At 30.9% G+C, this 72,089-nt stretch overlaps 3 protein-coding genes and 1 non-coding gene across 4 annotated transcripts; 2 read left to right on the top strand and 2 right to left on the bottom strand.

Moving 5' to 3' along the window:
* Window positions 1-26,422: 26,422 nt before the first annotated feature.
* Window positions 26,423-31,926, top strand: LOC112709929 (protein SAWADEE HOMEODOMAIN HOMOLOG 1). Its single transcript, XM_025761928.3, has 10 exons — window positions 26,423-26,770; window positions 27,542-27,672; window positions 28,308-28,393; window positions 28,502-28,547; window positions 28,636-28,774; window positions 29,446-29,509; window positions 29,847-29,898; window positions 30,393-30,536; window positions 31,043-31,162; window positions 31,635-31,926. The coding sequence occupies exons 2-10, from the start codon at window positions 27,649-27,651 to the stop codon at window positions 31,731-31,733; spliced, it is 774 nt and encodes a 257-aa protein (XP_025617713.1). The 5' UTR covers window positions 26,423-26,770; window positions 27,542-27,648; the 3' UTR covers window positions 31,734-31,926.
* A 1,375-nt stretch (window positions 31,927-33,301) lies between these two features.
* Window positions 33,302-39,055, bottom strand: LOC112709928 (casein kinase 1-like protein HD16). The gene is made up of 16 exons (XM_025761927.3): window positions 38,174-39,055; window positions 37,179-37,310; window positions 37,003-37,076; window positions 36,845-36,914; window positions 36,636-36,691; window positions 36,452-36,523; window positions 36,134-36,228; window positions 35,951-36,017; window positions 35,717-35,846; window positions 35,418-35,636; window positions 35,186-35,319; window positions 34,737-34,911; window positions 34,492-34,582; window positions 34,250-34,407; window positions 33,961-34,149; window positions 33,302-33,807 (listed from the first exon to the last, which is right to left on the bottom strand). The coding sequence occupies exons 1-16, from the start codon at window positions 38,576-38,578 to the stop codon at window positions 33,748-33,750; spliced, it is 2,127 nt and encodes a 708-aa protein (XP_025617712.1). The 5' UTR covers window positions 38,579-39,055; the 3' UTR covers window positions 33,302-33,747.
* Window positions 39,056-40,645: 1,590 nt separating this feature from the next.
* Window positions 40,646-40,718, top strand: TRNAK-CUU (transfer RNA lysine (anticodon CUU)). The gene has a single exon. It is a non-coding gene; the product is annotated as a tRNA-Lys (tRNA).
* A 20,288-nt stretch (window positions 40,719-61,006) lies between these two features.
* Window positions 61,007-62,028, bottom strand: LOC112709927 (uncharacterized). Its single transcript, XM_025761926.3, has one exon. It carries the CDS (start codon window positions 61,935-61,937, stop codon window positions 61,365-61,367), a length of 573 nt encoding a protein of 190 aa, XP_025617711.1. The 5' UTR covers window positions 61,938-62,028; the 3' UTR covers window positions 61,007-61,364.
* Between the last annotated feature and the right edge of the window lie 10,061 nt (window positions 62,029-72,089).

Below are 72,089 nucleotides of genomic sequence, written 5' to 3'. Positions count from 1 at the left end.
ACTTCTATTTACAAATTGTAATTCAAACACACATAAAATTATAGTCAATATTAGAATCATTATAAACGATCTTCAAATGTACGTGGATCATAAATAATTGTTCAAACATTTGTTAATTGAAAACTCCTGTCAGGTAATTTATACAAAATTAATTGTAATGCTAGTTTATCGTCTAATAGGGATATAGCTCGTTTTAGATGCATTATCAGAGATTCTCAATTTCTCATAGTAATTGGATTTTGGATTTCTTGGAGTAAATTTCAACTTAGAATATTTTTAAATGTAAATTGTTTACGGTTTGAAAATTATTTATTTTGACGTGAAAGAACGACATAAAAGTTGGTGATTGTTATAATACTTGTTTAATATTTAGAATTTTAAAATTTTATATAATTTAAAAAAAACTATTAAAATTTAAAATTCAATTTAATTTTGTGTTGATTTGGTTTAATATTTAATGCATATTAATAAGATCAATAAAAAATTAATACATTTTTTTTATAAAACTACAAACACATTAATTATGACCTCTAAAATATATTTTTAATAAATAATAATTATGATTATTATAAAAAAATTAATATACTCTATTAGTATATAAATTATTAAATTAATTCATAAAATCTAATTAATTAATAATTTTATATTTTATTTATTTAAAATTATATTTTATCTCATAATATTTATTTTATATACCACTTTCTTTTGTTCATTGAAAATAATGAATTTGTCCACGGATAAACTTACTCCTATTTCTGTATAATTTGAATCGTATTCATATATTTTTATTTTTTTATTTTTTTATTAATCTAATTTTATTCACATATTTAAATTTTAAAATTATAAAATTTTTTATTTAAAATTTAGATAGATATAATTTAAATTAATAATTTAATTTAATAAAAATAAACGTATTCGTATTACTTTTATTATCTTAAGCAAAAATATCTCTAGCTATATTTTTTAGGTAAGATTTATTAATTTTTTCAGATATTATATACCTATATATATACTCTAATATTGTATATATAAGTACATAATATCTAAAAAGATTAATAAATCTTACCTAAAAAATATAGTTAGAGATATTTTTTTGCTTAAGATAATAGAAATAATACGAATATGTTTATTTTTATTAAATTAAATTATTAATTTAAATTATATCTATCTAAATTTTAAATAAAAAATTTTATAATTTTAAAATTTAAATATATGAATAAAATTAGATTAATAAAAAAATAAAAATATATCAATATGATTCAAATTGTACAGAAATAGGAATAAATCTTATGAGATAAATTATAATGTTAAATAAATAATTAAAATAAATAAAATATACAATTATTAATTCATTAGATTTTATTAACTAATTTAATAACTTATATATTAATAGAGTATATTAAATTTTTTATAGTAATTATAATTATCATTTATTAAAAATATATTTTACATGTTGTAATTAATATGTTTGTAGTTTTTTTAAAAAATATATTAATTATTTATTAATCTTATCAATATGCATTAAATGTTAAGTTAAATCAATGCAAGGTGAATAGTTTTAAACTTTAATAGTATTTTTTTTATTAAAATTATATAAAATTTTAAAATTTCAAACATCAAAGGAATATTATAACATCAACGGACAATACTCCTTTATTCTTTGGAGTTTCAAACCTCCATAAAAATTTACAAAGAGAAATTTTTATTTTTATGCTACATTTAAAGTGAAAAACTGAAAATTTAATCCCAAAATCTTTTTGACTTCCAACCTTCTCTCTCCATCTCTATTACCAAAAATAGCCTCTTCACTTCTTTTCTTTCTCCCTCATCTTTATTTATTTATTAAAGGCAACGCTTTTTTTTTTTAATTTTAGTATTTTATTGGTGTTAATTTTTATAAAATAAAAAAAATATTATTTTTCATAATCATTTTTTTATTTTTATTTTTTAGAATTTACTTTTTTTTAAGTTTCATAAATTTATTATAGTACGATTTAGATCGTACTAATATATTTTTATTTTTAATTAATTTAATTTTTTAAAATTTTTAATTTAAAATTTAAATAAATATAATTTAATTAATATCTTAATTTAATTTGATAAAAATAAGCGTAGTCGTATTATTATTATACTTATATGATTAATTATGTTTATTTATATTTTAAAAAAATAACTATTTAAAACTGTTAATTTTAAATTAAAAAATTAATAAACTCATATTATTTTTAATAAACATTTTCGTATTATTTTTTTGAATGGGACTTCAGCCATTATGGTATTTTAGATATCTCAATGAAAGAGATAGATAGATACAATCCTTCAAACTAATGACATTAATATGTATATATATAGGTATATAATATCGGAAAAAACTAATAAATCTTACTTAAAAATATAATTAGAGATATTTTTGCATAAGATAATAATATATATATTGCTTATCATATTTATTTAAAAATAATAAAAGTACATTTATTTTTTAAGATTTAATTATTCAGCTGATTTTTATAATTTTATCGAATTTTTAATTAGGTCTCTAATTTTTTTCTTTTTAATTGAGTTTCTATATTATATCAAATTTTGTAACTAAGTCCCTGTTATCACAAAAATATTAGAATTAACTGAATATTTTATTAAATAAAAAAGAATATTTATTAAGTGTTAGACATGTTCGTTTTATTTAACATGATATTAATTTTAGTAGATAGGTGTTTGACAATATTTCTTAAAAGGAAAAAATGAAAAATTATTATTCTATGTTCTAAAATGTAATTTTTTTATTTTAAAATTTTAATACGTTAATAGTTTAATATATCTAAATGTATAAGCCTCATATTTCTCAGAAATTTTTTCAAAAATAATGTTTAGAATGTTTATACGTATAAATATTTAGAAATTCATTGATACTTAGAAAAAAATATTGTTTAAATTTAAATAATAGTTTAAATCCTTTTTCCTGTCAAATTTGTACTATATTACTCATGATGGATTCCTTAGTATGGTTAAGGAGGAGTGGAGAGGGTTGGGGGACATACAGTTCACAGATAAACTGAAGGCGCTGACAATTCCGTTAGAAAGATGACATAAGGCCAATTTTAGTGAGATGCATAACAAAATTACAAGATTCAAGGAAGAAATCAAGAAGGTTGACGATCTGGTAAGCAATGGAGTGTATGATGAAACGATGGAGGCTAGAAGAAAGGTGTTGGTTACTTGTTGTGAGAGATGGTATGTAAGGAAGGAAATACATTGGAAACAGATGTCTCGGTCCCGGCATGCGACGAAGATGGACAAAAATACTAGGTACTTTCACAATATAGCTTCAGTAAGAAGGCGGAACAACATGATTGATGCACTGGTAGTAAATGGCAGACAAGTGAGGAATCAAGCGAGGATCAAGATAGCTATCAGAGACTTCTACAAGGATTTATATCATCAAGAAGCTTCTCCTATGATAGGATTCAGAGATGGTTTGGTAGGCAAGATAGAGGACGAAGATGCTATGAATCTAGAAGAGATGCCATCGGCAGACGAGCTCATAGAGGTTGTGTGGGACTGCGAGTAGTCCAAAGCGCCAGGTTGTGACGGATACAACATGAATTTCATCAATAGGTGATGGGGTGAGATTGGGGCTGAATTCACGGCAGCAGTGATGGAATTTTTTCAGACTTGCAGATTACCAGCGGATACCAACATCACCTGGGTCGCGCTAGCACCAAAGTTTGTAGGTGCGAAGGGAATCAAAGATCTACGACCTATTAGTATGGTGGGATGCGTTCACAAGGTTATCTCGAAGGTGCTAGTTAGGAGAATGAGGGCAATAATGCCAAGGTTAGTAGGAGAGACTCAGAGTACATTTGTTAAGGAAAGAAAAATACATGATGGGACACTTATTGCGTGTGAAATAGTAAATTGGCTGAAATTGAGGAAAAAGGAGGCAGCAATAATAAAGCTAGATTTCCAGAAAGCATACGATAGAGTCAAATGAAGTTTTGTGGACATTGTATTACAAAAGATGGGTTTTGGGCATAAATGGAGAGCGTGGGTTATGGAGTTTGTGACAACTGCATCTATGTCACTTCTGATAAATGGTTCGCCATCTAAGCCATTTAAGATGGAAAGAGATTTGAGAGAAGGTAACCCGCTTTCACCCTTCTTATTTGTCCTGGTTGTTGATGTGCTACATCGAATAATTAGAGAGGCAATCAGGAAAAGACGTATCTTACCGCTGTTAGTTAGAAGAGATAGTATAGAATTGTCACACCTGCAGTTTGCTGATGATACTATTCTATTCTGACCACCTGTAGAGGAAACCATCAAGAACTACAAGCGACTTTTACGATGTTTTGAGTTGATGTCAGGGCTCATGATTAATTTTGACAAGTCCAGTTTGATTCCAATTAATTGTGATGAGCCATAACGTATGTGCAACTTACTAGGTTATAAGGGGGACACCCTTCCAGTGAAATACCTTGGAATCTCTTTAGGAGCAAATCCGAGGTTGGTGAAGACCTGGAAGCCTATATTAGACAAAGTGGATGAGAAACTCAGCCTCTGGAAAGCTAAGGTGCTAAACAAAGCAGGAAAGATAGTACTCATTAAATCAGTCTTAAATAGGCGGCCAGTATATTATTTGAGCTTGTTCAAAATACCTAAGGCTGTTGTGGAGAAACTGATCTCATTGCAAAGGAGATTCTTGTGAAGTAAGGAGGATGGTAGAAATGGCATAGCATTAGTAAGATGGAAAGTGGTGCAGACTCCTAAGAAATTATGCGGGGTGGGAGTGGAAGATGCTATGATCTGTAACACAGCACTATTGTTCAAGTGGTGGTGGCGGTTTGCAAAGGAAGAGTGCCCTCTGTGGAAGAAGGTTGTATGCTTGTGTAATAGTTTGAACCCAAATGAGCTTCTGTCAACTCATGTGCTACCTACTAGAGGAGGCCCATGGAAGGATATTTGTCAGATACAAATTTCGGATCAACGTATAAGGGATAAGATGGTTACATGCTTGAGTATGGAGATTAGTGGTGGGCGACGGAAACGATTTTGGGAGGATGTCTGGTTACTTTATGGATCTCTGAAGGATTAGTTCCCGAGACTTTTCTCTGTTTCAAACCAATGTGGATTTGTTATTAGGGATTGTGGATTTTGGGATGGGTTAGAGTGGATTTGGAACTTCCAATGGAGGCGAGAGATTTTCCACTAGGAGTTGGAACTACTGGATCAATTACATGAGGCGTTGAGACCTGTGAACCTAGTACATAACCGAGAGGATAGAGTGGTATGGAAATATGATAGGGAAGGTATTTTTTCAACTAACTCATTTGTGCAGGTGTTACAAGAAGAAATGCTTCGAGAGGAGGTGACTAGTTACAACTTCACGAAGACCATTTGGAAAGGATTGGTTCCACCAAGAGTTGAGCTGTTCGTTTCGTTTGTTGTGATCGGCAGGGTGAATACAAAGGAGAGGCTAAGCCGGTTTGGGATTGTCAGTCCGGATGATAGTGTTTGTGTTTCTGTAATAACGAGACGGAATCTGTACATCACCTGTTTCTAGGCTGTAATTTTGCTTGGCAGGTATGGAGTGTTTGGATAGCAAGGCTTCGCCGTTAATGGTCTTATCCGGGATCCATGAAAGAGCACTTTCTAAGTTGGAATGAGAAATCTAGGAGTCCGGAGGATCGAAAGCAGCGGCTAAGGTGCTTTTGTGCCATCGTTGGAACATTTGGTTGGAAAGGAACATGAGAATCTTCTAGAATAAAAGCAAAGGTGTTGATGAGGTCATCCGCATGACCAAGACTAGCGTTAATGAGTGGATAAGTGTTGATCCCCTTTGTTATTGATGGCAATGCCGAAGATGACGTGGGGCTTTTTATTGTTTGTAGTGTTTTATTATATAATTAAGTAGGATTGTAGTGTTTATTTAACACTATATGCTTTACAATATTGTGTTGAGCTTTTACACTAAAAAAAACATTTGAGTCCAAACCTAAAAAGCAAACGAATTAAATAATACAGATTTGGTCAAAATAAATTTAAAATATAAAAATAATAATAAACAATAATTTTTCTTAAATTTTTCATTTGGAATTTCAGTGTTCCAAAACATATTAGATGCATTGAATCAGGCGCCATCCCAAAAAATTTATATGTGAAGTTAATTGTTAGAATGTCCTCATTCTTTTTCAAAATTTATATTGTCTCAACAAATATGAAGATTATGATATTGTCTCTAAGATTCAAGAGATCATCCTTCGACAATAGAATATTCAATTTGTTTAGATTCTTCGTAAAGCAAATTCTATAGTAGATTGAGCTAATTTTCATATTAAGATCAACATTAATCATGTAATATGATTAGCTCCAAATAATCTTCAACAAATTTTCTATTTGGATAAGAAGATTACTATTTAAAGGCGTTTTTTTGTAAAATTTTTTGGACAACAAAAAACCTAGTACAACTGTTTATACTTTATATCAACATGTATTGGATCTTATTACCAAGATAACTAAATTATGAATGTTAAACTATTTAACTTATACCAATCAAGTTCGTTGGAGACATAATATATGTAGCTAAGAATTTGATGGTTACAGAATGTTTGGATCATTAAATGATCTCAGAACAAAACATATTTTTTAAGTTTTTTAATAACTGTTAAATAATCTTTTTCTAATTTTAATTACAAATTAATTCTATATATTTTTTTTAATTATAAAAATTTTTTTATTTTATAAATTATTATTTTATCATTAATCTATTATATTTATTGACAATAAAAAACAAAAATAATAACGAATTAGATCTTTCATTGATCGTAATAAATTTTTTGGGAATCCCAATTGATTAAAAGTTTGTTTTTGATCGATGACATTCGTCCAGAGTCTGAAATCGTGTTTTTTAGAAAATCAATCGATTGAATTTCAGGTTTCCATAACTCAATCGATTAGACTACAAATTATCACAAAACAATCGATTGAAAATTGTAAGACAGTATAGTTTTTGCAAAAATCAATCGATTGGTCATATTACCAATCGATTGAATGCTGACTAAAATGTGAATTTTTTTATAATTTAATCGATTGGGTAATATGACCAGAAAATGGCACCATTGACATTATCTGCATCAGTTTCTGGTATAAAACCAACTTGCCATGGCCATGCAGATGAAAATTGCCATGCCACCACTCTAGAAAGTGCAGTGTGCTTTATAGCTCTTTACCTTATAGCCCTTGCAACAGGTGGAATCAAGCCATGTGTTTCATCCTATGGAGCAGACCAGTTTGATGATGCTGATCCGGTGGAGAAGGAACACAAGAGTTCTTTCTTCAACTGGTTCTATTTCTCAATCAACATTGGTGCTCTCATCGGTTCTTCGCTGTTGGTATGGATTCAGGACAATGTAGGATGGGGATGGGGATTTGGAATATAAAAAATTCACATTCTAATCATTGTTCAATTGATTGGGTAATAAGATCAATCGATTGATTTTTGCGAAAATCATACTGCCTTACAATTTTCAATCGATTGTTTTGTGATAACCTGTAGCCCAATCGATTGAGTTATGGGAACTGAAATTCAATCGATTGTTTTGTTAATCCAATTGATTAATTTTCTAAAAAACACGATTTCACAGTTCTGGACGAATGTCATTGATAAAAAATAAACTTTTAATCAATTGGGATTGCCAAAAAGTTTATTACGATCAATGAAATATCTAATTTGTTATTGTTTTTATTTTTTATTGTTAATAAATATAATAGATGAATGATAAAATAATAATTTATAAAATAAAAAATAATTTTTATAATTAAATAAAATATATAAGATTAATTTGTAATTAAAATTAGAAAATAACTATTTAGCAGTTATTAAAAAACTTAAAAAACATGTTTTGTTAGGGGACCATTTAATGGTCCAAACGTTATGAGACCATCGAATTCAGTACCAAATATAAGTATGTGTTTGGATTGAGTTTGATTGTTCGAATGAGTTAGAATAAAATTTCAAAAATTGAATGAACAACAAATAAAAAATATTAAATTTATTACTTGATTTATTTTGTGAAATTCTTAAGATTAAAAATTAAATTTTTTTTCAAATAATAAAAGTACTATTCTTTCTTCTAAATTTATTTAAAAAAATATCTTTATTATAATTATATTATAATATTACAATTAATATTTAATGAATAATATATAATTATACTAATTTAAAAAATATATTTATTATAATTGTATAAAATCAATATTAATACATTATTAAACTAATTATTAATCGAAAATATTTTAATTATTTTAATTATATTGACACAATTATAATTCTCATTTATTATCCAATAATTCCATTAGTGGTAAGTTGTTACGTTAATGGTGACCCATTAATAATAATAATAATAATAATAATAATAATAATAATAATAATAATAATAATAATAATAATAATCTATCTATTTATATCTATCTATCTATCTACTTAATATACTAAAACTTGGTTTTTCCTCCAACTAATGGAAGTGAGGTGTCGATCCCTCAAGAATCCATTTTTTCGGCAAAATAAATGCACTATTTTCTATTCTAAGTTTATTTTATAAAAATATATTTATTATAATTATACTATAATTAGCATTTAAGTAATAATGCATAATTATACTAATTTAGAAATATATCTTTATTTTTAGAAAGCACTATTCTCATGTAATGAAAGCACTATTTTCTCTTCTAAAATTATTTTTAGAAAAATATCTTTATTATAATTATATTACAATTAACATTTAATGAATAATGCATGATTATACTATTTTAGGAAAATATATTTATTATAATCATATAAAATAATCTACTTAATATACTAAAATTGGATTTTTCCCAACTAATGAAAGTAAAGTATCAATTTCTCATGATTTTTTTTTTCAAAATAAAAGCACTACTCTCTCTTCTAAATTTATTTTAAAAAATATCTTTATTAGAATTATATTACAATTAGCATTTAATGAATAATGCATAATTATACTAATTTAAAAAAAAATATCTTAATTATAATTATATAAAAAATTAAACATAAATGTATAATTCTAATTGCTTTAAATATGATACTAACGTTCACAGTGGTAAATTGATATTGCAATAATTAATTTCTATAATTATTTTTGTACTACTAAATACTATATATAGTGTTTTTTTGTGGTTAGTGAGTCTAAATCTATGAATCAAAGCATTCTTTTTTTCTAATATGTTATTCTTCTTTGATTGGACAATTGTTTCTAAGGAGTTTTGTAGGTCAAGTTCAAGTCACATTCCTCCATATTTTCTACATTTGTCTGAAAATATTCGAAGTGGAGCATATAATAAGATTGAATTTCTTCAATTTAGGTTCAGTTTTGAAAAGTCCGTGCCAACCTTAAAGATGCAATTCAAAAATTGGTATTATATTTAAATTTTCTTCTCTTAAACTTTTTGTATTAAAAATAATTTTATAATATATTGTGATTTTTTTCAGAATCTACCGGCCTTCTGGTACATTAATGCAATGTCATTGAGGAAAATAAAAGTCAATTTAATTTGACAATTTTAACAGGAAGATAGTCTGAATTTATACGGATTCTAAGTGTTCAATCTTATGATGTTATTTCGGTTGGTTGTTACTAGAATGACTCTAATCTATACATATATGAGGATTAGAATAGATTAAATGTTATTTAAAATAATTTAGTTCTAATATTGGTAATTGATAAATTAGTTTTAGAGAAATTTAAATTGTTGTCTCAATTTATATTATATGACTATTTTTTTGGATATGTTATTTTAAAACTTTTTAATATAATTTTTGTTATTTTTAAGTTTTTTTTTGGATATATGTATCACCTTTTGTATTTAAGATTAGTAATGCAATTATTAAGAGAAATATAATTCATCAATAAATTATAATGATTAAAAATTTAATTATATTGTGTGAATACAAGATTGATTAATTAAGGTTAAGGCATGAAAAAAGGAAAAAGAGTCACAATACGTAGTTTTGTTTTCTTGTTAATATATAAAAATACGTGAAATAAACAAAATTAAAATATTACTATTTAAAAAAAATTGTTAATCATGCATATGAAAAGGGATTGAGAATACACATGGAGATAAAAAATAAAAATTATTACTCAATTGTAGAATAAAAAATAATCATAACAAAAAAATAATTAATATTTTTTTTTGTGACTAAAAAAAAAATAATTAATATATGTGACTTAAATTTTTATATGTACAATTAATATATATATATATATAAACAAATATTTAGAATTATTTAATAAAATTAATACATGTGTTTAGATAAATAAAGAAATTATTATAATTTATAAAAATTACATGTACGATGACATTAATAATAAAGAATAAAAAAATTATTAAATGATTATAGGCTCAAAAAAAATTAATCATGATAAAAAATAATCAATATATACAATTTAAATATATTTACATACAATTAATATATATATATATATAAACTATATAAAGAAGTATTTAACAAAACAAATATATTCTAAAAATAAAAATATTATTAACTAAACAATTGATATATATATATATATATACATATAAATAAATACAGAAATTAGTATGATTTATGAATATTATTACGCGTATGATGGTATTAATGGAATAACAAACTCATTGAATGATTGTAGGCTAAAAAAAATATTTATAATAAAAAAATCAAAAAATAATTAATATATGTAACTTAATATATATATATAAGGAAAGATTTAAAATTATTTAAACAAAATAAATAAATATATCCTACGAATAAAAAAATCATTGACTAATCGATTAATATATACTGGTAGTATAAATAAAAAATCATTAAATAAAAAAGAAATAGTATGTTTTTAATTTTGGGAATAAAACGTAAATAATTATAATATAATAATTTGTTTAATTATTAATATTTATAATTGTTATTTTAAATCATAAATTTAGAAAAAAAAAGTAGATTAAAAAAATAATTAATAACTATATTAGAGTTGGTACACATAACACTAGATTAAGAAAAAATAAACGCATAACATGTTACTTTTTTTTTAATCAAATTACTACAATTCAAATTAATTTCAATAAAATAATTTAAAATTATAATTTCAACATTATCACGTACATGACACGAATTATTAATTGAACAATTTATTATCATTTACATGACACGGATTATTAAACAATTTCTCATGTTTTTTTCAAAATAAAAATACTATTTTTACTTATAATTATTATTCTTTATCAATTCTTTAATTTAAACACTAATATTATTTATTAATTTTTTATTTTTATTTCTTACAATTATTAAAAAAATTTTCAATATTTTAGGTATTAATTATTGTTATTTAATTAACTTATTTTAGGAATTTATTTAGTAAAATTTTAGGTATTAGTTATACCTCAATTACGGTATTAAAACTTTGAACATAATTTTAATTTAATTTTGGACAATATCAAAAACAAATATATATATATATATATATATATATGATATTTTAGGTATTAATTATTAGTATTTATTAACTTATTTTAGGTATTTAATTATTAAAATATTAGATATTAATAATTATATTTCGTTTATCGTGTTAAGACTTTAGACATAATTTTAATTTAATTTTGGACAATGTCAAAAGCAAACATATATATATATATATATATATATAATATTAAATTAGAAGAATAGATTTTAATTTTACATAAAATAATATAATAGATAGAGTATAAATAAATTTACTTGACAAATATAATTATTCATAGTGTGATATTTTATTACAATAACATATTTTTGTATATTGACTCTCGATATAACAATTATATATATATATATATATCTTTTTAGTTTATTATTTTTCTATCACACGACATATTTATTATTATATTTCAAATTTAGAGTTTTCTTGATATAACATTATAGTAAAAGAATGACAAACAAAAAAATGAGAAAAAAGTATGAGAACATTCCAAATATAATTACGGCTAATCTTTTTTCTTTAGTTTTTAAATATATTATTTATTTTATTTATTTAGAGTAATAACTAAATTTATTATAACTATAGTAAAATTATCTTTAAACTATTAGTATTATTAGTAAATTTTTAAAATTATTGACATATTATTAGTATATATATATAATAAGCAATAGTAAATTTTCTTTCATGTTTATCATTTAAAAAATTTATAATTTTCACATAATTTTTATTCTATTTCTTTTTATACCTAATGACTATTGACTACAATCCTATCAATAGTATCACCTATAATAGATTATACGAAGAGAAAGTATGGAAAATAAAGACAAGAATTATAAGACTATAGAAAGTCCTATTCAAGTTTGACAAGAGCAAAACGGTTTACATAGAAATAGTTCTAATAAATGATAAAATTAGTTGATTCATTTACTAAATTTTTTCAAGTAATGCTAAGTTCAATTTATAAATAGAGTTTAATTTTGATGCACTGACAGTGTAAAGCATTTTACATAGTTGTGCAATCACATCCGTTCTTTTGGATGACCATTCACGCAATCAATGTGAAAGGTATTTATTTTTATTGATGTGTCATTACGTAATTGGATGCACATGTAAAACTATTGAAAAAGTATAAGGAACCAACATTAATCAGCCAATTTTTTAAACAACTCTATTTAATAATTAATTTTAAATTTTTTTAAATCCAAAATTTGAATAATTAAAAATTAATTAAATAAATTCTAATTAAAAATGCTAGAAATTATTCCATTTCTCTCACATTCCCATAGCCGCACAGAAACCCTTCCCCCACTCTCCCTTTCCCCTCCCAGAGCAGCGCCGTCCACACTCATCTCCATTGTCATCGTCACTGAACCACCCAGCGAGAAGCAATCTCTATCCTCCTCAGCCACTCCAACCCTCTTCTCCTCTCTCTGCGAATCAGACCTTTGCACCTGCCCCTGCTTCGTCACCGCTAGCAACCCCAGGGTCATCGAACCCTAGCTCCGGCCCCTCGCTCTGTGCCCCTCTGTCTCACTCTCCAACACTGAACCAGTAGAATAGTCGAAACTCCCTGATCTCAGCCAAGCTTCGAATAGAGGACAACCCCTGTTCCTCCTCCTTCCAGCGAGCTTGGAGACGCACTCTGGCTTTCTCCACCACCGTTGCAACCTTCACGTTTTTTCTAATTTCTTATTTTGTTATTCTGTACAGGTTTTGAACAAATTCAATTTTTTAATTCCTTTATTTCAGTTTATTTTGGTTTAGTTTTGATTAGAATTCAGTTTTAATTTTCAATCTATTTCATGATTAGTTCAGCTTAGTTTTTGATTTTCTTTTAGTGGATCTAGGTTGTATGATAGGATTAGTTTAGGTTATTAGGTTTTGAAAAGTGTTTGGATTGAATTGTATTACTGGAAATTGCTGCTGAATTCGTTTGAGCTGAAAGCATTAACATTGTTGATATGCTATAATTGTTGTTGGAATTATTTGAAAATGGTTAACTGTATTCATGATTTGCTATTTTGTGCTGAATGAATGGAGAATTGGCTGTTGAGATTGTGTGAAACTTGTTTGATTATTTGGAGATTCATTGTGTTACTGCCCGACTTCGGGAATATGCTAAAACTATTGGGTTTATTGTGTGATTGTGTTGAGAAATTGCTGACGATTTTGTTGAGAAATTGAAAATATTCTGAGTTTACTGACGATTTTTTTTAAAAATTGCTGCTGAAAATGTTTGGAATTATTCTGAGTTTGTTGATTGAATATGCTACTGAATTCATTTGAATTGGTTTAATTGATTTTCTATTGAATTATTGGAGGAATTGTTGCTGGCATAGTGTGAATATTGTTGGGTTGTGTAGAGATTTCCTATTTTATTGCTATTTTGCTGAATTTGTTGCTAGAGTTGTTAAGATTATTTGATCCTCTATGTTATAGCTAATTTTGTAAAAATGCTTGGATATGTTATTTGATTTGGTTTAAGTTGTTATACACCAAGTGTTTGTAATTATGCCTCGAAGAGCTTTTAATACAATTTTGGTTGTCGCAGCAACCACTGACGACACAGCAACCCTGCCTAGATGTGTACGCATACAAGATTGGAAAGATGTTGCAGTGAAGATTTTAAAAAGGGACGATGTACAAGAAAAAAAATTTAAATGACTATCAAGTTAGTGAAGAGTCAGATAGATCCATCAGCATAAAAAATATTTAGTGCATCAGAGAGTGTAAAAAATAAAAATCTTGCTAGAGAGACTATCAATGAACATGAATTTTTAACTAAATAATGGCCTTGATCCCATTAAATTTGTCATAGCCTAAATGCCAATTCTATTAACAATTTCATTATGTTTGTTATATTATATTTGGAAGTTGGTATCTCAATTTTCATAAGCAAATTGAATGAAGTTTGTATTATTGTATGGAATTAATCTTTTCATTATGTTGTTGTAAAAGTAGTTTAGAGATTTTTTCTTAAACTAACATGGCATGTTGCTTGGGAAGGTAGTGAAGGAATTTAGAGGCATCCATAACTGCCATACAAGGAAATTTATAAAATATATAAAGTAACATCCATTTAGTACGAAAAAAGAACATCCTAATGCTTGTCAAAAATAACATCTACTTAGATTTTTGCAAAAACAATCAGGTACCTACACAAAAAATTTTGCCGAGTAGGATTTAAAAAAAAACATGCAATTCTTAAAGAAATACTGTCTTTCACAATTACAACACAAAAACTCGAAAAATGTTTAAAGTAACATCCATTTAATATAAAAAAGGAACATCCTGATGTTTAACAAAAGTAACATCCACTTATATCTATGCAAAAACAACTAAGTACCTACACTGAAAAACATGTCGAGCAGAATTTTAAAAAAAACCATAAAATTCTTATCGAAATACAGACATCCACAACTGCAACACAAGAAAACTCGAAACATGTATAAAGTAACTTCTATTTAGTATGCAAAAAGAACATCCTGATGCTTAATAGAAGTAACATCCATTTAGATCTCTCCAAAAATAATCAGGTATCTACACAGAAAAATATGCCGAATGGCATTTAAAAATAAAAAAAATATATATCAAAAGTGTCTCAAATGGTGACGACATCCCATGTATACATTATCATGAGTTTTCTAGGTATCTTTTTTCATCTGTGGTATGACCTTAAAATTTCATGTCTTCTGCAATGGATGGTGAAGAAGGAAAAAAGAAAGAGACGGATAAGTTCCATAGCCGAATCCACATGTGTGAGTGTCTTGATGGTGGTGCGTGATGGTCGGTAGCGAGACTTTTCAGCAACATAAATAAGGTGATTTTATAATCTGCAAAGATCTTTGTGTAAGACTTCACACAAGTAGAACTTTCAATATGATTCCATAAAAATGTATATAATAACCATACATTGTCACCATAAAAAATTTACTGGAATCCACCAATTCAGATAAGGAACAATAGGAAAAAATCTTAATTACTTCTTCCCTCCAATATAGGGTTTGAAAAAAGAAACAGATATATATCTATTCAAAACTAATCTCACCAACATCCAGTCTCTAATTACAGCAACTCAACAACATCCAACAATTTAGAAAAAATAAATCACATCGACTACAACCACAGTTCATGAATCTTAGCATAGTTTAGCAAACAAAATTATATCAAATTCTAATATAATTTTTTCCTAACTCCCAAACCACATAAGAAAACTAACGTAGCATGTGCAAATAGAATCCAGCAAATCAAACGAAAGACCGATGATGTAAACTTTTTGAATGGGAGAGACAGTTCGCATAACTGAAAAGACCATCTGTTTTAAAATACAAAAAAGCATCCAAAATATAATAAAAGAACCATACAGTTGTCCAACTAGATAATCATCTCATAACTAACAATAAATCGAGTTAAAAGTCCAACAAATCTGTCCAAAAGATCACTTTTTGGACCTGCAATTTTAAATACTCACATTCAAACCCAAGTTCAATTTGAAGAAAAAAACTTCCTTATAACTAAGCTTTTTGGATCCAAAACTACCAATCCACACAGAAGAACATAAGCTAGCGTATACAAGAGAAATCTAGCAAAGCTCACATAACTAGAAACATGAAAAATACAGTTAAAATCATGCGCTCAAACATCTAAAATTACTTAACAAAAAGTCCAGTCAGTCAACAAAATCAAAGAATATCTCATATTAATACCAATAGTAGTATCTGAACTCTAAACCAGAACAGAAACATCTATTCTCCAAAAAAATATAAAGGAGCACAACCCCCCCCCCCCACACACGACATAGACACCACACAACTCCCACTGCTCGTAGAGAGGAAAGTAATCTATCCAGTCTTAACCTAATCACCGGGTGAATCATATATCACAATAAACAAAGAGTGACAGGAAATCCTCCAGAACCAGATCACTCAAGATTCTTGTTTTCCAAAAGCATCATCAAACTGGTAGCATATTTTAAGTTACACAAAAGATACAAGAAACAGTATAACAACACCAAAATCCTTTTTTCAGAACAGAAACTTGCATATGAAATCAGAAACAACATCTAACAATTCCTACATTGTACCCAAATCAGAGGCAACATCCAACAAGTATCATCCACGGTACTCAAACCCTAAATCAATCAAAACCAACTATTAAATGCTTACCAATTAGTTATGTGGGGGGGGGGGTTCCGATGCTGGGGCAGTGGACGTCATTCAGCGTTCGGAGGAGCAGAGTAGGGGGCTCCAACAGTGCTGCAAACACAGACATACAGCAGCAGCGGCGTGCCTTCCGTGAGTAGGAGAAACACCTTGTCCCTCGCACCTGGCTAGAACGATGTCGCCGCGGCCGAGATTGGGGAAGCTCTGATTAACGCGCCAAGAAGCGCACATGGAGGAGATGGGAGCGTCGCGGCGTTCTGGAACGGTCAATGGTGGTCGCCTGTTGCCCTCACGTGGTGGACAGTGGTGCAGCGTCGGATGAAAGCGGAGACGAAGTTGATCCGATGCTACTGGTACTCTGGCGCGCGGTGGATGGTTTTGAATGTCTGCTGCGGTGAAAGGGGGAAAGGGTCGGCTACGGTGAAAGGGGAAAAGGAAAGGAGAGGTATGGATAGGGTGAATTTTGTTTATCCGAGTGAATTTTTGGATGTTGCTGAAGTGAGGTGGGCTTTGGAGCCCCGGCCCAAGAGCAATTGGCAGGTTCTTGGATGAATGCCCTCTTGGTTCCCTAGCATTATTGAAAACTATTTTATACTGTAAGTGCATCAAAATAAATTCTTATAAATATTTGTAGTTCAAATTTTAAATTAATTTTATAAGTACACCATTTCACAAGTCGAAGACAATTCTTTTTAATAGTTTTGTAAATGCTAATAGCTTTTATATTTAATTTATTTTGCTATACAGTAAAATTCATTGTTCAATCAATAATTATTTGACAAAAATATTTGAGAATGAATTGGTAGAAAAGAAGGTCTATGTCTTCTCAAATTTTGAGATTGAGAAATCAAGCGAAATATATCTTTTGACTGTACACACGTGCATACAATCGATGATCGTAAAATTCCAAATAATCATTTTAATTTGCTTGTCCATACTGATATATTGAAACAAACAAATGAATGATTCTACGTATTTGGTACGTAATTAATTTATATTAACCCACACAAAATTATTTTCCTTTTGATTTTAAGTATTGCCAAAAAATTGTATAATAGCGTCATTTTATCGATAACAAAAATTTTAACAGTTTATTTATGAAAATATTTGAAATTGTATTGTGATTTTTTTTAAAGGTATATCCTTTTGTTAATATACTATTGTTAGTTTTATCGTTTAACATAAAACAAATCAGTAAATTCTCTTTATTTTATACACGTACGAAGTTATAATTTCTTATATTATTCAGTCATTTGTCCTTAATTTGGTACTTTTAATTCAATTTTTTTTGTTCAATTAGATGTTATTGAATTTTTGACTAGAAAAGAAAAACTTATATCATGGTCAGAAATAGAGAGAAGTGACCAATACATTGTGATTGATCTTCATGATATGCAATATGTAAAATTTTAATATGAATATTTCTTTTGGTAATAATTATGTCTTGTGGTGCAATTTTTTTCTTTATGTATTACTACTTACTCTCTTAATTCTTGCTTTCATTCAAAAATGAGAAAAAAAATAAGATATACATTATAAGATCAATTTACAATCCAATTACTTGATCATCTATGTGATCACCAAGCAACCGAATACATAATTTATTCTCTAATTTATAAAATTTAACAAAGATATTCGTAAACATATTGGTTTCACATTTATTTATATATTTTATTTATTTATGTTATATTTGTAAGTATATTATATCTATTTTTATCAATATATTTTTTAAAAAAATACCGTTAGTGTTAGCACATAGTGTATTAAATAAATTAAATGATAGAAACACGTAACTATTTTCTTTTTCAGTCAAGATTCAGTAAAATACTGTAATTTAGACTTGTAATATCTATATATTAATAGTAAAGTGGATAAAAAATGTAATATTATATCAAAAGAAATTTTTTTAAATCATAATTATAATTTATGATTGAAATCATAATTGTAATTTATGATTGAAATTATAATTTAAATATTTTAAATGGGATAATTTCATTTAGAGAATTCATAATTCAAACATAATTTTTATATACTTTTTTTTTGGTTGCTTATGGTATCCCCCAACCCGACAGGTTAAGGACTAATCCGTCGCAGATCTGAGCTCCATTTAAGGGTCTGCCGCTGGCCAATGGGTTGCTGCATGCACAAGACGGGATTCGAACCCCCGACACTTACTTAAGCGGACGAGCGAGCTGACCACTCGATCAACCCAAGTTGGTTAATTTTTATACACTTAATAGCTACATTCAAGTGAATAGATTTAATACTATATTTAAAAAAAAAGTAAAAACACGAACAATGCACATCATATTATTTATTTATTAATTAAATTATTACAATTTAAATTAATTTTAATAGAATAATTTAAAATTTTAATTTTAATTTTATCACGTGCATGACACGGGTTATTACACTTGTGATAATAATAATAATAATAGCATTTAATGCATAATTACATTAATTATCAATAATTTTAATTTTCAATCATTGTAATATAATTTTAAATTAATCATAATTTATGCCAAGTTGATATTGATATCTACCTTAAAAAATAAAAATAAAAATTTATGATTCTAATCATGATAAAAATGTATATGATATGATAATGACTTGTTCAATCACGGCAAATATACGATGTATAGCGTAAATAATAAAAATTAACATAATAATAACTAATTTATATAATTATTTTTTTCTAATAAAGGCTATATATAATTTTTTTGTGGTTTGTGAGTCTAAATCTAAAAATCAATTTATTTTTTAATTTATTATTTTTTTTTGACTATTTCATAGAATAAGAATGTATTCTTTATTTTTCATCGAAGTTGATCATTTTAAGGTACAATTTATAATTTTTGATAGTATTTTTTATATATTCATTCTAATATAATATTCTTTTGATAATTTAATGATTGTTCTTACTCAAACTTATTCTTTTCGCCTAATATTTCAGTGCGATTATCTTTTGCCGTCATCGTTTACAATGCACCACATCCATCAAATACCATCTTAAGTTGTATTCACTGATTTGGATTCTGATTACATGGATGTAAGCGTCCAACGAAAGGACAGTAAACTCTATTTTAGTGAAACATGGTTGGATTTACTCACATATTATGACAAACCTAATGGAATGTGGGTAAAGTTAGTTTTCTTAGGAGGAGCTCAATTTTTTATTAAGGAATTATTTTCAAGGAGCTTTGTAGGCCAAGTTCAAGTTCCATCCCCTCCATGCTTTTCTAAATCTGTCCAGAAAATTTTGAAGTAGAGTATATAATAAGATTGAATTTCCTCAATTTAAGTTCAGCTAATTCGTGTCAAACTCGGAGATGCAATTCAAAAATTGATAATATATTCAAATTTTCTTATTTTAAACTTTTCGTAATTAAAATAATTTTATAACATATTGTGATTTTTTTTTTCAGAAATTACCGGCCTTGTTTTGCATCAATGCAAAGCCATTGAGGAAAAATAAAGGTCAGTTTAGTTTCTTGGTGTAGCAATTCTATACCTTACTGCATTGCATGGATAGCGAATGATGAAATTTATTTAACAAATAAATGGTCTGAATTTGCATGAATTCTAAATGTTCGAACTTATGATGTTGTTTCAATTGGTTGTGATTACGAGAACTACTCTAATCTATACGTGTCTAAGGACCAGAATAGATTAAATATTATTTAAGTAATTTAGTTCTAATATTAATATTTGATTAAATTAATTTTAGATTAATTTAAATTCAAATTATTACCTCAATTTATATATTACGATTATTCTTATTTAATATGTTATTTTTAAATTTTTTAATATGAAGTTTTTTTCTTTCTTCGGGTTTTAAATTATTTTTATTTCTACTTCCGTATAACTAAGAAAAAAAAAGTTAAAAAACTGCAAATAATAAATAGAATAAAAACCCAATTCGGTCTTTGTCCATTTTTACAAAAGACAAAGTGATCCCTGTAAAAAAAAGGGATACTTCGACCCTCAACCTTTTTATTTTGAGATAATATGATCCATTTGTTAAAAAATTATTTAAATAATAATAAAAATTGATTTTGTGGGGATTTTATTTGTATTTTGTGAGGGTTTTAAACCTTCACAAAATTATTTTCAATAATATAGTTAATTACTACCACTGCTACCACTACCTTCTTCATCTTCATTATTATGGCTCCTACTTTTATTATTTTTATTGATTTATCATTATCATTATCTCCTCTACCGTCATCATCACTAATACCAATATTATCAACATTAAAGTTCTCTTTTTTTATTTCTTATTCGATGTTATTTTTTTCTTTTAAAAAGTATTTGTACTACAATTACTATTTTTTTGTGGCATCATTTTCATTGATACTTTTTCTTCACTTAACCACCATTGGTGAAGGGATTTTTCAAAAACAAACTTATTAATAATTTGTGGAGGTTTAAAACCCCCACAAAATACAAATAAAACTCCCACAAAACTAATTTTTATTATTATTTAAATAATTTTTTTAACAGAGGGATCGTATTGTCCCAAAATAAAAAGGTTGAGGGTCAAAGTGTCCCTTTTTTTTGGACAGGAATCGCTTTGTCCTTCGTGAAAATGGACAAGGACCGAATTAGGTGTTTACTCTAATAAATATTATTTTTTATATGACAATTATTTTAATCAACTATATAAAATTATTGTAAACAGATAATAAAATAATTAATAATTTGGTCCGAATAAATCAATAATAATATTTATTAAAAGTTTTACACGTCCAATAATATTCTTAGTTGTTTTTAAATTTTGATAATAAATTTAACTTATTTATTTTATATAATGAATATATTGGAGATTATATCATTTTGTATAGAATAGGAAATTTTTACTCTATATTATTTGATAATTATTTATTTATTTAATATTATATCTTTTTTCTCTTCTTTAACTACTTAGATAATATATATACTGAACAAGTATCTCTATTAAATTAATCATAAAGGTTAATAAAATACAATGACATAATTTTTGCCTAATTGTAGTAAGTATATCTATTGAAAATATTACCTAATTATTGCCGTATACAATTACTGTGTGTATATATATAAACTGAATAATATGATATTTTATAATTATTTATCATTTAGAGGATTCATAATTCAGACATAGTTTTTTTTCTGTTTTTTATCTTTTATACCTAATGGCTATTAATTATGATTCTATCAATAGTATTACTTATGGTAGATTATGTGATGAAAATGTTCAGAAAATAAAAGTAATAATTAAAAGGTTATGAAAAGTCCCATCTAAATTTGATAAGAGCAAGACGGTTTACATAGAAATGGTTCGAATGAATGATAAGGTTAGTTGATTATTTTTCATGATTCTTTCAAGTGATATTAGGTCTAATTTATAAATATTTTTAATAGGTTTATAAGTGTTAATAGCTTTTATATTTAATTTATTTTAAAGTGTGATAAAATCCATTGTTCAATCAAGAGTTATTTGGTAAAAATGTTTGAAATTGTATTATGACTTTTTTAAAGGTATATCCGTTTATTAATATATTGTTAATTTTATCATTTAGTATAAAATAAATTGATAAAATCTATTTAATTTATAAGTAATTTATTATATTATTCATTTACTTGTCTTTAATTTGATACTTTTAATTCAATTTTTTTAATTAGATGTTATTAGACTCTTGACCGAAAAAGAATAACTTATATCATGGGCAAACATAGGGAGGAGTGGTCATTCTTATTGTGGTTGATCTTCATAATTTACCGTAAGTAAAATTTTAATATTTCACAACAAAATTTTGTTTTGTAATAATTATCTATTTATATGCAAAATCTTTTATCTTTTTTCATGATATATTACTACTTATTTTTCTTAATTTCTGTTTTTAATTATTTAAAAATGAGAAAAAATAAAATTTACACTGTGAGATTAATTTGCAATCCAAATATTCAATTATCTATGTGATTACCAAACAACCGAATACATACTTATTTTCTAATTTCCAAAACTTAACAAATGCATTGATAAGCATATTGATTTAACTTTTTATTTAATATATTTGTTTATGTTATATTTATAATTATATTATATCTATTTTTTTGAAAAATACTCTTAGTAGTAGCACATGGTGTATTAAATAAATATTTTAAAATTAACTGTAACATATGATAAAAATAAAAATTAAACTAAATAGATATTACAAACACAAATATAAACACAGGCACAATCCATTTAACTGAGCTCCAAATACAATCACAGCAAATAACTCCTTAACCCACCTATTTAAGGAAATGGATCCTCTCCATTTTTTTATTACTGGAGAGAATAAAGTGTAATCTCCCACTTTTAATTCTACAAGTGGGACCAGAAATAAATGAGAGAGAGAATGCAATGAAAGGTAAGATCTTCCACTGGATACCATCCAGTTTTTTTTTTCATTGGAGAGGATCCACTCCCCCTATTTAACTACTTCATCTATTTTCATAAATCTAAGTAACAATTTCCCTCTTATCTTGACCAAGATCTTATCATAATTGGGGTCTAACTGTTACTTATTACAACAAAGCACACAAACAACCTTAAACCCAAATAAGTGAATAAACCTAGCAATCATTTAATGGCATAAAGAACAAATCCGTTGCGCCGTCACGTGCTTGTCATAGCCGTGATGCGTGAGCATCTTTCCTATCTTTTCCTAGTGAATTTGCATCTAATTTATTGAGTTTAATAAAGAATTAATTATCTTTTAGCCAATATGGATGCTACTTTGAGTCTTTTGCAATTTTTTTTATTTTAGATAGCATTCGACTGGATTTGATGGAGTTTCTGCAGCTCAAGAATTAAAGGAGATAGCAGCAAAGAGCGACGCGTACGCGTGACTGACGCGGACGCGTGATTTGAAAAATTTCACAGCGACGCGTGCGCGTGACCGACGCGTCCGCGTGACTTGCGAAGAAGACCAGCGACGCGTACGCGTGACATGTGCCACATGCAGAAAACGCAAGAAAAAACTGTGAGGTAATTTCTGGACCCCATTTTAGCACCCAAATTAGGCACATATCTAGTGAGCCAAGTGATCCCCACATTATAAGACGCGGAGTAGTTAATTAATTCAACTTTTAAATTCAAAATTTGATTTTAAAATAGGAAAAGATATTATCTTAATTTTAGATATTAGATTTTAAATTAATTAGGATTAGTTATAAAAAGGAGAGACTTATCTTCAATTAGTAGCCCCCCGGAGAACTTCCAATTCTATACAAATTTACATTCCGCATTTCATGAGCAACTAATCCTTCATTGTTAATGTTAGGAGCTCTGTCTATTTGTATGGATTGATTTTATTGCTTTTTTCTATTTTAATTCACGTATGGATTTATAATTTAAGAATTGTTTTCATTTTTTATCTTATGAATTTGGGTGGAAAGGAAGTATGACCCTCTTTCTATTTGAGTTCTTATAAAACTTGGAAAAACTCTTTACTTGAACAACAGCTTGAAAACAATTTCTCCTAAATTTTAATTATTTGGATTTAACGGGATACATGACCTATAATCTCCTTATTTTTGGGTAATTAAAATTTTTGTGGCATATAAACTGAAATTTGAACTTCACCCTCTAATTGGAATTAATTGACCAAGGAATTGGCAGTTAATGAATTTTAGAGGAGACTAGAAAGGTCTAAAGAATTAGGGTCTAGTCACATATAGTTTACCATAAATTAAATTCTACATGATTAAAATAGTTTGTAAGAAAAGTTAATCCATAATTATCATAATTATCATTTTGCATAAAGTTACTTGCCATGTCATAGGAGACTTCCTGTCGTGGATTTTGGGTGTTGATAGCTGAGACTTGCATGCCACCCATCTGTTGAGTAAGTAGATTTATTTGCTGAGACATCAGCTTGTTCTAAGTAAGAAGAGTATTAACAGCTTCTACTTCCAACACGCCTCTCTTCTGAGGGGTTTCAGAGTTCACAGAATTCCTGTTAGATGAGTATAAATATTGGTTGCTTGCAACCAATTCAATCAGCTCAATAGTCTCCTCTAGTGTCTTCTTCTTGTGCAGTAAACCTCCTGCAGAATTGTCTAAGCACATCTTGAACATTTCACCCAAGCCTTCATAAAAGATATCTAGTTGAATCCATTTGGAGAACATGTTCGGAGGGCATTGCCTAGTCAATAGCTTGTATCTCTCCTAAGCTTCATACAGAGTTTCACCATCCTTCTGTCTGAAGGTCTGAACCTTCACCCTAAGCTTAGTCAGCTTCTTTGGTGGGAAAAATTTAGTGAGAAACTCAGTAACCACCTTGTTCCAAGTATCAAAACTCTCATTGGGTTGGGAATCTAGCCATAGCTTTGCTCAATCCCTCAGAGCAAACGGGAAGAGCATGAGTTTGTACACCTCTGGGTTCACTGCATTTGTCTTCACAATGCAAATTTGCAGAAAATTAGAAATAAATTGATTTGGATCTTCGTGGGGAAGACCATGATACTGGCAGTTTTGTTGTACCAGGGTGACTAATTGTGGCTTCAACTCAAAGTTGTTCGCAGCTATAGGAGGCACCACAATGCTTTTTTCATACAGATCTGCTGTAGGAGCGGAGAAAGAGCCAAGTACTCTCCTTTGTTGTTCATTTCCATTCGGGTTTGCCACATTGGCATTATCAGCATTGTTAGGATCCATAGTGGATTCTGCAGTCTTGTAACATCTTGCTTGTTGTAAACGCCACCTGAAAGTCCTTTCAGGTTCAGGATCAAAGTCTAACAGATGTTCTTTGTCTCTGTTCCTGCGCATAAACAAACAGAAAACAAGAAAGAATGGGAATCTCTACGTTAGAGTGCAGAGAATTCCCAGTGAGGTAACCTGTGTAAAGAAATAAAAAATACTAAATAAAATAAATAAATAAATAGAAAAAAGTTAAAATAAAAATAATTAGATAACACCAAACTTAATTTCAGAAATTAAGAAAAATATTAGTGCTATTTATTTATTTAAAATATTTTTTTCAAAAATAATAAAATAAAATTTAAATAAAATTAAAATTAAAACGTCTAATCTAAGCAATCAAACAACTGATAGTTGTTAATCACTATCAATTCCCGGCAACGGCGCCAAAAACTTGATGCAGTTTTACAATCACAGACTAACCGGCAAGTGCACCGGGTCGTACCAAGTAATACCTTACGTGAGTAAGGGTCGATCCCACGAGGATTGATAGATCAAACAACAATGGTTGATTAAATTACTTAGTTAGATAAACAGAATAGTATGTTGAGTGTTCAAAGAGCATTAAACAGCAATTCAGAATATCAAAAAAATAGACAAATAATTAAGTTGGGAATAAAATATGGAAAAGATAATCAAGGCTTTAGAGTTATCTATTTTTTCGGATTAAGCCGCCCACCCGTCGCGCAATCACGTACTCACCATTAGAGTTGATACACTTAACACCAAATTAAAAAAATGAACAACGCATAATATATTACTTTTTTATTAATTAAATTATTATAATTCAAATTAATTTAAACAAACAACTTAAAATTATAATTTTATTTTTATCACATTCATAACATCGGTTACACTTGTTATGCCCTAAAATGATAAAAGCTTTTGTATATTTTTGTTTTTCCTTCTCTTTTTATTCATTAAGGAGTTTATTTGATATGTACTTAAAATTAGCAATCGTCATTATTCATTAGTATGAAAACATAAAAAGAAAATTTGAATAACCACGTGATTAATATTTGTAACTAAATGAATCAAATCCAATATTTCTGTTTTACTTTTTCACTCATGCGTTCCAAGTACTGGCTGCTCTTTCTTTTTTTTCTTTTAATCCTTCTTCTTCTACGCCTTCTTCTTCTCCTTCTCCTTCTTTTGCATCTCTTTTCATTTTCTCCTTTTTCTTTTTTTCCTCCTTCTGCATCACCGTCGCTGTTCGTCGCTCCGCCGTCGACCTTCACTGCCTCCGTTTAACGCCCTCTGTTGCGCCTCCGTTTCCCGTTCTTGTTTCCCTCCACCGCTTCTCTCACTTCCCTCCTCCTCCTTCTCTTTCACGGTTTCACCCTCTGCTTCTAGTCAGCTCTCTCTCTCTATTTAATTCTCCATTGGCGGTAATTTCTTTCTCTATTTCTCGAAACGCATTACATTGAATTGAATTATCTAAAGGATTATGAGTAACTAAGCTTCGTGTTTAGGGGAAAATGGTTTCTTTGATTTATCAGTGTTTGAATGTGATTCTAGGTTTAGGAGGTGACACATATAGCTGCAACCATTCGAGAATGTATGTCTATTGAGGACATGTGAGATAGTGTATTAGGCAATTTGAGGGCATGGAAATTGTATTTGAAATGGCAATGCAATTGATGATTTGTGGATATCATCATTTCCTGTTTTTAAGTGGTTTTCAATTTGTCATTTCAATTCCTATGCTCGGTTCCACTAGATATATAGTTTAATTCACGGCAATGTCAGAATCTGATGAGTGATGAGCTTGCTTTTTTTTTTTTTAAAGGGCTAAAAGGATTACTTAGAATTACTTGTTTGATTTTTGCCCTAAAGTTTTTAATGCAGCTTGTTTTTATGTAGACGTTGGTTTTCTGTATTCTAATATGTTATGATAGTACAACACTGCAAACTTGAGTTTTGTTTGGTTATAATCTGATGTTTGAAGTTTGTTTAACTATAATTTGATTCTTGAACTTGAATTTGGAGGTTGTTTGATTATAATTGATTCTTAAACTTTAACAATATATGATTAAATGTCTTTGTAAAATTCTGATAGCTATGTAATTTTGTATTCTACGGGAGTACGGGACTGTGATATTAGATATAGCTATTCTAATTTTTTTTTCCTCTTTGCTTGATGTGTGTGTATATGGCAGTGAATTCCAAACTTGCTCGCTGTTGTTATTCTTGAAAACCAATTTGAAGCAAGCCTGAACTTGAAGGCTGATTTTATCTATATACATTTCTGTTACCATTTGCATCAATGGATAGGTTCTCCATAGATGAGGTAATGTCCCTTTTCACTTTGTATTGAGGAGTTTTATCTTCCATAGCAGACTATTAAATTACATGGACCTCCCATGAGGCATTAGATAGAAAACCATTCATGTTCCTCAATAGCCGCACCTAGTGGGATAAGGCTTTGTTGTTGTATGTTCCCCAATATGGGTGGTCCTATGCATTGTTTTCATGCTTTAAGCCCAAACGAGGCTCTTGTGAAAAAGGGGTGTATTAATATAAAACTTCATGATTTCATAACATGAGGTTATGCAATATTACATATTTACATGACACTACTTGATTAGTCATGTTTATAGAGGAGACTAGTGTCACATTATATAAAATCTAAAGGTATTGAGTATCATGTAACCTAAATTTCAGTTGAGGTCAATGTATATTCTTACGAATGGAGAGTTGTCGGGTGTAATGTCACCAATTCTTATTGGAGTTCAGTATAATTTACCCTTTGAATTATGGATGTGTTATCTGTTATGTACAGTCATTTCTTATTTTAAAAGATATGATGCATTATTTGAATGTTTTGTGTTCCTCTTTATATTGGTGCTGTTAGCTGCATTTTGCTTATATTGACTAAACCATGCCCTCTTCCTCTATTATGTTCCTGTGGCCACTGATGCATAGGTCAATGAATTGGAAAGAATATATAAGGAGATGGGAGAAAAATCAGTTGACCAGAATTTCTGCAAGTCGGTTGCCATAAGCTTTAGGTGATTAATTACAGTCTTGTATTAACTACAGGAATAAATAAAGAGGAATTTGTGCTACGTTTACCACTTTACTTAATATTTCATAATTGAGCTGTTTTTATGTTGCAGTTCCTCATCAAGACGTGCTGGTAAAGCTTCTTTAACTTGGGAACAGGTTGTTACAGTTGCTTTACCATTTATACATGTTTTGAAATTCATGCAGAGGATGTTTTAAATGATGAATTTGTTGCAATGGGGTTTAGGTGCGGCATTGGTTTCAAAATAAACTGAAAGAGTCAGAGACTAATGTTGCTTCCACTACCAGTTCAATGAACCTATATATCGATCTTTCAGAAGCATCTGTGTTAAGAAATGGGCAGAAAAGCTCCTCAAATGCAAAAGGTTTTCACTTAAATTCATTATGTTCTTAAAGTCGTATATGTGAAGCCTAAAAATTCTTATCATGCTATCATTTCTTTAGGAAACAAAGGGCTCACCTGATTTGTGTTGCTCTTAGCTCCTCCAATTACCAAAACATAAAAAAGTTAGGAACAATAATGGTATTTACATATTATTTTGTATTACAACCTGTCAGTTAAATAATAATATTAAGAATCTGCTGTGGTTATTTGTTTCTTTTGATATCAATAAGGGTTTTTAGTATTTACACTTTCCAGTTTCTATATTACATTGAACTTCCTATTGTTTTGCCTCATATCAAGTTACAGTGCTAAAGTATATTTTCTGAATAGTACTTTGATCAGATCTCTCCCTGCTAAATTCTGACTCTTGATTTCTGTTAATGTGAAATGAAATCACTGAACAATTGTGCACATTGTAAGGTGATGTTATTCATGTGAAGCTTTGTTGAGACAGATTTAAGGAACAACTATAGAAATTAATAATAAACAGGAGAACATAAGTTCTATAAAGTTTCTTTTTTCAATTAACTTCAGCAAGGATAGGATCCGGTGACAACCCTAAATGGACAAGTGATGATTAACAGAGTTATGCCCTATATTCAGTCATTATACGTTTCTCAATTCAACTAGAATTTATGATTATAATGTCAGGCAAACGAGCAGAAGATATCTCAGAGTTGACATTTGAGGCAAGGTCTTCAAAAGATGTTGCATGGTGAGGAATGACCTTCTAATTGATATGCATGTCTTGTCTTGTGTTTAACTATCTGTAATGTGTGTGGCATCGTTATGCATTTTGGATCATAAGAGAATTGTAAGGTGTGGGTGAATTTTGTTTTGAAATTCTATTAGAGCACGATCCAATATGAGTATGTCTTTCTCCCCCTCTCCTAAAACTCATCATTCGAGAATTATAAGGTGTGATTTGTTTTTCCTCTCCCCCCCCCCCCCCTTTTCTAAAAGTACTGCTAAAACTGCTCTTTCCTTCATAAAATGGGTTTTTTATTGTCTCATCAGTTTGTTTTCTGATATCTTTGATTTCTTAATTACAGGCATGATGTTGCATCATTCCTTAACTATAGAGTTTTGAGCACAGGCGAACTTGTAAGATTCTGCTATATGTTTATGTATTTTTCATTTTTAGGAACTGAGACACATTGTTTAAAAGTTGTAATCGAGAGAGGAGTGATAGTTCCTTTCACACCTGCAATAGTTGCCTTCTTTTACTCGAAAATATCTATCAACTTTTAAGTTGGAGGTACACAGATGTTCCTTCCATTAAATTAACTAATGATTAAACTGAAATTTACCTTGGTTTTAGTCAGTGTGTGCTCCAATAGTATCTTTCGAACAACTTGTGCATAACAACAGGCTATTTTTGTTTGGGTTATTTTTTTCACTGGAAAAAAGGATGCAAAAGTTGGAAAATGATCTATGCAAATTTTGTTTGTATACATATGTCATATGTGAAGTAGGAGAAAATTGCAAGTTATATCCTGATGTCTTCTGATAGCTCTACAAGCTTATGTGTGCAATTTAATTGGATTTTGCGGATTTTAACCAATTAAAGTTAATGGATCTTGCTACGTACATTTAAGGAAGTGCGTATTCGATATGCCGGATTTGGTAAGGAGCAGGATGAGTGGATTAATGTAAAAGAGGGGGTGCGTGAGAGATCCATCCCTTTAGAACCTTCAGAGTGTCACAAGGTCAACGATGGAGATCTTATACTGTGTTTCCTGGTAAGTGGAACTCTAGCTATTTCATTCTATTTCAAGCTAAGGTTAACTCTAAACATAGGTCATTTCAATTTTGATCCATCCAGAATTTTGCGTTGGTTTTGGTCTCTCTCTCTCTCTCTAGCCCCGACCATTCAAAATTGTAATCTTTATAAATACTTCACAATATCTATGTAATCAATGCAAGTTTGTTCTGGTCAATATACATGTTTTCAAACCTTATTTTGATCCTTATAAACATGATAACATCAGATCTAGAGAGTAGGACTAAGAGCCTATCAATAGAAGAAAAGAGAGACCAAATTCAAAAGAAAATTCTAGAGGTGATAAAATCAAAGTTACTTATATTTATACGGACTATAAACATATTTAAATCTTCAATTTATCTTGTGCAATTTGCTTGTGACATGATTGAATTGTTGCTAAGTCATTGTTTGTGTACAGACATCAAAACTCATCTATAAGTTCTCTCTTTGGCATTTGTTTGTTCTGTTTCTTCTTCCTCACAGGAAAAACATGATTATGCGCTCTATGTTGATGCTCGTGTTGTCAAAGTCCTCAGAAGGCTCCATGGTCCTACAGACTGTAGGTGTATCTTCATTGTTCGTTATGTTCATGATAAAACTGAGGTAACTTCAATTTTTCTTTTTTCAATGCTATTCTCAAAACTCTCCCATATCACAAGCAGTCATGCTGTCAATCTTGAAATGTGTTTGTACACAATTTATCCAATCAAAATCAAAGGAATTGTCAACATGATTTATTCTTACGGTAAATTACATTCACTTCTCCTGTGGTTAAACATGTTACACACGATACTTTTTTCATTTGTAAAACGATACACCGACTTAAAACTGGTATTTAAATTATGCGAAACTTGAAACATATGTATTTTATAAAATGTGACGCTAACATTTCTTATAAATATGAGGTTAGCATAGGCATGAAAAATCGAGGGGTGCCGTGTGTAATAGTTTATCATGATTCATGGTATGTCAAGTTCCATGATTTCTATTGGATGACAGCATGGGTACATGAAAACTAATCTTGTCGAATTTTGCTTCATATGGTGGTTGAATCCTTCTATTTTACATGTGACAGGAAGGAGTTTCGTGGAACAGGTTATGCTGTAGACCTACACAAGAGGAATGTGTCCCTGAAGAAATCCCCCTAAATCCCCTAGAGGACCTATGGGGATGAATAAGAGCCAAATTTATTGTGTTTCCCTTTCTTCCTTTCTTTCTTTATGATTGTAATATTGTTATGTTATATCCAAGGATGTTGTTTGAATATTTTAAAAATATTATTTGGTTAGCATCAACAAATTTTGGATAGAGAAATTATAAGTGATCAATAATATTATGGGTGGCTTAGGCCAAGCAAAAAAGATAAACTTCGTGTCTAAGCTACTTATGATTACAATTTTAAAGAGCAGACCAAATCTAATGCTATTTAATTACAACAGAAAAGGATGATCAATCACATGGATGTGTAGCATCTAGCATATGCAACATTTTCCGGCATGTATGGTAGGAACATATGCAATGTCTGCGTTGTCCTTTTTTGTTCCGAATTCCCATTGATTAGTGCTTGAATACTTATACTAAGCGTGGAGGTAACAGTGTAGCCCATTTTCTAGACAACTTTGCACAATCATAATTGTTTGGCGAAGAAAACGTCACACCATTGGTGGACACATATGTCTATTATGATTGCAAGATGTTATTATCAGAATAAAGGTATGTCTTCCGTGTCCCAAATCTATCCCCATCATATATATGGGTAAATTATTACAGCCATGTTTTTTTTACAGAGAGTATAAAACTATTTTATTATCTAGTTTGATATTTAGTATGGCTGCATATGGATTGGATAATATCCGCATATTTGCAGTAATTGTCCGCATGCATTTGATCTGAATTTTGCGGATATTATCCAATCCGCAGAGTCAACGGATCGGATCCAATTCGATCTGCACTTTGGTAGGATCGGATTGCGGATTTGGCAGTAATATTTGCGGATCCGATCTCCAGATCTGCATATCCGCACGTCTCATATAAATAGCATTGTTTAACAAAGTAAACCCTAATGTGATATGAATTTGTGTGTTGTTTTATAAATTTTATGATATCTTGTTTTTAATTTTTTATGTTGTACTTTAACTTAGATCTTGTGTTATTATTTTTTTTGTTATTTAAAAAAACTTTTATTGATAATATTTTAAGAATAAATAGGCTTAAACAGATAAAAAAATAGATTTTCTAGAGCCAAAAAGAACCTTAAAACAATTTTTTTGAATTATACGGATATACCCGATATCCGACGCGAATCGGATCGGATCCAACTTGAAAAAATGCGAATATCGTATATGATCCAATCCAATTAGTGCAGTGCGAATTGGATAGAATTATAAGCTATATCCAATCCGATCTGTGTACAACCCTAATATTTAGTGTTATAAACAATAAAGCCCTAATATTTAGTGTTATAAACAATGCAACAAATATTTCTGCGCAATTAAAAAAAATCCTGTTAGAATTTACTTTTGATACATAGTAAATTCAGAACAATTTCACACATGCATCTAATAATAAATTTGCCTAATTAGCAAAAATAACTACTATTTTTATTGATTACGTATATTTTACTTTATCACTACATCAAAATACTTACATTTTCTTTTACCTCTCTCTCTCTATATATATATATAATTCTTGCACATATTAAATAAAAATTAATTGATATTCGTAGAAACACAGCCGTCCCAATATTAAAATGAAAATAATTTATGAACAATTTTTGGTTTCCAAACACGCCTATTAATAGCTTTACTATTATATATCGATCTCGTGATCAAACTTGGAGTGGAAATATGGAATAACCATGAACCTATATAAACATGTCCTTAACAGGGTAAGTAAAATCACATTAAAGGGGAAGAAAAACAGGTGACTCCTTTGCATAACATTAACTGATATTTTGACATGAACCAATTTACCACCCCAATGGCAACTTTCAGATATTACTTTTAACCCAAGATAATGTGCTACCTACAAACAATGTTAAGCCCTTTTTCGTGTCGCCATCAAAATTTCTCGGAGCCTGCACTGCGCCATCATCAATCGTGTCACTTCACATATCTTCACCGTGTTCGAGTTGGGGCGTGGTAGCAGAACAGCCATAATCACCAGAACCGCAACTGACACATGCAGGGTCAAGAAACTGTACGTCCATAGCATATAGAAGCAATGTAGAGGTTCTTCCCCCACTTCTCCTGTAAGAAACCAATTATAGAAGTTGAATCAGAGACTGCATCAAAAAGTAATGGCGTAGCGGCACAGGCACAGGCACAGGCACAGTACGGCCGTGAGGATAATAACATAGGTTCTAGTAATGGAGAGAGAGCACGAATGAAAGTATAATCCACCTTGACATGCGTACTCGGAAAGGCAGAAGTCCGAAGTGTTTCCTGAGTTTCATCCACAGGCTTCTTCCTGGGCACACTCAGGACAAAAGCCGCTTGGTCCCATGTTGCGGCAGTCGAGGTGATTCGGTATCCACAATCCCACCGCTTGTGAATCCCTTCACTAGGGTACAGGAAATCTAGCTCAACCACCTGAAACCCAGGAGACGAATATAAAGGTCGGTTAATCACGCTAAGAAGTTGCATTATCAACTGAATTACCAGTATGTAAAGCTCAAAATCAAATGGTGACCTGGTCCGAAAATCCTGCACCACGAGACATGACTACTCCCCATCTGTTCAATGAAGTAGCCATTGAAGTGACATAAAATCCCTCCCTCCATTTTTTGTTGATCCACTTGAAAGGAAACGAATCACTAACTTTGTATGATTGCTGCAGATACTGTGTGCCTGGAAATCCATGATCTTTGTTAACAGAAAACTAAATTGAAAATTGCCAACACATCAGCAACTACACTTGTTTGAGGAACTAACCCTTAGACATCACTACTAGCGAGCTTCCATTTGCAGCTCCGGCAATTGCGCTGATATAGTAATTTTTTTCCCACTGCTCCATGATCCATTCCTTAAAACACACCAAGACAATTAATTTCTCTTTATTAAGCATGTGTTGCTTAAAGCAATAAACATTAACAGTTCTAAAAGCATGCATATATGATGCTAAACCGAAAATTCTAAGAATTCACAAGAAGAATTTAAAGCAACATATTGAAAGTTACCTTATGGAGAAAGTAATAGGAAAGTTCATACACTTGGGAAGTGAAACCTGTTCCTGCATCCATTATTAAGGCCCACAGGTTCTGACATGAAGCAACACTGCTAATATATAAACCATCCTCGTTTCCTTTCTCAATGTGCTGGGATAGCCTTTGATCAGACACATTGTAGTGATATCTGTAACACAAGGATAATCATTCCTTGTGCATCAAGTTCCATTCTAATAGGATAATTATCATCTAATTCATGTTATTTAAAAGGAGTCTGATTAAATCAAACATACAATTCAACAAATACACACAAAAGGCGTGTCAGATTGATTAACATAGATGACATGTGTCTTTGCCATCATCATAATCTTACAGATGGGGAAACAGATGCTCACCACTGATTTTTATGCATAGAAATCATACAAGGGAGACGACAAAATTTTCAGCATACTACTATATACCTTTGTTTCATAGGTCTACGAGCATTGTAAACGCTTATCCACTGAGTTGCTGGCAAACCCATACGATACTTCTTTTTTGGTTGTTCGTCATCATCATCTTCCATTGCCTGCCGGCCTCTCTTGTGGCCAATGAGCTTCAAGGGAAAAAAGATAGTAATATCAAGTCTATTAGATTATGAACTTTGAATGCATATAAAGCAACAAAAGGGTAAAAGAATAATAAAACCATTACCTTTTGTGCTCCTTCTGTATTAATCGGCCTGATATCTGGATTTGGACCAACAATTCCATCGAAGAAAGAAATGTATTTTGCATAGTTAGGTTCTTCATCGAACTTTAAGTTCACAACATGTTCAACAAATAGTTTAAAAGGCTGGGGGCAAAAGCAACATAAGCTGTCCGGAGGCGTTCCCATCTTCTTCTTGCAAACAAGAAATCCTTTGTTTTCTCCCTGTGAAAAGGATGTCAAGGTCCATCATTACAAAGCTGGGCATTAGGATATGATATTAAGTTATTTAAAAACTGTCTAACCTGGAAACCCTGCCAAGGAAGACGACCTCGAAGAAGAAAAATCAGTGTATAAGCTAGAGATTCCAAATCATCCCTCCTGCTTCCAGTTCTCCCTAAATGGGCATTTGCACTAGCATAACGGACTGTGCCCCTGGAATAACATAAGAAAACCAAGAAGGTATAGGTTAATATAAATACATAGAAACCTTTGACAATATGGCATTTCCAACATAATCCAAAAGCAATTATCAATACCTGAAAACATCTGGCCTTTGGTCATATTCTACATGCAAACCCGTTGTACTGTCTCGCCATTTAGTAGCTGTTAAATGTGAGTAATAGATGAGTAAGTAAATTAGCTAACAAAATCATGGGGGAAAAGGCTTGGTTGTTATTGTTGTATAATAGATGAGTAAGTAGTCAACAGTTACATCATACCCAAACCAAGATCGACAAGAAACAATTTCTTCTCATTAGGTGTCCCAGGAGGACCAAGCAGAAAATTTTCAGGCTTCACATCCCCATGCACATACCTGCCAATTAGCAGTCATATAGTTTAAGAAACACAATTTCAATTACTAACATGAATGACAGTAAAACAAGCGAAGCATAACATAAAGCATAGCAAAGCAATTGATCTAGCTTCTATAGAAGCTGCCTACCAAATCGTAGATTCATAAAATGAATAAATATACTAAAAACTAGGTTTACATAGATTGATAGGAATATGTTTAGGAAGGATGATAGACAGATTACCCTCGAGAGTGCATCTTCTCCAAGATGGATATTGCCTCGATGGCAATACATGCGACCATTTCAGTGGACATGCTGGAATACAAAAAAAAAAAAAAAAACACATTAGAATGGCAAATGAATCTCAAAAATACAATGGGAAACACAGTTTCACACGCACCAGGCAAATATTTTGCAAAGCACTTACCTGTGGGAGTTGTTATTCCAAACGTCCCACAAGCTCGGACCCAGCATATCCATAACCTGAAAAAATGAATTCCTCAAGTCAAACAGACTCTTCATAAGGGGGAAAAAAAACTGATGAGGGAAATATTGCAGCACCATTGAAAATTCAAAATTATAAAACAGAATGTAATAATTGAGAAAAAAAAGCTCTATCGGACCCAAAAAACATACCATAACATAATAGTCACCTTGCCTGCCCTTGTAATGTACTTGAGGCACACCATGACTGCCACCAAGAGTACTGCGCAAGCAGAGGGAAAAGATTGAAAAAGAAGCAAGGTACACAAACCGAGCCAAGAGAAAATACAGAGGTCAAAACTAGCACTCACTTGTACACTTGCCACTCGTATGGTGGTCCATAATTACATCCTTTACTACTTCTATGCTCAAATTTTAATGCAACCTGAGAACAAAAGTTTAAACTGTCATATCAGAAATTAAAATTACTTGCACAACTAAAAGTGAAAATACAACTTATCACCCAAGGTTGGTAGCATGCGCATACCTCTACAGCTCCAGGTCCAGTTCTCTCATTCAAATTTCCACCAGTAAGACGTCGACCAACATATACTTGACCAAATCCACCCTTTCCAAGTTTTCTTTCTAATTTATACAAAGGGGAACCACCTACTTGAATCTGTGCCATAGTGACAAAAAAATTAGTACACAGGTATCAATTAAACAAAAGTAGTCATCTATGTTTTTGAGAATAATTATTTAATTATTACTCATTGACATCTAGGCAACACCGTGTGGAGAGATTTAAAATAGAATGACGCATCAAGATAAGTAAAACAAAATTAAACAAAAGACAGTTCCCGTCCTCTGATGAACTAAGAAAACAAAAGCAAGGGAGAATTGAAGACCCTAACTGAGTGCAGAAACAACCGTTAGCAACCATGATTTCAATTTTTTTTGTGACATCAGCACAGATAATTCCATTTTACAGTAACACAATTGCGATGCAGACTGTGTGAATGCCTTATCGATTTGCGAAAACAAACTCAAGAAGCAAGCCACCATCATATGCAGATTCGTCAGTTTAAAAGATATCAAGACCGAACAAAGAGAATTCATCAAGAATGTTCCCCAAAAGTAATACACAATCACAATAAGTTGAGAAAAGGCAAGTGAAATAATGGATTGAAAACTTTTAAACCAAAACAAAGGTGTCACTATCATCAAAACTAGAATGACTAAAATAGGAAGTTTTCAAAGAGATTGAGTTTCAGTCTTCCCTGACTACTAGCCACCCTAAACAGTTACTTACACATTAATAACAATTTGAAGAACACCCTGCCATGCACCATAGTATCCGATATCATGAAACATAACTATATTCAAACCTCGAGGCATAATAAACCACAATTAAAATTCAAGAAATGACAGATTTTGATCAACCAGAAAAAAAAAAAAAAAAAAAAAACAAATTGAACAAACATGCATATTGATTGGATTATATAATCCAAAGAGACACAAGAAGCATAGATAGTAACAAACCTTCTCTGGAAGGGGAGCAGTGCTGCCCTCATCTTCACCAGCATTGGCCTTATTGCTGCGGCCGCCGCTGTCGAAATCATCCAGCTGTTTCTCTCCTACTTCTTCTTTATCGGCTCCTTCACCTACCTCAATTCCCTTCTTCTCTTCTTCCTTCCCAACAACTACCCTCTCATTGACCTTCAGCAGCGCCTCCTCCTTCCTTTTATTGCTATTCTTTGGCACAATAACCTCTGCTGCCGCCGCTGCTGCACGACGCCTCCTTGTTCTCGTAGCAATCGCTTCCTCTTCCACCACTGGACTCTGCTGCTGATGTGGCTGTGGCTGTGGCTCCTCCTGCTGTTCTTGCTGCTTCTTCTTCTTCGCTGCTGCCCGGCCCCTGCGCGCTCCGCTACGCAGCACAGGCATCGTTCATCCTTCAAATCTCATCCTCTTCTCTCAAAATTACCCAAACAAGATATACAAAAAAGCACCACAAACGCACAAAACAGACACACACACAGAGACAGAAAACGGTATATGAAAAGTTATGAAATTTGTGCGTGTTTCTGAGACCCCTTTGGGTTCCGATCAGGACACACCGAAAAGGGAATGTTAGTCTCTCGTGGGAATCTTCTAGAACAGTGATGAGTTGAAAAGAGGAGGTGAGAGAGAAGAATGTGGTTGAGTATGGGATTGTTGGCGGGTTGGGTACTCTGAAGAGTGGAATCTACGCGCGAAATAGGATCGTGACGGAAGATTTAGGGTTCCGATCACGGAGTAAGGGAAGAAGTAAGAACCGATCGCAGAGGAGAGAGAAAATACAGAGAGAGACAGAGAGAGACAGAGAGAGAGAGTGTACTTGCAGGTGCACAGAACACGATGTTTATATTTGTTTATTTGCAAATTTACGAAAGCTATATATATTCTCCTTTTTTTTATCTTAAAAAAATTTTATTTTTATTCACTAAAATAGTTTGACACAATAATATTTTGTATTTTTATTTCAGTAAAAATAATTTATTTTAAAATTATTTTTTAAATATTTTTTCAATACATATATAAAATTAAGTATTTGTATAAAATTATTTATAAAATTAAACTCTATAAACAAATAACAACATTTTTAATAATTAATTAAATTTTAATTATTGATATTATAAAACTTTTATAGAATTGTTTATTCAAATTTGTTATTTGATTGGTTATATATGTAAAATTAGTTATTTATATTGATCTAATAACATATGATAAAATTCGTGAATAAAATGTTTCTATATTAAGAATGTAAAAGTGCATAAAAATTTAAATTCACTAAAAAATTATTTTAGGAATTTAAAATTAGAATGATTTTATTGAGGTAATAAGATTTTGTTATTTGTATTTAGTTTATATATAGTAAATAAATTTCTACCCATATGTTGTTTATCATAATTTTGTATTATATAAATTAATAGAAACTAATTAGTTATGCATATAAATTATTTTAAAATATTTGCATTCTTGAAAAAACAATACTATCCATAAAAAAAAAAGGAAACTAACCGTCCCGGGAAGGAGTACCAATCTTTAAGCAATTAATAACAAAGTCCAAAAAAGTATAACCAGGTCATTAATAAAAAAGTGTATATTATGAGCTCATGACAAATTCTTCCTCATAATTCATAATTCTCGCCACAAACAAATTTGTTTCTCTCATTTAAAAAAAGTAATTATATTAGCTCTCTCATATATACACGAATATATGTTATATATCCTATCAATTATGAACACTTCTATAATTTATTGCGTCTGTTTTGTGGTGTCTGAATATTAGATGTATTTTAGATATGATATTTATTGATATTTGTTCGATATGTATATTTTGTTACGTTTAATTATATTTTAATAAAATTTTTTTTAGATATTTTTAGATACATTTAAATATCATCATATATCAATATGTCTAATTTTATTTTTAATATATATTTTTAAAATTAATTTAAAAATAATATATATTATTAATTATTAAAACAAAAATATTTTAAATATTTTATATAATTAAAAAAATATTAAAAATAATTTAAAAAAATTATATTTTATATATAATATATTCTCGTATTTTATAAAAATTTTAAATAAAAGTATCCACATATTATATATTATGTCATATTTTGTATCTATATTAATATTGATAAATCATAATATATGTCTCAAGATTAAAATGACCCTTTTCTTTTTTTCCCAAATGAAGGAAAAAGAAAATATCATTCTAAACTCTAATAGACAATTTGGTCCAATAAATAATTTACATGTCGGAACTTTCAGCCTAATAAAAATTTGAGACAAAATTGTCTATAAAAAATTGTTAAAGATATATTTTTCGGTAATAATGAGAATTGAATATAACCCTAATCCCATAAGAGGTCAAAGATATCTAAGCATAATTTAGTGGGAACGAAATCATCAAATTTTTTTTAAGTTATTAAAAATTTAAACCCTTAACTTACAATCAAAGCCCGTCTAGCTCAGTCGGTAGAGCGCAAGGCTCTTAACCTTGTGGTCGTGGGTTCGAGCCCCACGGTGGGCGTTTTAATAATCATTTTGCTTCCCCTAATCTTTATCCAATTCGGCTTTATATTCCAATTTTGGGCTGTGCTTATATGAGAATATCCCAATTCTTTGGGCTAGGCCTTTTAAAACATGTATTTTAATTTTGCCTTCAGTTCTGTTTGCTATTGTTAAACGAAAACCCCAACTCAAAAAAAAAAAAAAAAACGAAAACCAAGATGTATTGTTATGAGCTTTGGTCAAGTTAGAGATTTCTCTGTGTTGGTTTTTGCTTTGGCCCTTTCCTAGAATTTATCACACAATAGAGTAAAGCTAATCCTTATTACACAAATAATTTAGGCCATACTATATATTGCAAATATATTAATTTACATAAAAGAAAAAGTTTGTTTTATGTTGTAAAATAAATAAAAAGATATATTAAATATAAAATAAAAATGTATTAATATAAGACTCTAGTATTAAAATAATTAGTTTAATAATGATTTGTATATATATAATAATATTATATGTTGTAATGTGTATATATATATAAAGATAGAAAATAGTATAAAAAATAAAGAGAGAGAGAATTGCATAAATATATATATAAAGATAGAAAGAAGTATTAAAAGTAAGAAGAGAGAAAATTGCATTTGTTTATAGTAAGAGAAGAGTAAATTACCAATTCTGTCATCGAATTATCAGAACGCTGACAAAAATAACCTCTATTTTTATTAACGAAAAAAATACACCTAAAATATTGAAAAATGCTACAAAAATACCCGACCGTAAATAAAAATCTATTCCGTTAACAGAGTTGGCTGAACTGTCAAACAGATTCCGTTACACCCTTCTTCTGCTTCTCCTTTATTCTCCCTCACTCCCTCAGTCCCTCCCTCCCCCAAATCTCCCCAAAAAAGCTTATGTCTTACCTTCTTCACTCTCACTCTGAATCCATGGCTGTTGCCTTTTGATCTTCTTTGTCTCACACTGTCACACTCCACTCCTTACTCCTTTATTCTTCTCCCTTCTTCTCACTTTCACTTCTCCAACACACAAAACAGTTGCTCATCAACCCACGCAACTTTCTCTATCTTTAATGGTAGAATCTCGTTGTTGCGAATGCTACTTGCTCGCCGCCCCTGCCGTTGTCGTCAGAAGTGGATCTCACAGCTCCTTACCCTTTTCACTCTCGCAGCAGATCTCTCAATTTTTCCTCTCAGATTCGTCATCATTGTTGCTGCTTGCTCGCTGCCCCTCCATCGCTGTCAAAAATCTGTCTTGCAGCGCCTTACTCTTCTCTCTCGCAGTAAGCCAGCAATGGACAGTCTCTCTCTCTCTCCAACTTCTCTCTTTGTCATTATTTCTCTTTGGATTCTATCTTTAATATATTATTAAAAAAAGTATAATGAAATATATGAAATTGGTGATTATGAATGATTATCACTGATTCTGGCTGATTATTGCTGTGACTGAGATGAAGATGGTGAGGCGAAGGTCTATTTTGGGAGGTTTGGATGAGGGAGGGAGTCACTGAGATGTTGCTTATTGTTGTTGTTGTTATTTTAAGGAGAGAGGGAGGACGGGAGGAGACGGTAGCATCACTGCAAGCGCTGTCGTTGAGGAGAGAGAGGAGTAAAACAACAAGGAGAGAGAAAGAGAGAGGCGACGAGAGAGAATAATCGAAGAAGGAGAAGTGGATGAGCAAGATGACACTGGCAAAAAGTAAGATCATTGTCGTACTTGAGGGAAAGAAATTGTGGAAGAAGAGGCAACATCGTATTTGAGGAGAGAAATAGTGAGAAAGATGTTGTTGCAGGAGCTTCAACTAGGAAGATGATGTTGTTGTTGTTATTGCAATTTTGGAGTGACTGAGATATGTTGCTGTTGTAGCTTGCAGTGACTTTTGGGAGGGTTGCGGGAGGGAAGGAATGTCTGAGATGTTTATTATTGTTGTTGTAGTTGTTTTGGGGAGGGAGGGAGTGAGGGAGAACGAAGGAGAAGCAAAAGAAGGGATGTAACAGAATCCATTTGACAGCTCAACCAATTCTGTTAACAGAATAGTTTTTTATTTACGGTCGGATATTTTTGTAGCGTTTTTCAATATTTTAGATGTATTTTTATCGTTAATAAAAGTGGAGGTTATTTTTGTCAGCGTTCTGATAATTCGAGGGCGAAATTGGTAATTTACTCGTAAGAGAAAGAAAGAGAATATTATTATATTGCTTTGTAGAAAGAAAAGATCAAGTATTTATTTATTATTGTTGTATGTTACGTACAGGGGCTTAAGCCTCTATTTATAGTGTTCATGAGGTAGCTTTTACAAATTATCATTAAATGTATTCTTCTTTGGAAAAACTAAACCGCCCATCATAAATGGGCATCCACGTAACTTAAGCTTATCACAACACTCCCCCTTGGATGACCATTTAGGATTATGCCTCGTTAAAACCTTACTAAAGAAAAACCCAATGGGAAAAAAATCTTAGTGAAGGAAAAAGAGTACAAAATCCTTTAGTGATGAGAACTGTCTCATTAAAAACCTTGTCAAGAAAAAACCCAATGGGAAAAAACTTGACCAAGGAAAAGAGTACAGTATCCCCCTCTTGCCGACATCATTTAATGTCTCGAAATCGGCGCATCCCAATCTTATGTACCAATCTTTTAAAGGAGGATTTTGGGAGTGACTTTGTAAATAAATCTGCCAGATTGTCACTTGAGCGGATCTGTTGGACATCAATTGTCCCTTTATTTTGAAGATCATGAGTGAAGAAGAATTTGGGAGAAATATGCTTCGTTCTATCACCTTTGATGTATCCACCCTTAAGTTGAGCAATGCATGCTGTATTATCTTCAAACAGGACAATTGGAGCTATCTTATGATCAATCAGTCCACATGATGATAGAATATATTGGATCAAACTCCTGAGCCAAAAACACTCGCGACTAGCTTCATGTATCGCAAGTATTTCAGCATGATTAGAGGAGGTTGCGGCAATCGTCTGTTTCGTGGACCTCCATGATATAGCTGTTCCACCATATGTAAACAGATATCCTGTTTGAGATCTCCCTTTATATGGATCAGACAAGTATCCGGCATCTGCATAACCAACTAGTTGTGACTTGGATCCATAGGGATAAAACAATCCCATATCAACCGTCCCATGAAGATATCGAAAAATTTGTTTGATTCCACTCCAATGTCTTCTGGTTGGAGAGGAACTATATCTTGCTAGTAAATTCACAGCAAATGATATATCGGGTCACGTATTATTAACAAGATACATTAGCGCTCCAATGGCACTAAGATATGGCACTTCAGGACCAAGGATATCTTCATTTTCTTCTTTAGGATGGAATTGATCTTTTTCCACATCCAAAGATCTTACGATCATTGGGGTACTTAATGGATGTGACTTATCCATATAAAATCTCTTCAAGATCTTTTCTGTATATGTTGTTTGATGAATAAAGATCCCATTTTTTATATGCTCGATCTGCAGGTCGAGACAAAATTTAGTCTTTCCAAGATCTTTCATCTCAAACTCTTCTTTTAGAGTTTTTATAATTGTTGGAATCTCTTCAGGAATCCCAATGATATTTAAATCATCAACGTACACAACAATTATAATGAACATAGATGTAGTTTTCTTTATAAAAACACATGGGCACATATCATCATTCTTGAATCCGTTTTTGGCCAGATACTCAATAAGACGATTATACCACACTCGTCCAGATTGCTTTAGACCATATAAAGATCTTTGCAATTTGACTGAGTATAACCCTTGCGAATATTCATTGGATGGTTTAGATATCTTTAGTCTTTTAGGGACTTTCATAAAGATATCCCGATCTAATGAGCCATATAAATAGGCTGTTACCACATCCATTAAATGCATATGCAGTTTATGATATGCAGCTAAACTGACCAAATAACGCAATGTTATCGCATCCACTACAAGGGAATACGTTTCTTCATAATCTATACCGGGCCTTTGTGAAAAACCTTGTGCCACAAGTCGGGCTTTATAGCGAACAACTTCATTTTTCTCATTTCGTTTTCTCACAAATAACCACTTATATCTAACAGGTTTTACATCTTCAGGTGTACGGACTACAGGTCCAAAGACTTCACGTTTTGCAAGTGAGTCTAATTCAGCCTTCATGGCTTCTTTCCATTTTGGCCAATCATTCCTATGTCGACATTCATCGACTGATCTTGGCTCAAGATCCTTACTTTCATGCATGATATTTAATGCCACATTATATGCAAATATTTCATTGACAATTGTCTTATTTCGGTCCCATTTTTCTCCTGTAAAGACATAATTTATCGAGATCTCGTCATTTTCACTATTTTCAGGTACCTGAACGTCTTCTGGCGTTATATCACAATTTTGGACAAATGCAGGTGTCTCTACTATGTCTTTTTCAACAGGAATATTATTTACCTCTTTTCTCTTTCGAGGATTTTTGTCTTTGGAACCGACAGGCCTGCCACGCTTCTGGCGTGAATTTGCTTCAGTGGTTACTTGTCCTACTGGGACATCAATTCGAATTGGGGCATTTTCCGCTGGTATATAAGATTTAGTTATCCTCTTTGTATCGGAAAATGCATCAGGCAAATCATTTTCTATTCTTTGTAAATGTATAATCTTTTGAACTTCCAGTTGACATTGCCCTGATCGAGGATCTAAATGCATCAACGATGATGCATTCCAGTTAAGTTCCTTTTCAGGAAGCTTATTCTCTCCCCCTAATGTTGGAAATTTTGATTCATCAAAATGACAATCCGCAAACCGGGCTTTAAATACATCTCCAGTTTATATTTCAAGATACCTCACTATAGAGGGAGAATCATATCCAACATATATCCCCAATTTTCTTTGGGGTCCCATTTTGGTGCGATTAGGTGATGCAATGGGAACATATATCGCACATCCAAATATTCTTAAATGGGAAATATTTGACTGCTGGCCAAAAGCTAATTGCATAGGAGAGAATTGATGATAACTCGTTGGCCTCAAACGAATAAGTGCTGCGGCATGTAAAATAGCATGCCCCCAAACCGAGGTCGGGATATTTGTTCTCATAAGCAAGGGTCTAGCAATTAATTGGAGGCGCTTAATAAGTAATTCTGCTAACCCATTTTGTGTGTGAACATAAGCTACTAGATGTTCAACACTTATTCCATTAGCCATACAATAAGTATCAAAAGTTTGGGAAGTAAATTCACCAGCATTATCAAGACGAATTGCTTTGATTGGATTTTCTGGAAATTGTGCTTTTAATCAAATAATTTGAGCCAATAATCTCGCAAACGCCAGGTTGCGAGAAGATAATAAGCACACATGTGACCATCTCGAAAATGCGTCTATTAGGACCATAAAATATCTAAAAGACCCACATGGTGGATGAATAGGTCCACATATATCACCTTGAATCCTTTCTAGGAATTCAGGAGACTCAAATCTAATTTTTACTGATGATGGCCTTAAAATTAACTTCCCTTGAGAACATGCAGCACAACAAAATTCACTAGTTTTAAGAATCTTCTGGTTCTTTAGTGAATGTCCATGAGAGTTTTCAATAATCCTCCTCATCATGGTTGTTTCCAGATAACCCAATTGGTCGTGCCAAGTTATGAACTCATTTGAGCTAGTAAACTTCTGGTTTACAATGGCATGTGATTCAATTGCACTAATTTTGGTATAATACAACCCAGATAAAAGTGAGGGTAATTTTTCTAATATAACTTTCTTATTTGAATCATGAGTTGTGATACATAAATACTCATGATTTTCCTCATTCATCGTCTCAACATGATATCCATTTCGGCGAATATCTTTGAAACTCAACAAGTTCCTCAGAAACTTGGTAGATAATAGTGCATTATTTATTATAAATTTTGTTCCTCCAGAAAACAAAATTATAGCTCTTCCGGAGCCTTCTATCACATTGCTTGAGCCAATAATAGTATTAACATATTCCTCTTTTGGCACAAGATGGGTAAAATATATATCACTTTTGAGAATAGTGTGCGAACTTGCACTATCCGCAAGGCATACATCTTCATTACATATCCTTGCCATTCTCTTCAAATACAAATAATAATAAAAATGAGTAGAATGCACAGTTAAATTAAATACTTGATCAGAATTATTTTTCTAAGAAACACTGTACATAAAATAATGTCATATACTAAAATTTTATTTTAAAATTTGACACATTTAATAATTTCAAAATTCATAAACATTAATATTTCATTATTTATGTACATCACATTTGAAACTTAAATACATAGAAAATAAAACTTAACAATAAGTTCTTTACATTATTTATTTACATAGATACTTCACAATCCCACATATTAAACTATTCCATCATTGATCAAATGACCAATATTTCCTTCAGGATCCTCAAAGAAATCAGATACATCATAATGAGTGGTGGAGTTCTCAGCATCATTTGAAACAAAATTTGTTTCCTTTCCTTTGTCGTCCTTTTTCAAAGATGCCTGGTAAAGATCGACTAGGTGCCTTGGGGTACGACAAGTACGTGACCAATGGCCATTTCCACCACAACGTAAACACTTATTCCCTATTGATTTATTCTACCCGATATTCCTTTCTTTATTCCACTTCTGGTGAGATCCTCTATTTTGAACATAATTCTTTTTTCTTCCATAATTTTTTTTATTATTAAAACCTTGCCATTTACCTCTTCTGGGGTAATTTGCCACATTTACTTCAGGAAATGGGGCAGCGCCAACTGGGCGCGCTTCATGATTTTTCAATAACAACTCATTGTTGCGTTCAGCAACAAGAAGGCAAGAAATTAACTCAGAATATTTTTTAAACTCTTTCTCTCGATACTGCTGCTGCATGAGCACATTCGAGGCATGGAAGGCTGAGAAAGTTTTCTCCAACATATCATGATCAGTTATTTTTTTCCCACATAATTTCATTCGTGAGGTGATTCGAAACATTGCAGAATTATATTCATTTATAGATTTAAAATCTTGTAGACGCAAGTGCGTCCATTCATATCGAGCTTGAGGAAGTATCACCGTTTTCTGATGATTATACCTTTCTTCAAGGTCTTTCCAAAGATCTGCAGGATCTTTTAATGTGAGATATTCATTTTTCAACCCTTCGTCAAGATGACGACGAAGGAAAATCATGGCTTTGGCTTTATCCTTAGGGATGCATTATTTTCAGCCTTAATGGTATCTCAAAGATCCATTGAATCAAGATGAATTTCAACATCTAGTATCCATGATAAATAATTGTTTCCAGATATATCAAGATCATTGAATTCAAGATGAGAGAGTTTCGACATAATGAAAATTTGTTACCTGAGTCCTCCTAAAAATTTGATCAGAGTCTCGTGCTGATAACGTGTTGTAAAATAAATAAAAGATATATTAAATATAAAATAAAGATGTATTAATATAAGACTCTAGCATTAAAATAATTAGCTCAATAATGATTTGTATATATATAATAATATTATATGTTGTAATGTGTATATATATATAAAGATAGAAAATAGTATAAAAATAGAGAGAGAATTGCATAAATATATATATAAAGATAGAAAAAAGTATTAAAAGTAAGAAGAGAGAAAATTGCATTTGTTTATAGTAAGAGAAAGAAAGAGAATATTATTATATTACTTTGTAGAAAGAAAAGATAGAGTATTTATTTATTATTGTTGTATGTTATGTACAAGGGCTTAAGCCTCTATTTATAGTGTTCATGAGGTAGCTTTTACAAATTATCATTAAATGTATTCTTCTTTGAAAAAATTAAACCGCTCATCATAAATGAGTATTCACGTAACTTAAGCTTATCACAACATTTTAATCTTAATATGGAATAGTAGTTATAATTTTGTTAAGAAAAAGTTTAACCTTGGCTTAGTAATCTCTTGGACATTACCATCAAGGGAGAAAGTAAGAAGGGCAAAATTAATAACTTTGAAGAAACATTAATATTGTGATTTCTTGCATTATATGAGAGGCATATATGAGGTAAATTCCTCCCTTTTTGTGATAGTTTTCCATGCTTCAAAGGAATCTAATTCTAAGCATATTCTATTGTATCCTCTATTTATATATTGAATTTGGATCTTCTAAAGTTTGAATTTCACTTTAGAGAGTAAACTGTGATTTTTTACCATTGAATAGTTTCTCTTTTATATTTATTCTTAGTCCCACCTATAAAATTAATTGTGAGAGATCACACTTTTATTCTCTAAAGTAAAATTCAAATTTTAGAGGATTCAAATCCCTATATATTATATGGCTATTTGGAGAACGCATGCAACCGTTTTCGATCAGTTTTAATATATAGGATTAAATATTATTTTGATTCTTAATATTTAGATCATATTCTAATTTAATTTATAATATTTTAAATATTTTATTTTAGTCTAAAAAAAATTAAACAAATTTAATGTTATACTATCATTAAATATGACATGAATTATTATTAGAGTGAGTGATGTAAATTTTAATAATATTATTAGTTAAAAAAATACTAAATGATTATCAAGATTTATTTTTTTTTATTATCATTTTTAGGCATCAATTTAATTATCTTAATTTAGTAATTCATATGTTAATAAACATAACCAAATCCTTGTAATACTTTTTTTTTAATTTTTTTTCTCGTACAAAACTCCAAAATCTAAAAATCAATCATCAGCACTCCAAAATAAAAAAAAAAGTATTTACATTAGTAATCATTAAAGAACCAATTTTACTTATGTACTGAAATCAAATGTTATTATCTCTTTAATATGTTAATTATTGTTAATTATTAAGATACTTGAGGGGCATGCAGATTAACTAATACTTTTAATTTAATTGGCTGTGTTTAGTTTATTCCTATGATATTTAGAATATGAAATTCCCACCCTCTTATGATAGGAATAAAAATCACTTGAGAATAGGTATTTTTAAATGCCTATACAATTAAGTTAAACTTGAGAATCATTCTTTAAAACACATGAAACATCAACTAATTAAAGAAGTATTATACGTTATTCCCAGGTAATAATAATTCCTATAAACAAGTTGAAACACTAGGTTAGTTTACCAAAAGTTTGAGTCACGAAAATAACAAGAAAGAACCTCCATTGGTGATGAGAGAGATATATTTAGAGTTTTTCAACTCGAATTAGTTCCAAAATAAGAATGGTAGGAAAAAGTTGATACAAAATCAATATATATAAGCTTTGTTCATATATATATGTATATGTATCTATAAATATATAAATTGGTACATTAATTAGGTTGGATGTTGTCGCCTCTAACTCCAACAAGCTTCCTTTGATAAGCAAAAGATTATTAATTACTCTGAAAAATAATAATGTGCACTTGTTTTGTGTCACTATATATACGCCTTTGGATCCAAACTGAATAATATATATAACAATTATAAGTGGCCAAACGCACGAAGCCAAAGCTCTCTTACCTTGTATTATTATATTGTATTGTATACCGTAACTCTTTTAAGCGCACTTCATCATAAAAAATTGCATGTATGAAAAAGCAAAATTCAATGAGAAATAAAATGTTTGTTATAGTTCAACTCTTTTGCAGCATGCACTATTATATCTCAATCAACTATGTATGTTTGGTTTAGCAACTACTAATAAATCTATAGAAAGTACCACCGAACAATAAAAAATAATTCATAGAATTATTGGCGACAAAGATAGGGATCCGAGCTAGATTTGCAAAATTGCAAGTGCATATAAGAAATGAGAATTGAGCTGTTAAGTAATTGACCACCAACTCCTTCTTAGTAAAATAACTGTAAATTAAACGATCATACACACTTATAAAAACCAAACATATATATTATTCTTGAGCTTTTAAAAATTTTAGATTTGATATTTTGGTCTTTAATATATTTTTTTTAAATTTTTAAAAAGTTACTCTCATCGAATGATAAAGCGATCCTTTCATCGTTTTGAATCAAAATTTTGATATACAACTCAAACAAATAAATTTTTAATAAATTTTATTATAACATAATTGGATTTTTAGAAATTAAAATATCACTATAAGACAAATTCAACGCCCTTTAAATAGAAGGACTAATCGATGTAAGTAATTATTAGAAACTTTTAAAATTAAAAAAATTATTTATTAAATTATTTTTTTCACCTTAGTTTATGACATACAACAATAAAGAAGTCTCGTGATTCACAAATTTAATCCAATAAATTTAGCCTTTATTATCTTATCTTATTTTATTTTTGTGTTATTTTCTTATCTTATCTTATCTTTTATCTTTCGTAGGTATATATATATATATATATATATATATATATATATATATATATATATATAGTTTTATCTTTATAATTCATACTTTATTTCAATTCAATTCAATCAGAAATGCAAAATATAATATTTTTCATCTTTTATTTTCTTATTCTTTTACAATTTTATTATTATTAAAAAATAAAATGTATGATTTAAAATTTATTGAGAACTAATTTAAGTGTTTATTTATTATGCTTTTTCCTTAAAAGCTATGGCAACAAAATTTTACCCTGGCACTCTTCACACCCTCGCTATCTAACGAAATATTAGCAATATACATATAACCAAAATTGAACTAATAGTCTAATAACTCATAATTAGAATAAGGGTTAAGTACTGTTTTTTTCTTTAAGATTTGGGGTAAAAATTAAAATTGTCTCTGACCTTTTTTTGTTATTAAAATCATCCTCAACGTTACAAAATGTTATAAAATCGTTCTTTTTTACTTTAATTTTTTTTTACTATATTACCCTTCATTATTAATAAAAAATTAAAAATAATATTAAAAAATTAAAACACCCCCACCCCTCACCCCACTCCCGACTCCCGTAACTCCCGTAACCCCCTCACCCCTTAACCCCCTCACCCTCCCGTAACCCCCTCACCCCCTCACCCCCTAACCCCCTCACCCCACTCCCGTACCCCCCTTCCCCTCCATCCCTTTCCTCATGCCCCTCTCTTTAAATCTCCAACTCCAATTTCAACTTCAATTTTTCTTCTCGCCGCCGCCGCCGCCCTACTTATTCATTTCTAGGGTTTGCCACCGTCGCCGCTGTCGCGTCGTCATCGGGATACCACGCCGTCGTGTTGTCATCAGGAGGGGGACTCCGCCGGCGTTGCTTCTTCTTCTGTGATTGACTGCCTCTATTTCTGTTTGAACTTTTTTCACTGGCAAAGAAAACGAAGATGCTATTCTCTACCAGAGACGGCTACCTCTTCGAGTCTGACGATCGGAGCTACCTGAGCTCCGGTGTCCTCGTCCTCGCCGGCAGAAGCCTCCTCCTCTTCGCGGTGCTCGGCTTCGGTGTTCGACATGCTGAGATTTAAGAATATGAACATCATTTTTTAAATTTTTTTTTTAATTTCTGTGGTTGTTGATTTTGGATTTGAAGTGCAATTGATGATTGTTGAACTGTTGTCAAATTTAAATTTGTTAGTGATTTATTTTGCTGAATTTGTTATTGTTTAATTTGCTGGATTTGTTGTTGTTGCTGGTGAAGAAGAGAAAAAGAATTGTTGTTGTTAGATTTAGTTGTTGCTGTTGCTGTTGCTGAAAGAGAGAAGAAGACTTGGAATTTTTTGGGTGGGAAAGGGAAAGGAATGAGAAGTTTGCAAAGAGAAAAAAGGAAGGGGATATCAAGATCCAAGGCTAGTGAGTGTGGCGGAGGAAGAGTGGAAGAAATGAGAGACGTTAAGAGGTCAAGAATGGAGTTGCTGGTGCGGAGGAATAGAAGAGAGAGAGCACGAGGGGAGGGCGAAGGAGGGTGGCGGTGTTAAAGTTGAACAAGAAGAGGAAGAAGTTGAATTTTCTCACTGGGAAGAGACATTAGAGGTGGGGTGAGGGTGAGGGTGAGGGTGGGGTGGGGGGAGGAGTTTTTTGTTTTTGTTTTTGTTTTTATTTTTTTATTAATAGTTAAGGGTAATTTGGTTAAAAAATAAAATTAAAATAAAAAAAGACGATTTTATAACGTTTTATAACGTCAAGAATGATTTTAATAACAAAAAAAAGTCGGGAATGAATTTAATTTTCGCCCCAACCTTAAAAACGATTTTCGTACTTAACCCTTAAAATAACCACACAAATTAATTCTTAAAAATTTTAGATTGGACATACACTATTTTGGATTCTTCTTTTATTTTGAAATAAAGGAGAGTAATTTACTTATCTTATGATGATATTTTTTACAATTCTATTATATCATAATAAAATTTATTAGAGATTTATTTATTCAATACGCATATTAAAATTTTTATTATGAGCGATAAAAAGATCAATTTATCTGACAGAAGTATTTTCTAAAAATTTTAAAAAATTATTATAAACTAAAATGTTCAATCGGGGTTTTTTCTAAGACAAATTTAGTTATTTACTCCCAATTAATAATAACCTATTTTAAGCAATCCTATATAAATAATATAGGACTTGTTTAGGTGAGTTTTTAAAAAAATATATTTTTTTGAATTATCTTTTTTTAAAAGATCTTATAGAGAAGTAAAAGTAATTTTATTTTTTAATATCTCATGTAAAAAAGTCTTTTTATTTATCAATTATGTTTGGGTATAACAGTATAAAAGTACTTTTTTATTTATTTATTACATGAAAAATATATTTTTTTAAGGAAAAAAGATCTTTTAAAAAAAGATGTAAATTACAGCTTCTCAAAAAAATCTTTTTTTTTTTTATTTTACTAGTACTTTTATTTTTACTACTAAAAATTTACCAAACACATTAAAAAAAATTTAACAAAATAATAACGCACAAACATGTATATATGATCTTAAATTATACCCCATGGGTATTAGAACTTAAATTCTAGAAACGGTCATGAACAACACGCGCAGCCATTATATTTTTGTGTTCATTAGGGTTTCTACTTTTCTTATGTTAAGGTTTTGTTTGGCAGCATGCAACAAATAAGTGAATGCTTAGCATAGAAGAAAATGATAATTTTCTCCATGCGGGCCACGTTTTTTTGTATAGAATATATAATTTTTTATTTTATTTTATTTTTTAAATTCCAAGCCACCTTCTCCACCTTCGTTCTATATCGTGCCATACATTTTTTGAATCAAATATTTTTGCATACAAACTTTACCTTCTACGTGTTGTTAAATGATATGCTCAATTATTATTATTTTTTTTACATAAGTGTATGATTTAACAAAAATAATATTTCTATACAAAAATCAATCATCATATATTTATATATAAATACATATATTATTTAACTTATTTTAATATATATTTTATATTTTAATGTATATTTTATACGATATATATAATAGATGATTTAGTGTGAATCTAACCATTTTAAATTGATCATTTAATATATTTTATACAATGTATAAGATTCTTATTGATATCATATATAAAGAAAGAGAATTTAATACTTATATATTATAAGACAAAACACGAAAGTATATGGGATATATATAAAATCAAGTAATTAACCAAAGAATTGGAGCAAACCCTTTTACTTAATTAATATACATAATATATATAATTTAGAAAATCGTTGAAAACCGGCTATTATATATTAATGAAATAATATATTTTCTTTCTGTGAATTCTCAACATATTGAGTCTGTGTAAGTGATTTCGACAATCAACCACTTCCAATAATAGAAGAGAGGTCATAGTAAAAAAACAAAAATTCTAAAGAGAAACATGTATGGAAGTTTGAATTATTCAAAGTGTGAAAAGAAAATAAGAGTAAAATAATGCGCATGAATAGCAGTAAGTTGCATAGTCTCAGACATAAAAAGTAAAAACAAGTTCCTATTCAAATGCTGACTAAATATACTACTAAACTAAACATAATTATATGTCCTAGTAGATTAATAAACATCAATTGTCCATATTAATCAATTGTTTTTCTTATCAAACGAACTTGTGTAATGACAATGAATATGGTATAGTCACAAAAAAAATGGAATATGGTATTCATTAATATTGTAACTAATTAAATCTCTAGTAATAATTTTGAACTACATTAAATATGTAAATAGATAATAATAATAATAATAATAATAATAATAATAATAATAATAATAATAATAATAATAATAATAATAACCCGGATATTACTAAAAATAGTTAATTACAAACGAATTTACCGATAAATTTGAGCTTACTCATGAATTTATTGATAGATAGATAGATTATTATTATTATTATTATTATTATTATTATTATTATTATTATTATTATTATTATTATTTCACTAAATTTTTAAATTAAGTTTTTATATTTTTATAATTGAATTTTTATGTTATTTTTTATTTTGTAATTAAATTTTTTATATTAAAAATATTAAAATTAATATAATATTTTTTAAAATTTATGTGATTAAAAATTTAATTAGATTATTAATTATAAATATTTTTAATTTTTAAAATAATATTCAATTAATTTTAATATTTTTTTATAAATTTAATTATAAAATTAAAAATAATATAAAAATTTAATTAAAAAATATATAAAAATTAACTACAAATTTAATAAAATGATAGAACTAAGAAAATAATTAAAACCTATCTCTTATTCCTCGGAAATGAACTATCGAGCTTGTTTCAATACACACATGACGGGGAAAAAAAAACCCTACTTTATATAAGTCAACCAATAATTCCTCCTTGGTTATAATAAAATTATAATTATTTTGCCCCTTCTTTCATGAACTATTGATAAACTTTAATTTTGAAAAACGAAGTGCCAAGAATTTAGTATATTAGAGGGATACAAAAACTAAACTCAAGAAGTCGAGAAGGGATTTTTATTATTTACATGTTGAAATTAACGTTTTATTTTTGTATGAAATTTTAATGCATTTGATATATAAAATATAATAAATTGTTATACTTATTTTATATTGGTTTGAAATTCTTATTAAATCATATTTTCTTAAAATAATATTAATTATTGGAAAATTTAAATTATTTTATCATATTAAAATAAAATATTTCATGATTAAAAGTAATCTAATTATCTTTCTAAAACCAAACATTTAAAAGTATAACCAACGTGCAGTGATTACATTTTCCCAAAAAACAAAGTATTTTGAAATTGAATAATATTATTGCAGCATTTAATTTTTTATATTTAAAATTCTCTACAATTTAAAAATACGAAAACTTATATAAACAAGTATTGAGAATATTTAATCTTCTGGTAAATTCCATTTCTATGCAAGCTACATGCTGGCAGGTATGGTTTCATGATGTAAAATAAATAAAATACTTATTACATATGTGAATTAAAATATCGGTAATGTTAAAAAAATAAAAAAAAATCAGTCTAAATCGTTTAAATTTATTTTTTAATATTTATTTATTATTGAATATATTAAATAAAGCCAAAATGAATAAAGTTTTACTAATATTCTTTTATTATCAACTATTTTGTTAAAGTATATATATCATTGACATGTTTTTTTAGTGCATTTAGATAGATAACCAAGGGAATTACTATTACTCCTATGATTTAAGTGTCTCTTCTGAACATTAAATCATCATCACTACGTAATCTACCTAGATTTTGTAGGCTTAGATATTAAATAAAGCTCCAAATTAAGGTACTATTCAAAGCGAAATTTGAGAATTGAATTGGAGAACAACATAATTGAATCAACTTTAAGCAAATAATTAAAGGTGAGAAGAAAAAAGAAGATGAATGCATATATAAAGCGTATACGGCTGCATTAAGCTTTTAATAGGAAGTGTTGGGGTGCTTCGTTTTTTCGTCATGCGCAAAATTTGTAGTCAGAGTCAACCTCTCAAACTTAAATTATTTAAATCCCTTTTTTTTTCTTTTTTTTTTTAAATCTCACTCCTTTCCATATATAGTTCTGATTCTAATGGGAGACCAAATCACGTTTAAAACAACCACGTAAATTGAAAAGGGTACCTAAATACATAGAATCCTATATGTATATGTATGTACATATGTTTATGCTTGCTAGCTGCATGCATGTTTATTATTATTATTATTATTATTATTATTATTATTATTATTATTATTATTATTGTTGTTGTTGTTGTTGTTGTTGTTGTTGAATGTGAGATTATAGTAAAATTGACAAGTATTATATTTACTTTAATAAAATATCTCGGATAAATTCAAATCATATAAATAACCCAAATTTTTTTTAATATGTATTATATCTATATATGTATAACAATGAGTATTTTATAAGGTTATGCAAATCAAATCGGTCCATAAACTATTAGAGTTAAAAATTTAAAAATTTAAAAGTTCAACTGAAATTAAATTGGATATAATAAAATAATATATTTAAGTATAAAATATATTTTTTAAAATTATTTTTTTATATTTTATTATTTTAAACTAATTAACAGCTAAAAAAACATATTTTTCAATTTTTAAACTAATTCATTATTAATTTTTTTTTATTTAAACCTTAATCTTATTGGACCAATCAATTCAATTTGATTCTAAAAACTATATATGGTATTATAAGAAATAAATTTAATTTGTACATCAAAATTCTCCTATATTGTCATTAATTCATTACATACAATAATATATTAAGATTATTTAATTAGATTTCTTTTCCAAACTAGTAAAAGTAGCTACGGAAATTCTTTACTGTGTGCCTAAACTGTGGTTATGGTAGCCAGCTAAAACAGCACTGTATATTATATATGTTTATATACTTTATAAATTGATTCCTGCATGCAAAGAAACGAGGCTTGATATCTGAAAACTTCAAATTCGATTTACCTTTTAATTTTAAGAAATTTCCTTAACAAAGAGAAATATTATAACTAATTTTTTTAAGAATATACATTTTATATTTTTTTCCATCATTGTAAAAAGAATAATAATTCGTATTTTTCATTAAAAAAATACTCTGCACGATAACATGCCTCTTAATTTTATTTGACTTCTCTTATAAGAAGAAAATAGAGTTATGGCCTAAACATTTAAAAATATATAATTATAGCAAAGTTGATTAGTTCTTAAAGTGAGAGATGTCCCCCCAAAACCCAACTAATAATAGTTATACCATATATATATCATTATTACTTCACCTAAACATTTGACTCTATCATCAATAGTTTCTTATTATCCAGCTAGCATTCACAGGAATAATTGTATCAAATCAAAGTTTTCTTTTGTATTTTTCTTGTGATAAATGTAAGTTAAATAGTGTTCTTAATTATTGTCTCTAATTTAATTTTGTGTGTTATTTATTATTTTTTCTCTTTTAAAATAACCCTAATTTCTAGGGTTATAGACGAATTTTTTATTGATAAATTAAAGTAAAAATGCATTATTTTTTTATTGTTACTGACTAAAAATTCATTGATCTATAAAAATTATTATTTCTGTCAGTAAATTTGGCAAAAATTCGATTCTTTGCATATTTTTGTGAAAGTCCATTATAAATTAGGTAAAAATTTATTTACAGATGTCTTTATTATATGAATTTACTAGTTGAAAATCGTCAAATAATTTAATATATTTGACTAAATTATTATTTAATAATTATCGACTACTAACTTCAAATAAAAATAATTCACCAACAAATTCAATAATAAAATCCAATTTGTAATACCTGTTTTTCAGTCGTGTCTTTTTTTTCCCTCGAATAATCATCATCTAATATAGTATATATTCTTTCTTGTAATTATATATATATATATATCCCTACTTATCTCAGATTGTGTCACAAGATTTAATTTACAATAATGGTGATTTTGACAAGAACTAATAATAAGCTATGTAAGAGTGTAACATACACTTCAGTTACAACAACTAAAGTGTAATCAGACATTACTTAATTAATTGTTGTTACTTGCTAATTCTTCCTTTGATAATTTATTGATCATTTGATACCTTTAAAGGGTAGTATTACATCAGAAAAGGTTCTGTTTAACATCTGTTTAAAGAAAACAATCAAAACTGATTCTTTTAAAAAAAATATTTTTTATTAAATTTATATAAATAAGAGAAAAATTATTTTTGTCAGAAAAGTTAAAACAAAGTTATAAGCATGAAATGCAATAATGTATGTGGATAAGAAGCATAATAAAAACTCAACTTCAAACATACATAATAGTTGATCTAGCTGACACAACAATTTGACATGAACATATACATACCCTAAACAAAATCCAAGCAATCCCAACAAGTTGGTGAAATTTTATTTGTTTTTTTATTATATTTGATTTCTAACTTACATATGCCTCTTTGGCTACTACGCCTCCTTGACTAATCATCATCAATAATATAAAATCAAATTACTAATAATTTTAACAAAATAAAAAAGTTAAATTATTAGATAAAGATATATTAACGATTACTATACATCTAACAAGTTTTCTCATATAGAAAAGTCTTTTTAGATTTGAAGTATATACAAAATAAAACTTATCTCATAAGTTTAAGCAAATATATATAACTAATAATTATAATATCTAATAATATATTTTTTCAATTAACTAAGAGCTTTTTTTTGGACTAAAAACGAAAATTAAATATCAATTTTATATTTTTTTGTCAATATTAAAATTTTTTCTTTGTTAAGAAGGATAAAGAAAACAACAAAATATTAAATTTTAGATCTATTAGTCATAAAATTTCTGATATTTATATGATAAAAATTATTTATCCTACAAATTTAAAACGGTTATAAAGGAATATATGATTCTATATGTAAAATAAACCCTCTTATTGTATTTATTATATTAGAGACACATACGTGATATACAAATTAAAAATTAAATTTTGAATTATTAAAATATTCTTATTTTAAGTGGTGGCGTTGACACTTTCCTTCATATAGAGCAAACCATAAAAGTGGAACCATACAAAACATAAAATAATAATTAAATTAAATATATATTACTAAATTATTCAAAAGAAAATTAAAAGCAAAAGAAGAGGGAAAGGCAATAAAGTTGAGAAAGGCAACAATATTTTATAGGAGAGGGGCCACAGCTATGTATGTGTATGGTTATTGGTTTTACTTTCATGTATGAGTGGTGGAATCATATGAAGAAATTTTAGTGGAGATTGTAGTTTTGCTGTTAAAGCCAATTTATTTAACTTTTAAACCATCAATTCAGATTTCAGAGGCTCCAAATTAAATCACACAATCAAAATGCGTTAGGTCCAGTAACGTTTGTTTTTGAGAGACTACACAAAAATTAAAGAGATAAAAGTATATATAAAAGAATTTTTAATGGGAAATAGAAATAGATAATTAAATCAGAGATAAAATATATGGATATTTTATCCCATGTTATTATTTTTGTTTTTTTTTTTCTCTTGCTGCATCTGATTCTAACTTAATAGGTTAAGGAGTAATTTATCACGAATCGAAACTTTATTTAAAAGGACAATTAATGAATTATTGCATATAGTACAAGACATGATCCAAACATTATTATTATTATAATTATTTATTATTATTATTATTAAACAAGATATATGACTTTTTCCCGTCTTTATTACTGTTTTTGTCCCTTTTATTTTTTTTCTGTTTTAGATGAAAATATACTTAGGATTATTGGTCATCACCAAATGGACAAGATTATTGCAACTATATTGAATAAAAAGAGTTGCAATAAAAATTTAAATTCAATTCTCACGTCTAGTATATTAGGACTTTTTTAATTTGGTGGATGATAATCTACAATGCAAGTACTAAATTCTAATGAATACTTTAAGAGTTTAAAGATACGTTAGTTTCTAACTTTAATAAGATGATTAATACAGATGAATCTCTAGCTAAATGTAATAATCATAAAAAAAATGGTCACGAAATGTGGTGGTCGTGGAGCTGGTGCGTATACATAAGGCAAGCAATGTAGTTATATTAATTAAAATGAATGAATGATATTAAATCCCAGAAAGCTAAGGTGGTTTTACAAAAGAAGAGGCTAAAGACAAGAGCAGCCTTAAAAGAGGAAGAAAAGAAAATTATTTTCTTAATAAAAAAAGGGCAACAAAGCTTGATTATAACTTATAAGTTATAATAACAAACATACACTACTAATTCCAAATGCAAAGATTCAACATATTCTTTGAGTACACAAGCGTGTACTAATAAATCAACAAGATATACCAACAGATACCGATAAGATTCTTCTCATATACGATTAATTTTATAATTTCAATTAATCATGATGATAAATCTTTGTTTGCAACACTTTTAGCTAGCTTCTAATAATAATATTATTACACTTAGAATTTAGTCATGAAATTAAAAATAAAATTGAAAATATATATCTGTGAATAATAACTTAGAATTTTGTTTATTCTTTTGTTGTTCATATATAAAAGTAACAATTGAAGATACAAATTTCCTCAAAATATAATTAACACACATGAAACTCATTCTACATATATCCAAAACTGTATGTATAAGCATATATTTGCTTTTTTATTTTAGAGATTTCCAAACCATGATTTGGCTAAACTTTTATTTTAATAACCAAACCATAATTTAGATTTCCAAACTGAAGAATAATCACTCATGCTCTTACTATATATATGTATGACTACTTTACTTTAGTATAATAATCAACATTGTTTTGTAAACAAATTGAAGAAAATTAAAAACTCCATAACCATGGAAAATTAATTAATTAGGGTTGCTTCCTCAACTCTTTGTAGAACCTCTTAATGAATTCTTCCGCAGCCTTGTCTACTTGATGATCTTTATCGTATTCTGTGTCGACATTCATTAGAAACGGTGAATCCGTTATCCTTAACTGACTCACGGTAGGGCTCCGGCCGAACCCCGGTAGCGCCGGGGATGCCTCGGCCACATTATCATTGTTGTTGTTTAGGATCTCTAACACCGCCTTGACAGCACTAACCGTCATGACGTCGTCGTCGCACTCGTGAGGCGCGTGGGAGCGCGTGAAGAGCTTGTTCTTGCGGTGGAGCTTGGAGAAGAAGTTATTGGGGGTGTTGCTGCAGCTGAACTCGTACTCCCTGGTGGTGGAGAATTGTTGGAGGTGCATGTCGGGGTGTTGGTGGTGGTGGAACATCATGAGGTTGGCGATGGCTTTTCCGGCGAGTTTGCGGCGGCGTTTGAGAACCATGTTGAGTTCTAACATGAGTTTGGCTTTTGAAATTCCCTTCCTTAACATGTAGAAGGCAACACGTATTATGTTCCACACTTTCTTTGCTATCACTGGTAGGTTGCTTTCCATTATTTTTAATGATTTGAGAGAGAGAGAGAGAGAGAGAGAGAGAGAGAGATGATTAGAAGGTTTGGTTGAAGGGATGGGTAAAAGAAGGAAGGGGAAGAGGCATATTTATATGTGTGTGATAGTGTGGGGAAAAATTAAAGTAAGAGAAGAAGGAGAAAAATGTGATGGTATTGTTTTGTAGTAGTAGTAGTATTGTACTATTGAATCTGCCTACCATAGAACCCACTTTTCTTTTTAGTTTTCTTTCTTTTTCTTCACTTGATCATTATTGGCGGGGCTACCCTAAAAATAGATTTTTATTTATTTAAATAAAAAAAGTATTGGTTGTTTTCGAATACGAGTTTAATTTTGTTGCATTGATACAGTCGTACAATCATATCTGTTTTTTTATTATTATTCGCGTCGTATAATTATATCCGTTTTTTATTACCATTCACGTCGTCAATATAAACAATAATTATTTTTATTAATATGATGTTATATAATTAAATACGTATGTAAAACTATTTTAATTTACCAAAAAAGACATCATATATATATATATATAATTTTTGTTTTTATTAGAGTATTTCAGATAAAACGTACACTTATGTTTACTTTAACTAGATCAGAAATATTTGAAGGATTAAGTTGTACGAAAAATAATATAATTCAAGTTTAGATCATAGGTTTTTGTTTAATTTTGAGTAGAAAATTTTTAATAGTTTGTTGGTTTGCATGCTAGCTCCAAGATAAGAGTTCTATAAAGTTTCATATTATCTATAATATTATCCCAATAGTTTAGTTACAAACAAAAATATTCTATCACTACTAGAAATGAGCTATCAATAGTTTCTATATAGTTGCATACATTTTTATATATTTTCATAAGAAAAGTAATTAATTATTAAAATAATCAAACTTTTATTAAAAAAAAAATAAAAAAATTTTATGAACAAAATTAAAAAGTTAGCTATCATGATAATTTTTTCAATATAAATATATAAATATAATTTGATTATAATAACTTATATATTTAGATTATAAATATAATTAACTTATGTGTATATAAAAAATTAACTACTAAATTAATTATTAGTATAAAATATGTATTAAAAATAAATTAAATAACATATAAATTTATATACAAATATATAATGGTTAATTTTTTATATGTATATATTATTTATAGAATTATTTATTTTGATATTCTTGTATAGGTAGCTAATTGATGGTATCCGAACATGACCCTATAGGTAAGGTTTAATAACTACAAAAATCAAAGACTCAAACGACAAATATTAAGCGGTCTAATGATTAAAAGGAAAAAAAAAAAAAGATTGTCAATATGTAGTTATCCAATATTTTTAAAGATACTCTTAATTATCCTCAAGTATAGGCAATATCTATCCCTAGTGTTTTTGAGATATTTTAAGATTGAATCATATCTTCTCTTCATCTAATTCTTCATCAACAACTTGTTTGTTAATTGCTATTATCCATTCCATTATTGTTTTAATATGCTTGTGTAACTTATTATTCTAGAACAACTTGACATAACATGCCAAACACAATGTATTATTCCTGAAGTTGAAGTATATATATCATTTGAATGAAAATGAGTTAAAAGAAAAATAAAATCAAGTTCCGGGCGAGGTATCAAGAATCATCATGTAATAAAACTAACAAACAAACAGAAAGGAAAAGGGAAATTCATGAAAAAAGTTATTCATATCCTCAGCCTGAGATATTATAGATCCATTGAAGCAGCTATACTTAAAATAATTTCATATGTATCATTAATTTGGATTTAATCTATGTTATTATGTATGCATTATTACTTAATTATATTGCACATAATTTATTCCTTCTTACTAAACGTATATTCTATGTAGATAATTAACATCTTCAGAGATGTTTGACTTGGTGCATAGCATAAACTTGAATTAAGATCTCAGCCTGAATTTTTATGGGATGTTCTGTCAATCAAAAAAGTTATGAGTGTATGATTAATTACTAATGGAAAGATGTTTGTATCTAGGGATGTTATTTTCCATGCAGATAAATTTTCATCTGCAAAATTTTTTAACTCAGAATGTAATTCTCATAAACAAATTACTAATTTAGATTTTACAACTACTAATTCTCAACACACAACTCTTAATACAGATTCTTCATATGAGAAATGAACCATCTCATACTGCATCTACTACTATACCAATTTCATCTATTGAGATCACCCTACCCTTGAGTCTCAAAATTTACCTCCTAAACTTGAAAACAATCATCCTACCCTATGATAACAAGATCTAAAAATGGTACCTTAAAATTTAAGCTTGGACCGATTCACACATTTACAGACCGGATCGGATCGGTTCAGATTTCGAATATATCCGCAAAACATATAAATATTTTCAAAAACTTTTTATTATTAAAAAATTGAATAAAATATTTTTTTACTCTTTTAAACATGTTTATTCTCAAAATATTATTAAACATACTTTCTTTAAATAATAATAATAAAATAATACAATATATATAATAATTATTTGTTGAAATAAAACATAAAAAGAATATTTACTTGTTTATTTATTTTTTTAGATTCACGGATATGCAAATACCTACATGAAATCCACAATTCGATACCATCAGTGTATGGACCGAATCCGACTCAAAAGTTTTTCGGATTGGATCGATATCCGCAACTTTTATATCGGATTCAGATAAACACCGCGAATATGCGGAGAATCCGATCCATGAACATCCCTTGTCTGAGCTCTCTCTCATTATTAGCAATTACCAAAATCTGTAATGCAGCTTTGCAAATTGTTACTGGAAAGAAGCAATTCTTGCAGAGTATAAAGACTTCTATATTATATAATACATGGAGTTTGGTTGAATTGCCCCCAAATGAAAATGAGAAGGTGGTAAGTTATAAATGGGAGTTTGCATTAAAAAGACATAAAGCAAGACTAGTAACTAGGGGTTATATTTAAACCTGTAACTAGCTATAAGAATAATTCTCACTCTTACTTTGATACCATATTAGATTTCAAGAAGAAGAAAAGATGATTGAAAATGAGAATAGTAGCAGCAGAGAAATACAGAGAAAGAATAGAGAGAAAGTGAGATAGTAAAAAAAAAAAAAAGAAGTAAATTAACATTAAATTGAATTAATTCATATTACAGCTATACTATTTATAGACGATGTTAGTTATCTGTTATAACTAACTTTTCAATACTAGTCTAATAAATAGAATAATTAGTTACCGAGTAGTTTGAAACCGTTAGTTTGTTATTTGAGCTTCACGCAACTAACTTGTGTATAATTCGTTACATTCATTATTCTTTTCATTTCTTCAATTATTGATCAATTGATTCATCCAAATGAGAATCTATTGCTTTGTTGCTTGTTTGGTTTTTCATCACATCACATCTATCTCACACCAATATTCCTGGAGCAGATATTAGTTTCAACGGCTCTAGTTTTGCAGAACAAAACGAAGTTTCTAGAAGGATCTATATATATTTGTTCAAGATGAATTCAGCAAAGAAACAAAGGAATTGAGCAAGATCCTTTGTTTCTTGAAAGGTTTAATATGCTAATTTTAACTTTATTTTCTTTTATAATTTTGAGTCTCGGGATTTTTTGCAGTGAACTGCAACACTAATTGAGGAATAATGCAGCGTAAAATTCAACAATTTCACTAAGTAATGACTAAAGCTAGTGCACTCCAGGTAAATTAGGGAGTGCAACACTCTTTAAAAATTAACCTACTATCAAAAGTTACCAGGTAAATTAAATTTATTTATTATTGTTATTGTTCATACCCTGGCCCAATGACAAAGGCCCAGGTCCAACTAAAAGGCCTAATCTGAAGGATTAAGCCTAGCTAAATACCGACCTCCACGTAAGAAGTCGGTATCAACCGCGACTTGGTCTGAAGAAGTCGGATGTGAGATTAGCTGGCAGATAAACACTCATTCAAATGAGTAACCACCCCTAAAATCTCTCTAACCGCTTCATAAAGCCATATCTTAACCTCCCCAAGATAATGGGGGCGGTTAACACCCTAAAGATACGGCACTACTCCAACGGTGGTTATTGGCTCACCACTATAAATACACTGACACTCCTCAGGTATCTCTAAGCCCAATACTCTCTAGACCTGCTCACACTCTTGCTAACTTAGGCATCGGAGTGTCTTTGCAGGTACCACCCCCCATTCCCTCACGCGGACAAGTCGGACGGAGCCTCCCGAGTTGTAGATCCATCCGGAGCCCTCCTCCTTCACGTATTTGGGGCCAGCTAACGCCGTCCGTTCAGGCAATCTCCGGTTACCCACCGTAACATTGGCGCCGTTGCCGGGGACCCGAGAGATCATCCAGTGATGGCGGACAGATCCCACGAAGAAGGCCATGTCGAAACAGATTCCGAACAAGAGAATCTGGACATGAGCAATAACGATGCGGATCTAGCCCTACACCAGGAAGGTAATAATCAACAGAGAGAAGGCACCTCCGGAGTGAAGAACCCGAAGGTGAATTCCTCAGATGGGCGCGAATCAGAAAAAGGCGGACCATCCCACGTGGCTGAACTGATGGGATTAGTCCACAGCCGCCTGGAACAATTGGAGCAAGAGCGGGAGAAGCAAAAAGAAACTGAAAAGTACCTCAAAGAGGAGATGGAACGGCGAAAAGAGTTAGAAAGAAAACTCTTACAGCTAGAATCCTCCCTCAAGAGTCACAACTCCCGCGACGAACAAGAAGAACAACTCTCGGGTGGAGAAGATCCTTTCAGCGAGGACATAATGAGGGCAAAAGTTCCGAGAAACTTCAAAAGCCCTGATATGGACCTCTATGATGGAACCACGGATCCAAAGCATCATCTAAGCAACTTCAAAAGTCGGATGTATCTAGCCGATGCCTCCGACGCTACTCGATGCAAAGCTTTCCCGACCACTTTATCAAAAGCGGCGATGAAGTGGTTTGATAGCCTTCCCCCGAGATCAATCACTAGCTTTGAAGACCTCTCAAGGAAGTTTTTGATGAGGTTCTCAATTCAGAAAGACAAAGTAAAACATGCACCGAGCCTCCTAGGAATAAAATAGGAGGTCGGAGAATCTTTACGAGCCTATATGGAAAGGTTCAACAAAGCATGTTTAGAGATCCAAGACCTGCCCACAGAGGCAGTCATAATGGGGCTAGTCAATGGGCTCAGAGAAGGTCCCTTCTCACAGTCCATATATAAAAGACACCTCGTTTCTCTAAGTGATGTACAAGAAAGGGCTGAAAAGTACATCAATATGGAAGAGAATGCCAAATTAAGGGACCTGAGTTGGCGACCTGGACCCCCTCCCTCAACTAAGGAGAGGGAAAGGGAAGCCAAGAGAAAGGAAGAACTCGGTCTCGAGAGGCCCAGAAAATATCACTCTTATACTCCTCTAAAAACTTCTATAGTGGATGTATACAGAGAGATCTGCCACACTGAAAGGCTGCCACCCCCTAGACCTATTAAAAATAAAAAAGGGGGGAGTCGCAGCGACTATTGCGAATACCATAAAATATATGGTCACTCCACTAACGACTGTTACGACCTTAAGAATGTGATAGAAAAGCTGGCTAGAGAAGGTCGGCTTGATAGATATCTCATGGAAAGGTCGGACAGTCACGGAAAGAGAAAGCGAGATGATATGGATAGAAGGGATCCACCACCACGGACCCCAGAGAGACATATCCATATGATCTCAGGAGGATTTGCGGGAGGTGGAATCACCAAATCTTCTCGTAAAAGACATCTCAAAAGAGTCTACCAGGTCGGAGAGGAGACACCCGACCTCCCTACCATCTCGTTCACAAAAGAAGATGGGCAAGGGATAATCCCCGGGCACGACGATCCCGTGGTGATAACTATGATCCTAGCTAATGCCCATCTCCACAGAACCCTAGTAGACCAAGGAAGTTCAGCGGACATCCTTTTCAAGCCCGCTTTCGACAAGCTAGGGTTGGATGAAAAAGAGTTAAGAGCCTACCCCGATACCCTATACGGATTAGGGAACACGCCAATAAAACCACTAGGATTTTTACCCCTACACACCACTTTCGGAAAAGGGGAAAAATCAAAGACTCTGAGTATAGACTTCATAGTCATTGATGAAGGGTCAGCCTATAATGCCTTAATTGGCAGGACTACCCTTAATCGACTCGGAGCAGTGGTATCTACTCCCCACCTTTGCATGAAATTCCCAACCCCAGCGGGAATAGCAACGGTGAGGGGAGATCAAAAATTGGCAAGAAAATGCTACAATGAAAGCCTAAATCTGAGAGGAAAGGGCAAAGAAGTCCACACTATAGAGCTCGGTGGCGCAAGGGCCAGAGAAGAGCTGCGACCCCAACCGGGAGGAAAAACCGAGGAGATACAAGTCGGTGAAGAGGAAGGGAAAAACACTTACATAGGAGCCAACCTAGGGGAAACCCTAAAACAAGGGCTGGCTGAACTCCTAAGAGCTAATTCCGACCTCTTCGCATGGAAGGCTTCCGACATGCCCGGGATTGATCCCGAGCTCATGTCCCACAGGCTCTCGGTTTACCCAGGGTCCCGACCTGTACAACAAAGAAGACGCAAGCTCGGCACGGAACGAGCCCTAATAGTAGAGGAGCAAGTACAGGCGCTCCTGGAAGCCGGCTTTATTAGAGAGGTCAAGTACCCAACATGGCTAGCCAATGTAGTGCTAGTCAAAAAATAGAATGGTAAATGGAGAATGTGCGTCGACTATACCGACTTAAATAAGGCATGTCCCAAGGACCCTTATCCCTTGCCAAGTATTGATACCCTGGTGGACTCCAGCTCGGGGTACCAATACTTATCATTCATGGACGCCTACTCGGGATATAACCAAATCCCGATGTACGAGCCCGACCAGGAGAAAACATCATTCATCACACCCAGAGCCAACTACTGCTACGTGGTCATGCCATTCGGACTAAAGAATGCAGGAGCCACATATCAAAGGTTGATGAATAAAGTGTTTTCTCCCCACCTGGGGAGCCTAATGGAAGTATACGTCGACGACATGCTAGTAAAAACCAAGGATGAAGTCGACCTCTTAACCGACCTCTCACAAGTCTTTGACACCATAAGGTTGCATGGGATGAGACTAAATCCTGCAAAGTGCGCCTTCGCGGTCGAGGCAGGGAAATTTCTAGGATTCATGCTAACACAAAGAGGGATTGAGGCCAATCCCGATAAATGCAGAGCCATCCTAGAAATGAAAAGCCCGACTTGTTTGAGAGAGGTTCAACAGCTCAATGGCCGACTTGCAGCCCTCTCCAGATTTTTGGCAGGATCGGCACTAAAATCTCTTCCACTATTTTCCTTATTAGGGAAGGGATGCCAATTCGAATGGACTCTGGAATGCGAGGAGGCGTTCCAAGAGTTCAAAAAATTCTTAAGCCGACCTCCTATCCTAACCCGACCAATATCGGGGAAGGACCTCGTCCTATACCTATCCGTAGCAAACAGGGCTGTCTCATCAGCCCTAATAAGAGAAGACGAGGTCGGACAACACCCGGTCTACTTCATCAGTAAGGTCCTACAAGGCCCTGAGCTAAGGTACCACAAACTAGAAAAGTTTGCCTACTCCTTAGTGATAGCCTCGCGAAGGCTACGACCTTACTTTCAAGCACACACAATCAAAGTCAGTACGAACCAACCCATGAAGCAAATCCTCCAAAAAACGGATGTTGCAGGAAGAATGGTTCAATGGGCGATAGAGCTCTCCGAGTTTGATTTAAGATACGAAACTCGGACGGCAATTAAAGCCCAATGCCTTGCCGACTTTGTCGCAGAATATGCAGGAGATCAAGAGGACAAACCGACTACATGGGAACTCTATGTAGACGGATCCTCCAACAAAACAGGAAGCGGTGCAGGCATAATATTAGTTGATGAAAGAGGAACCCAGATAGAGGTTTCTTTGAAATTTGAATTTTCGGCTTAAAATAATCAGGCAGAATATGAAGCCTTGATCGCCGGATTAAAGTTGGCAGAAGAAGTCGGTGCAACAAAGGTGATGATATACAGCGACTCACAGGTGGTAACCTCCCAAATAAGTGGAGAATATCAGGCAAAGGACCCTAATATGAAGAGGTATTTGGAAAAAACTTTGGAACACCTTGGGTGCTTCGCAGAAACCGAGGTTAAACACATAACTCGGGATCTAAACAGCAGAGCGGATGCCCTATCCAAGTTAGCAAGTACCAAGCCAGGAGGAAACAACAGAAGCCTGATTCAAGAAACCCTCCAAGAGCCCTCGATAGCAAAAACAGAAGATAAGCAAGAGGTACTTGAGGTAGTCGGTTTAAACCTCGGATGGATGAACCCCTTAGTCGAATACCTGAAATTCGACATCCTCCCTAAGGAGGAGAGAGAAGCCAAAAAGATCCGAAGGGAAGCACAACATTACACTTTGGTGAGAAATGTCCTCTACAGAAGAGGGATATCGACACCATTGTTAAAGTGCGTACCGACCTCAAGAACCGCCGAGGTGTTGGAGGAAATACATAGCGGGATCTGCGGAAATCATCTCGGAGCAAGGTCACTAGCCAGAAAGGTAATCCGAGCTGGATTCTACTGGCCGACCTTGCAAAAAGATGCCACAGAATTTGTGAAAAAGTGTCAACCGTGCCAGATGCATGCAAATTTCCACGTGGCTCCCCCAGAAGAGCTCATTAGTATCACTTCTCCCTGGCCTTTTGCAAAATGGGGAATGGATTTGTTAGGTCCCTTTCCCCAAGCGCCAGGACAAGTCAAATACTTGATCGTGGGAATAGATTACTTCACAAAGTGGATAGAAGCAGAACCATTAGCTACAATCACCGCTCAAAGAAGTCGCAGGTTCTTATACAAAAATATCATCACAAGGTATGGGATACCTTATTCCATTACCACGGATAACGGAACCCAATTCACCGACGCCACCTTCAGAAGCTTAGTAGCCAGTATGAAAATTAAACATCAGTTCACCTCGGTAGAACACCCACAAGCTAATGGGCAAGCCGAGGCAGCCAATAAAGTCATACTGGCAGGACTAAAGAAGAGACTGCAGGAAGCAAAGGGAGCTTGGGCTGAAGAGCTCCCTCAGGTGCTATGGGCTTATAGGACAACCCCCCAATCCGCCACAGGAGAAACACCCTTCCGACTAGTCTATGGCGTAGAAGCCATGATTCCAATAGAAATCAATGAGCAAAGCCCAAGGGTAATTCTCCACGACGAAGTCGGAAATGTACGGGGACACAAAGAGGAGCTCGACTTGCTCCCCGAAGTCCGAGAAGACGCCCAGATAAGAGAAGCAGCATTGAAACAAAGGATGACTACCAGGTATAACAAGAAGGTCATTCGAAGAACATTTGCCACGGATGACTTGGTCCTAATCAGAAACGACATTGGAGTCAACAAATCGGGAGAAGGAAAGCTCGCCGCGAATTGGAAGGGACCATACAAAATCAAGGAAGTGCTAGGGAAGGGTTATTATAAAGTAACCGACCTGAACGGCATTGAGCTACCAAGGTCGTGGCATGCTTGTAATATGAAAAGGTACTACAGTTAAAAGCGAACTCTACTCCCTGATGTACTCTTTTCCCAACTTCATGATTTTTTTCCCAAAAGGGTTTTTTCTGGAGAAGGGTTTTTAACGAGGCATCACAGTAGAGGCTAAGGGAAAATAGGCTATCAAGACCCTTAGTAGCAAGAAGGTACCTCCCCAATTAATAAAGATCTTTTTATTTTACAATATCTCTTATAATATCCTTCTTTATTTTTGTAAGTCTTTCTACGAAACGCGCCGACTTAAGCTCGACAAAACGTGAAAATCCCATGAATCGACCTAGATGGTCGTCAGGATAAAACGACGAGGTACAAGTCGGCGTAAAGAGGTTATATGAGTTGATCGTAAAAACTCGGGAACAATCCGACTCTCAAGTCGAAATAAGAATCCGAGTAAAACGAACTCGGACATCTCCCGAGTAGAAGAAAAACGCATCGCAAAAATAACCTAAGTCATAAAAACTCACTAAAGCAAAGTTGAGTATAAAGGATAACAAAAAGAGATCGGAAAACCTGAGAAAAAAAAGTTTAAAGGCTGCATGAAAGCCCTTAAACGAAAAGGCTCGAAA

This window comes from Arachis hypogaea, chromosome 9 (genome assembly GCF_003086295.3).
Source record: "Arachis hypogaea cultivar Tifrunner chromosome 9, arahy.Tifrunner.gnm2.J5K5, whole genome shotgun sequence".
NCBI lineage: Eukaryota > Viridiplantae > Streptophyta > Magnoliopsida > Fabales > Fabaceae > Arachis > Arachis hypogaea.
Note: the sequence above shows the minus strand (reverse complement) of the source record. Positions and strands in the feature narration are given on the sequence as shown.

What these genes read in the sequence shown, in the direction of transcription:
- LOC112709928 (XM_025761927.3), bottom strand. Translation starts at nt 38,578, where the DNA reads ATGCCTGTGCTGCGTAGCGGAGCGCGCAGGGGCCGGGCAGCAGCGAAG. An exon ending in AAGGTGACTATTATGTTATG is followed by an intron (nt 36,692 to 36,844) that starts GTATGTTTTTTG and finishes TCATTTTTTCAG; the next exon opens with GTTATGGATATGCTGGGTCC. An exon ending in TTCCTTGGCAGGGTTTCCAG is followed by an intron (nt 35,637 to 35,716) that starts GTTAGACAGTTT and finishes TCCTTTTCACAG; the next exon opens with GGAGAAAACAAAGGATTTCT.
- LOC112709929 (XM_025761928.3), top strand. Translation starts at nt 27,649, where the DNA reads ATGGATAGGTTCTCCATAGATGAG. An exon ending in AAGCTCCTCAAATGCAAAAG is followed by an intron (nt 28,775 to 29,445) that starts GTTTTCACTTAA and finishes TTATAATGTCAG; the next exon opens with GCAAACGAGCAGAAGATATC. An exon ending in ATCTTATACTGTGTTTCCTG is followed by an intron (nt 30,537 to 31,042) that starts GTAAGTGGAACT and finishes TCTTCCTCACAG; the next exon opens with GAAAAACATGATTATGCGCT.
- LOC112709927 (XM_025761926.3), bottom strand. Translation starts at nt 61,937, where the DNA reads ATGGAAAGCAACCTACCAGTGATAGCAAAGAAAGTGTGGAACATAATA.